Genomic DNA, 72,089 nt, shown 5'->3' with positions numbered 1-72,089 from the left:
ATATATTATTTATGTACACTGTATACACATATATGTGAAAAAAGAAAGTGTTAGTTGCTCAGTTGTGTCCTACTCTTCGTGACCCCATGGACTGCAGCATGCCAGGCCTCCCTGTCCACCACCAACTCCCAAAGTTTACTCAAACTCATGTCCATTGAGTCAGTGATGCCATCCAACCATCTTAGCCTCTGTCATCCCCTTCTCCTCCCACATCAGGGTCTTTTCAAATGAGTCAGTTCTTCACATCAGGTGACCAAAGTATTAGAGCTTCAGCTTCAGCATCAGTCCTTCCAATGAATATTCAGGACTGATTTCCTTTAGGATTGATGGTTGGATCTCCTTACAGTCCAAGGGACTGTCAAGAGTCTTCTTCAACACTATAGTTCAAAAGCATCAATTCTTCAGCACTCAGCTTTCTTTGTAGTCCCACTCTCACATCCATACATGACTACTGGAAAAACCGTAGCTTTGACTAGACAGACCTTTGTTGACAAAGTAATGTCTCTGCTTTTTAATATGGTGTCTAGGTTGATCATAACTTTTATTCCAAGGAGCAAGTATCTTTAATTTCATGGCTGCAGTCACCATCTGCAGTGATTTTGGAGTCCAAGAAAATAAAGTCTGTCACTGTTTCCCCATCTATTTGCCATGAAGTGATGAGACCAGATGCCATGATCTTAGTTTTCTGAATGTTGAGTTTTAAGCCAACTTTTTCACTCTCCTCTTTCACTTTCATCAAGAGGCTCTTTAGGTTGTCTTTACTTTCTGCCATAAAGGTGGTGTCATCTCCATATCTGAGGTTATTGATATTTCTCCTGGCAATCTTGATTGCAGCTTGTGCTTCATCCAGCCCGGCATTTCTTATGATGAACTCTGCATATAAGTTAAATAAGCAGGGTGACAATATAGTTCCACTATATATTACATTTTTTAAGTAGATAGTTAAGATTTTTAATTGGAATTTCAATATCAAACTCTCAAAAACTAGTAGAATGGATATTCAGAGAAGTAGAAGAATATAGAAGACCTGCAAAGCACTGTGAACCAATTCCTCATAATTAAGATCTATAAATTTTCACACGGGAATAGGATACAAATTCTATTCAAGTTCCCATAGATTGTAAACTTGGAGACACTGGAACATATCTAGGGACATAAGAAAAGGTACAAAAATTTCGAGGTCTAAAGGTATTGAAATCATACAGAGAGTCTGTTCCTTTATCACTGTGGAATTATATTAGAAACCAATATCACAATATATTTGAAAATAACCCACATATTTTCAAGTGCAGTGTGATATTTACCAAGAGATCTTTGATTTAGCCACCTAAAGCCTCAATAAAGTTAGACTGAAAAAATCACAGACAGTGATTGCAGAGAAGAAAACATTTAAATGAGAAAGTAGTATAAAAATGAGATATTAATATTAAATATACTATAAATAAAGTCCCATGTATTTGGAAATTAAATGTCCACTTTTAAATGATAGGTGTTTCTAAGAAGCCATCAAAAGAAAAATTAGAAAATATTTGTAACAGAATAAAAATGAAAAGAGAGTTACCAGAATTTGTTTCATGTACCTGAAGCTGATGAATGCAACTAAATACAACATGCAATCTTGAATAAGGTATGAAAGCAAATAGTGGACCCTAGAATAAAATTTTGTGAAATTTGAACTAAATCTGTACTTTAGTTAATATTATATCACTTGTTAGTTTCCAGTTTTTTGATTTTTGTTGTTGTTGTTTTTTTTTTTTTTTTGCAATATAGTGTTGCTTTATATTCTCAGAATTGGATTAGAAGTTTTAAGCCTTATTCAAACTTTTAAAAAATCATGAAGATAATACATTTTCTAGACTTTTTAGCAGTAATTCTTGATGCCAAAATACATGGAACTATATGAAAGTTTTGAGTGAATATAAATTAGAAATCTAGCATTCTATTCATACTAAGTCAAACAAGTGGAATCAAAAATGTCATAATTTTTTTAGCTAGTCAAAATGCATAAGTTTTCTAAAAAATATATATTGTATTATACATATTCCTTGTGTGTACACGCGCACAGAGAAGTTTTTTTTTACTATGTTTGATAAAGGCTTGAGAAAAAACAACAGTGACAACAACAAAAAAGAGACTGAGGAATTGGAAAACATAAACTAAATGAAATGAGAAAACTGAATACAAAATAGAAAAAGTGAAACATACTAGGTAAAGGCAAAAGGTCATCATATAGTCTGGTTGTTTTTAAACATGACCACTCATTCAAAACACATCTGGAGCTTTAGAGAATAGCAATACCTGTGCATTTGTATTTTTACAAAGTTACAAGATAATTCTGTTATACATCTGGATTTTGAAAAGTGATTATTATAAGTTTTTCTATTAAATGGTAGTTTTAGTGACATAGAATTCTGTTAGAGATTTCTGTTGACCAGAAATCTTGAATAGATTTTTCTGTTGACCAATCATGATACAATGGTATTAAGCAAATAATAGATATATAATCACTATAGTAAAGATGTTTATCAGCTTTCACAATCAATAGCCACAAAAGATAATAACAATTGCAAGCCCTAATGGAAACATGATTAATCTAATAATATAAAATAATTACACACAATTTAGGGGAGTTAAGTAGAGTGATGTGCTAAGTGGAAGTGTATACAACACATGTTCTTATCTGCTCAGACAGTGTTTAGTTTCTTGATCCAACAAAATACATTTCATAATTCACTGGAAACTCATTTGAGTGGAGACCTTGTGGAATCTCTTTTTGTCTATTTCCAGCCAGGCTTGCTGTTGTTCTGTTAGGCCAGGGCACCCCTTCTGTTTCTTCTTTTTTCAGAATATGTGAAGTCTTTCTAGACCATAAAGTAGAGATCCTGGATTGCTTTAGTTATTTCAGAAGGTTACAGTGTAATTGAAGGATTGTTAAAATGTAACTTTAAATTAATTTCTACCTTAAATTAGATATGGATATGAGTATATTCTGGGGAGAAAACTGAAAGAGAAAAATAGCAATATCTTCTAAGGTTCTAGGGTTTCCATCTATTTACTTACCGACATGCCTTATTCATTCTGTTTTTCAGCTTTGCTGCTCACATGCCTCTCTCTAACGTGTAGAAGGGAGCTTTAAATTCCTGTATGTAGTCATACTTCAAGGGAAAAAATGCTCTTTTTATTTGGGATAAACTACAAGCTTATTTCCCTAGGCTTATCTTATTAATATTTGATGGCATTTACCTTCAAAGTGACTTTGCATAGTTGCCCAGGAGTGTTTGCACAAAGGAGGCTTTCTAATGCAAATCTGACTGTATTGAAAGTTTAAAAAAATTTGACCCAAATGAGACTGCCCTCAAAGTCAAATATTAGCCATCAAAGCACTTATTCATTTTTTCATGCATTGATTTGTTTTTTAATTAAGTATACAAGATAATTGATTAAACAAATATTTTTCAAACACCCTATGGTGGTTATTAGCACTGGTCTAAGAGCTTATAATTCAGTAGGGGATGGTGAGATGTTGTAAAAACACCCCAAAATTTAAAAAGATTTTGCTGTTGATAGAAATGCATTACAAAAAGGAAGGAAGAGTGTATCCACCAGCCAATCTCTGGGGTGGGGAGGAGGGAGGTTGCCACACACTGCTTCTTAAATGAATCAAAATTACAGTTAAGTATTAAAATAAAGGACTGTCTTCCAGACTTGTATTCTGCAGGAAAGGAGGCACCTGATGCACTTCGGCAGAGAGATAAATTAAGCTATGGTGAATGGTAGCAGCAGCAAAAGGAAGGTGGATTTTGTTATTCTTTAATGAGCTTTGGATTATTAAAAAAAAAAAAAAAAGAAATTCCAAATTTGAAATACAGCAATTGAAATGCTGCACTGGTTATTATTTTTGTCTAGTGAAAAGTAAGGATTTTTTTAAAGGGTTATAGGATTTGTATAGGAGAAAAAAATATTCAAGATCTATGAAGGGATTTCAATGTTTCCCCAAGGGAATAAAACATAAAGATTCTCTTTGTCAGTTGAGATGATCATTTTTAGAATATGGGACTTTAAAGTCCCAAACTTTTAGAGTACGAAGTTCTATTAGTGATTGAAGGACTGATTGCCTTGCCACTGTGGCCCAGCAATGACAATATAAGTGTAAGGAGTTGATGAATGAAATTGGTGAGAATGACATGCTCTAGGAGGACTGAGGAAATAGCAGAGAAGGCAAATACAGGAATTGTTGATTAATTGTACTGGAAGAATGAATAAGCTAGAAAAAGTGAAGATGAGGAAGATGGTTTTCTAAGAGAAAGTAATTCCTATACTGAAAAAACATTTATTGAACCATTATTGTGAGAAAAATGTACAAAATTATGAGCAGGATATAAAAGATCATAAGCTTACAATTTAATAAGGTATAAATCCTATACACAAAAAGGAGAGATAATAATTAAAGATCATTTTAATGATAACTAAAAAAGTTCACAAGAGGATTTCTGTATAAGGTTGTGTAAGATTGTCATTTTAAAGACCTGAATATTCAAACTGCCACTGTCAGCTTCTTTCTAACAGTCCTTTTAAAGGTGAGTATTTTTCTTGCAAAGGAAGTTTGGTTATATAATAAATCACATTCTTAATTTTTTTGACATTTAATGACATTAAGAGTCCTGAAAACTAGAGTAAATTTAATAATTTAGTTTAACTTGGAGATTTGGTGAGTATATCATATTATCTAGTCATCACATTCTTAAAGTTGATCATGAGATGTAGTTATGAGTTTCCTTGATTCCTCATTTTTTTTAAAAAAATTCACCCACATCTTACAAATCCCATAGTTTTTATTTCCCAAAGAATCCTGTACCACTCCACCTCACTTCATTTCAAACATAGCCTAAGCTACCATCATCATCTATCTCCCCTGGACTATTATTAATATAATAGCTTCCTACTAATAACTTTCATTCTAATCTTGAGCCCTAAATCCAGCCATCCATATGAGTCACTGACCTTTCTGAAAGGGATATTATGTAGTGTCATTCCTCATCTGAAACTCCTCAAGGGCTTCTCAAACTAACAATTGCTCACAGAGCTCTCTGACTTGATCACCTACCACTCCCCTTCCTTCTCCCCACACTCCAGCCACATTAGGTATCCATCTACTTTTCTAGAATTTCAAACACCCTGCCTTTCAGAAAATTTGCACATCAGTTCGCTCTGTTCAGAATGCTGATCTTCCAGGTTTTCATGTCTGGTAACTGTCATTCAGATCTCAGCTACAACTCATCTCCTCACAGGGCATTTCCCTTTGTGTGTTAGTTGCTCAATCATGTATGATTCTTTGCAACCACATGGACTGTAGTCCACTAGGCTCCTCTGTCCATGGGATTCTCCAGGTAAGAATACTGGAGTGGGTTGCCATTTCCTTCTCCAGGGGATCTTCCTGATCCAGTGATCGAACCTGGGTCTCCTGCATTGTAGGCAGATTGTTTACCATCTGAGCCCACCAGAGAAACTGGATTTCCCTGATCTGGTCATGTTCTAATACAGTATATTTTGCATTTTACTCATATTTCATTATTTTTTTCTGAAATTATCTCATTCATTGGCTTACTTTATTATCTCTGTATCCAATTAGAATATCAGAGTTCTTTCTCTTTCTTCATGGCTTCATCTCTAGAACTTAGAACAATATTTCTGTCTTGAACACCATCATCAGTGAATGCTGAATTACAGTTCAGGTATTTTCTCCCTACCCATCTTCTACACATGAAGGAAAATTTACAGTTGTGTCTTGATTTCCGAGGGTCAATAAGGAGAGTTAGTTTCATCAGAATTACAGTTTAACACACTCCTAAACTTACCATGGAGTAAAACTTCTGTTACAGTCTTGTGGAAATCTGAGCTTATATTTCTGAAATTCAGTATCCATAAGATGAAACTCATCCATTGGTGGTAAATTTAAAATAGCCTTCCAAAGCAATAAGAAAACAGGAAATGCAAGAGACAGTTCCTAACAAGTTGTAAATGTTTTTAATACAATGTGCTCAGACACTCAGTCCTGTCCAGACTCTTTGTGATCCTATAGACTGTAGACTGCCAGGGCCATCTATCCATGTAATTCTCCCTGCAAGATTACTGGCATGGGTTGCCATGACCTCCTCACTGGCACTAGCTGGTAAGTGAGTTAAAATGGCAGAGTAGAAGGACATGCACTCTGCACTCACCTTCTCCTGCAAGAACTCCAAAATTGCAACTCACTGCTGAACAACCATCGACAGGAGAATGTTAAATCCCACCAAATAAAGATACCCCATGGCCAAGAGCAAAGGCAAATCCCCAACAAGATGGTTCAGTTCAGTTCAGTTGCTCAGTTGTGTCCACCTCTTTGCGACCCCATGAATTGCAGCATGCCAGGCCTCCCTGTCCATCACCAACTCCCGGAGTTCACTCAGACTCACATCCATTGAGTTGGTGATGCCATCCAGTCATCTCATCCTCTGTCATCCCCTTCTCCTCTTGCCCTCAATCCCTCCCAGCATCAGAGTCTTTTCCAATGAGTCAACTCTTCACATGAGGTGGCCAAGGTACTGGAGTTTCAGCTTTAGCATCATTCCTTTCAAAAAAATTCCAGGGTTGATCTCCTTCAGAATGGACTGGTTGGATCTCCTTGTAGTCCAAGGGACTCTCAAGAATCTTCTCCAACACCACAGTTCAAAAGCGTCAATTCTTCGGCACTCAGCCTTCTTCACAGTCCAACTCTCATATCCATACATGACCACTGGAAAAACCATAGCCTTGACTAGACGGACCTTAGTCGGCAAAGTAATGTCTCTGCTTTTGAATATACTATCTAGGTTGGTCATAACTTTTCTTCCAAGGAGTAAGCATCTTTTACTTTCATGGCTGGAATCACCATCTGCAGTGATTTTGGAGCCCCCCAAAATAAAGTCTGCCACTGTTTCCACTGTTTCCCCATCTATTTCCCATGAAGTGATGGGACTGGATGCCATGATCTTCGTTTTCAGAATGTTGAGCTTTAGGCCAACTTTTTTACTCTCCTGGAGGGGAAATTTCATGTAGTAGCAAACCCATACCTTCCAGAAATGCTCAGAGGGCTCAGACAAAGCCTTGTGCATGCCAGGATTCAGAGACACTGCAGAGACTGAGCCAGACCTGTCTTTGAGTGTTTGAATGTCTCCAGCAGCAGAGGCAAGGGTCAGCAGTGGCCTGCCGTGGGTCAGGGGCTCTGACTGCAGCAGACGTGGGCAGCACAGCAAGTGGCACAAGTCCTCTGAGAGGGGGTCACCATTAGCCCCAACACAGAGCCACCGAGCTGACAACCCGCAAACGGGAGGAAAATATACCAAAGAGGTTCTTGCACTGTTATGAAAGTTCTAGGACCCACAACAAATTTCCCAACCTGGGGATCCAGCAAAGGGACTGAGAATCCCCAGGGAATTTCAGTTTGGAGGCGAGTGGGATTTGACTACAGAACTTCCACAAGACTGGAGAAATAGACTCCTGGTGGGCACAAACAAAACCTTCTATGCACCAGGACCCAGGAGAAAGGAGTAGTGACCCCACAAGAGACTGAGCCAGAATTGCTTGTGGGTGTCTAGAAGTCTCTGGTGGAGGCATGAATTGACAGTGGCCTGCTGCGGGCACTGAATACAACAGTGCTGGCATAAGTCCTTTCAAAGGAGGTCACCATTACTGCCATTACCTCTACCATAGTTTGGTCTCAGGCCAACCAACAGGGAAGGAACACAGCCTTGCCCATAGGAACAACAAAAAAAAATGGATTAAAGATTTACTGAGCATGGCCCCCCCCCCCCACCAGAACAAGACCCAGATTCCTCCACAGCTTGTCCCTCCCATGAGGAAGCTTCCATAAACATCATATCCTTATCCTTCAGAGGGCAGACAAAATGAAAACCATAGTCACAGAAAACTAATCAAACTGATCACACGGATCATAGCCTTGTCTACTCAGTGAAACTATGAGCCATGCAGTGTAGGGCCCCCCAAGAAGGATGGGTCATGGTGGAGAGTTCTGACGAAACATGGTCCACTAGAGAGGGGAATAGAAAACCACTTAATTATTCTTGCTTTGAGAACCCCATGAGCAGTATGAAAAGGCAAAAAAGTATGACACTGAAAGATGAACTCCCCAGGTCAGTAGGTGACCATCATGCTACTGGAGAACAGTGGAGAAATAACTCCAGAAAGAAAAAGAGAAGGAGCCAAAGCAAAAGCAGTGCCCAGTTGTGGATGTGACTTGTGATGGAAGTAAAGTCTGATGCTGTAAAGAACAATATTGCATAGGAACCTGGAATGTCAGGTCCGTGTGTCAAGGTAAATTGGAAGTGGTCAAACAGGAGATGGCAAGGGTAAACATCAGCATTTTAGGAAGCAGTGAACTAAGATCATGGCATCTGGTCCCATCACTTCATGGCAAATAGATGGGGAAACCATAGAAATGGTGACATACTTTATTTTGGGGGGCTCCAAAATCACTGCAGATGGTGACTGCAACTATGAAATTAAAAGACGCTTGCTCCCTGGAAGAAAATTATGACCAATCTAGATAGCATATTCAAAAGCAGAGACATTACTTTGCCGACTAAGGTCTGTCTAGTCAAGGCTACGGTTTTTCCTGTGGTCATGTATGGATGTGAGAGTTGGACTGTGAAGAAGGCTGAGCGCCGAAGAATTGATGCTTTTGAACTGTGGTGTTGGAGAAGACTCTTGAGAGTCCCTTGGACTGCAAAGAGATCCAGCCAGTCCATCCTAAAGGAAATCAGTCCTGGGTGTTCTTTGGAAGGACTGATATTGAAGCTGAAACTCCAATACTTTGGCCATCTGATGCAAAAACTGACTGATTTGAAAAGACCCTAATGCTGGGAAAGATTGAAGGCAGGAGGAGAAGGGGATAAGAGAAGATGAAATGGTTGGATGGCATCACTGCCTCAATGGACATGAGTTTGAGTAAGCTCTGGGAGTTGGTGATGGACAGGGAGGCCTGGTGTGCAGCAGTCCATGGTATCACAAACAGACAGATACGACTGAGCAACTGAACTGAACTGAACTACAATGGACTGGAATGGGCAAATTTAATTCAGATGACCATTATAGCTACTACTGTGGGGAAATATCCCTTAGAAGAAATGGAATAGCTCTCATAGTTAACAAAAGAGTCCAAAAACTAACACCAAAAAAAAAAAAAAGTATGCCCTTTTCATCATAGGGAATTGTGTTAGTCGCTCAATTGTGCTGGGCTCTTTGCGACCCCATGGACTGCAGCCCTCCTCTGTCCATCGGATTTTCCAGGCAAGGATACTGGAGTGGGTTGTCATTTCCTTCTCCAGGGAATCTCCCTGACCCAGAGATAGAACCTGGGTCTTTTGCACTGCAGGCAGATTCCTTTCCAACTGAGCTACAAGGGAAGCCCTCATCATAGGGAACTGAAATGCCAAAGTAATAAGTTGAGAGATACCTGGAGTAAGAGGCAAGTTTGGCCTTCAAGTACAGAATGAAGCAGTGCAAAGGCTAACAGAGTTTTGCCAAGAGAATGCACTGGTCATAGCAAACACCCTCTTCCAACAACACAAGTGAAGACTCTACACATGGACATCACCAGACGGTCAATATAAAACCTGATTGATTGTATTCTTTGTAGCTGATGATGAAGAAGCTACATACAGTCAGCAAAAAAAAAAAGACCAGGAGCTGACTATGGCTCAGATCATGAAGCTTGTTGCCAAATTCAGACTTAAACTGAAGAAAGTAGGGAAAACCACTGGACCATTCAGGTATGACCTAAATCAAATCCCTTATGATTATACAGTGGAAGTGACAGAATCAAGGGATTAGATTTATAGACAGAGTGCCTAGAGAACTATGGATGGAGGTTCATAACAGTGATCATGAGAAGAGGTGCATGACAAGAAGCAGTGATCAAGACCATCCCCAAGAAAAAGAAATGCAAAAAGCAAAATGGTTGTTTTAGGAGGTCTTACAAATATCTGAGAGAAGAAAGGAAGAGAAAGGCAAAGGAGAAAAGGAAAGATATACCCATCTGAATGCAGAGTTTCAAAGAATAGCAAGGAGAGATAAAAAAGCCTTCCTCAGTAATCAATGCAAAGATATAGAGGAAAATAATATAATGGAAAAGGCTAGAGATCTCTTCAAGAAAATTACCAAGGGGACATTTCATGCGAAGATGGGCATAATAAAGAACAGAAATGGTATGTACTTAACAGAGGCAGAAGATATTAAGAACAGATGGCAAGAATACACAGAACTATACAAAAAAAAGATTGTAATGACCCAGATAACCATGGTGGTGTGATCACTTACCTAGAGCCAGACAACTTGGAATGCAAAGTCAAGTGGGCCTTAGGAACCATCACTACAAACAAAGCTAGTGGAGGTGATGGAATTCCAGTTGAGCTATCCTAAAAGATGATGCTGTTAAAGTGTTGCACTCAAAATCCCAGCAAAATTGGAAAACTCAGCAGTGGTCACAGAATTGGAACAGGTCAGTTTTCATTTAAATCCCAAAGAACAGCAATGTCAAAGAATGTTCAAACAACCTCACAATTGTACTCATCGCACATGCTAGCAAAAATAATGCTCAAAATTCTCTAAGCCAGACTTCAGCAGTAGATGAACTGAGAACTTCCAGATGCACAAGCTGGATTTAGAAAAGGCAGAGGAACCAGAGATCAAATTGCCAACATCTGTTGGATCATTGAAAATGCAAGAGAGTTCCAGAAAAACATCTACTTCTGCTCTATTGACTACACCAAAGACTTTGACTGTGTGGATCACAATAAACTATGGAAAATTCTTCAAGAGATGGGAATACCATACCTCCTTACTGCCTCCTGAGAAATCTGTATGCAGGTTAAGAAGCAACAGTTACAACTGGACTTGGAACAATGGGTTGGTTCCAAATTGGGAAAGGAGTACGTCAAGGCTGTATATTGCTTATTTAACTTATACACAGAGTACTCATGTGAAGTGCTGGGCTGGATGAAGCATAATCTGGAATCAAGGTTGCTGGGAGAAATATCAATAACCTCAGATGTGCAGATGATGCCACCCTAATAGAAGAAAGCGAAGAGGAACTAAAGAGCTTCTTGATAAAAGTGAAAGAGGAGAGTGAAAATTTTTGCTTAAAGATCAACATTCAGAAAACTAAGATCATGGCATCTGGTCCCATCACTTCATGGCCAATAACTGGGGAAATAATGGAAACAGTTACAGAATTTATTTTCATTGGCTCCGAAATGATTGCAGATGGTGACTGCAGCCATGAAATTGAAAGACATTTGCTCCTTGAAAGAAAAGTTATGACAACCCTAGACAGCTTATTAAAAAGCAGAGACATTACTTTGCTGACAAGTCGCTCTAGTCAATTCTATGTTTTTTTTTTCAGTGGTCATGTATGGATATGAAAGTTTGACCATAAAGAAAGCTGAGCACCCAAGAATTGATCTTTTGAACTGTGGTGTTGGAGAAAACTCTTTAGAGTCCCTTGGACTGCAAGATCAAGCCCACCAATCCTAAAGGGAATCAGTTCTGAATATTCATTGAAAGAACTCATGTTGAAGCTGAAGCTCCAATAGTTGGGCCACATGATTCGAAGAAAGGACTCCTTAGAAAAGCCCCTGATGCTGGGAAAGATTGAAAGCAGAGGGAGAAGGGGATGAGATGGTTGGCTGATATCACCGAACAAGTTCTGGGAGTTGGTGATGTACAGGGAGCCCTGGGGTGGTACAGTCCATGGGGTTACAAAGAGTTGGCCATGCTTGAGTGACTGAACTGACTGACTGATCAGCTGGTAAGCTAATAAGCTGGTAAGCTCTCTAATACAATATGAAACTCTAAAATAATGAAAATGAATTAGTAAACATCTAACCTTTAAGAGTCTTCTATGTTATGCAGGATATGCAACACATATGAACTTAATTATATATATTTTTTCTAAAGTAACTTTATTAGATTTAATATGAAAGCCAACTGTGAATTGAAAGAGCAGTATAAGCAAAATTTTTGCTTATTCTGACAGCAATTTTGAATTTTATTTACATCTATAATGAAATACATTGTATTTAAATCTAAAATGATTGCTTGTTTTATTATCCTCATTTCTGCTGGGTACTCTGGGGGTCTGTTAAAGCTCTGTTGACCATTGTGGTATTTATCATGAGCTTCTTTGGGCAGGTAGTAGAAACTTGGATCAACTTCAGTGAAAAGGAAATTTGTTAGTCACAAAACTAGAACTTTCAGGAGAGTTTCATGAATATTTCTATCTCTTTGTTCACCTCTTACTTATACTTGTCTCTGCTTTCCTTTAATCTCAGCATCCTTATCATCTACTGATGTTGAGCTCCTTCTAGTCAGTTAATAAAGGCTGAAACTCCCCAGGGAGATATTCTCCTAGCATCATGAACTTAACAGAAAGAAAAAGTTCTAGCTTATTCCCATAACTTATTCATTCAGTTGCCTGACATTCATTTAACTAATGTTTATTGAGTCTCTTTTCTGTCAGGCTAAATTCTCAAAAACTCCTAATTTTTAGAGCCCTTGTTTGGACAATGTACCTCTTCCTAGCCAGAGGAATAGGGTATGTTGATAGGCCATATTATGCTAAATGCCTCTATATTGACTGAGAAAATAGAGTATTTCTATTTATATGATTCATAAAAAATCAAGGCATATTGTTCTCAGTTTTAGAAAGATAGGAAATATGTTGGGCAGACACAAACTCATAGCTACTATTGTTGTTTAGTTGCTCAGTCATGTCCAGCTCTTTGAGATTCCATGGACTGCATGCCAGGCTTCCCTGTCCTTCACTATCTCCCAGAGTTTGCTCAAACTCATGTCCATTGAATCAATGATGCCATTCAACCATCTCGCCCTCTGCTGTCTCCTTCTCCCATCTTCAATCTTTCCCAACGTCAAGGTCTTTTCCAATGAGTTGACTCTTCACCTCAAGTGGCCAGAGTATTGGAACTTCAGCCTCACCATCAATCCTTCCAATGAGTATTCAGGGTTGATTTCCTTTAGGATTGACTGGTTTGATATCCTTGCAGTCCAAGGGACTTTCAAGAGTCTTCTCCAGCACCACAGTTCAAAAGCACCAATTCTTCAGTGCTCAGTCTTCTTTATGGTCCAAATCTCATATCCATACATGACTACTGGAGAAACCATAGCTTTAACTAGATGTGCTTTTTGGCAAAGTGATGTCTCTGCTTTTTGATTATTCTGTCTGGCTTTGTCATAGCTTTTCTTCCAAGGAGCAAGCATGTTTTAATATGAGATGTGGCTAAATCTGAGAGATTTTTTGTATAATTAAAAAAAGGAAATTCCTAAGCTAAAGAAAATATTAATTTTGTCCATTTTAATGCTATTATAATTCTGAAGACCTGCCTCTTGAGAAATCTGTGTTTAGGTCAGGAAGCAACAGTTAGAACTGGACATGGAACAGCAGACTGGTTCCAAACAGGGAAAGGAGTACATCAAGGTTGTACATTATCACCCTGCTTATTTAACTTATATGCAGAGTACATCATTAGAAATGCTAGGCTGGATGAAGCACAAGCTAGAATCAAGATTGCTGGGAGAAATATCAATAACCTCAGATATGCAGATAACACCACCCTTATGGCAGAAAGCAAAGAACTAAGAGCCTCTTGATGAAAGTAAAGAGGAGAGTGAAAAAGCTGGCTTAAAACTCAACATTCAGAAAACTAAGATCATGGCATCTGGTCCCATGACTTCATGGCAAATAGATGGGGAAATAGTGGAAACAGTGACATACTTTATTTTATTTTATTTTTTGGCTTCAAAATCACTGCAGATGGTGACTGCAGCCATGAAATTAAAAGACCCTTGCTCCTTGGAAGGAAAGTTATAACCAACCTAGATAGCATATTAAAAAGCAGAGATATTACTTTGTCAGCAAAGGTCCATCTAGTCAAAGCTGTGGTTTTTCCAGTAGTCACATATGCAGGTAAGAGTTGGACTATAAAGAAATCTGAGCTCCGAAGAACGGATGCTTTTGAACTGTGGTGTTGGAGAAGACTCTTGTGAATCCTTTGTACTGCAAGGAGATCCAACCAGTCTATCCTAAAGGAAATCAGTCCTGAATAATCATTGGAAGGACTGATGCTGAAGCTGAAACTCCAATAGTTGGCCACCTGATGCAAAGAACTGACTCATTTGAAAAGGCCCTGATGCTGGGAAAGATGGAAGGTGGGAGGAGAAAGGGATGACAGAGGATGAGATGGTTGGATGGCGTCACCAACTCAATGGACATGGGTTTGAGTGAACTCCGGGAGTTGGCGATGGACAGGGAGGCCCAGCATGCTGCAATTCATGGAGTCGCAAAAACTGGGACATGACTGAGCGACTGAACTGAACTGAACTGATAATTCTAAATTGAGATGAATATTCCTGTTTCCAACACTTCTTCAAGCAAATTTCTCTTTTAACCATTCATGACCCTAATGCAGAATTTTATATATTAATGGATAAGTTCTTCCTTATTCCTAAATTCATTACAGTCTTCTCTTGATTACCTCATTAGTTTAGATTCTATCTAAAAAGTAGATTTCTCCTTTCTTTCTTGTTTTCTATAACCAATATGTATTGACTACCAGCTATAAACCAAGCACCTGGATAAAGTGTAGGAATGCACATTTTGTTCAGTAAGGTACATGCTTGCTTGTTACTAACTAGACTTTCTTCTCTCCCAGCACCCGCACCTCCCTCCTTCTCCAATGAATTTGTGTATGACAAGATTTTAGTGGCGCACATTTCAAACTCATTTGCTAATACCCAGTGATTCACTTCACTGAACTTGTTATCATCTTTTAAAATGTCTACCACATTTTTTTGAAAAGATCTACCATTTAGGAAAGCATTCTGGATAGCTTTTATCACCTCATGTTTTTACACTTCACACTTCTCTGATATTTTATGATTTCATTCTCTATTCACTTCTCTGACATCTGCTGGCCACCACGATTCATGTTGATAATGTATTAGTTTTAAACATTTCTTAATGAATGAACATCTCTTTGGTTTCTGTTGGTCCTTTGGAAGAGTTCAATTGGCATTCTTATAGGCCAATAGTTTTTTTGTTGTTCTTTTTCTTCTTAAAGATGTGCAAAAGGGTAACCTTGGTGACACTGCAGTGGTATATATACATGGGAATTTTGACTGTGACAAAATCAACAATATTGTGGTGGTGACTGCAATTCTCATTTACTTACTTCAGTAATTACTTAGTTTTTAACTTTTCCCCCTAGTTTTCCTTTTGGGCACTGAAGAAAATGAGTTTCTTTATATTTTAATGGCATCTTCATAACATAACAGGGCTTCCCTTGTGGCTCAGCTGGTAAAAATCCACCTGCAATGCAGGAGACCTAGGTTGATCCCTGGGTTGGGAAGGGAAAGGATACCCACTCTGGCCTGGAGAATTCCAAGGACTGTATAGTCCATGGGGTTGCAAAGAGTTGGACATGATTGAGCGACTTTCACTTCACTTCGTAACAGAACCTCCCTGTTCTCTTTATCTTTCTAAGAACTGGCTATTTATAAGCAAGATTGTTCATTTCAAAGCTGGATAGTCATTTAATCTCTTTAATCTTGTCTTCACGAATACCAACTAACATGTGAAGATTTCCCTACTTTATTTAATAAATGAAGAATAAATAGCAGAAGCAGATTATTTCAGAATCTCATTACATGATGACTGGTTATTCTGACCAGTAAAATGGATCACAGCATGTTCAGAACAGGCTGATGTTTTCCTGCTGCTTGTCATTATGAAATTTGACAGCAGCAAAACAAGGGCTCATTTTTACTCTACCAAAGATTATTTTCACCAGATGAATACAGACCCACCCACTGTCCTTGATCTTGGATATTATAACATAGAATGGTCCATGTATTGAAAGATAAATAATGATCTCTTTTCCTGTCTTGGCTTTATATTGACCTAGTTACATTTTTAAATTACTTTCAACACATATTGTCAATATCAGGAGTTTTGGTGTCAGTTTTAAGTCATGCAACATTGGACAACCCACTTAACCTCTATGACTCAATAGTGGAGCCAAACTGAAGAATATCTAAGGTTCATTGATGCTGAAAGGTCTATGCATTAATAGTACTTAGGCTATATAATTGAAGAAGGAAATGACAGCCACTCAGAATTCTTGCCTGGAAAATCCCATGGACAGGGGAGCCTGGTGGGCTGCAGTTCATGGAGTCAGACGTGACTGAGCAAAGAGTCAGCAAAGAGTCAGACTTGACTGAGCAACTGAACACACAGGGTATATATTATAATATATAAGAAAACATAACACAAGATAATAAAACATATTATCTTGTGCTGCTAGTAACTCACTATTCTGTTGTAATTATCTTTATCACCTTATCTTACTAGTATGTTTCCAAAAGGCCTATACTATTTCTCTGTTCTTTTATGTTCTTCCACCAGAGATTTGCACATAGGATGCAATAAGTGTTTTTGAATGAAGATGACTTGTTAATAATATTGAAGATGGATTCGGTTTACTGATTCATTCCTATTTGTGAAGACAGGTATGGGGGAAGACAAAGGTGAGATTTTTATCATTCTTACTATTCTTCCTTTATGTAGCAGATTCTGCTTGTTTTCTGCTATTCACAGACTCAAACTCTACTCAATATGGCTGAGCATTGTTAACATCCAAGACTCTATCCTGGGTCTTATTTCTGTCTGTAAGAAAACAGTTGGCCTCCAACGAGAGAATACGGTTCCAGAAACCACATTCAACCAATGACAGAAGTGGTGGAACATATCTGCATCATAAGATAGTATTGTGCTAGAGGACAGTGTCTATTCAAATTTCTAAGCTCTGCCTATTTTCACTGTCATTTTGCCAGCAAGTCCACCAAATTCCAGAGTGTTTGATTTAACTCTCATGGGCTTTGAAGCAGAATGGGGTCCAATAGTTTGTTTATTCTTGCTTTAGTGAATATTAGCATAAGTAGATTTTTTTGCCTGCATTTCTGCAGCTAGAATCATTAAGGCAAATGTGGGGCTTCAATAGTGAGATGGGACAAAGAGAAGAAAATAGCAGTTTGAAAACTAAGAAGGCTCCAGGGAAAAAGCAAATAGTTTGGGGGCTTGAATAAGAATCTTCAGGTGGTTTCTGTGTAGCTTGATGGACATCAGAACATGACAGGTATGATAAATAAATCCTAAGATGAAGGACACATAAGTTTCTTTGTTTATTTTGAAAAAAGACATGCCTTTTATTTTTTAGGCGAGAATATTGCATTAATTTTATGAAAAGGAGAGTTTTCTTATTTTGGGCAATTATTGGCCTGAAATTGAAATTGATTCATTAATTAAAAATCAAATTGAGTTGTATATGCTTGTTATTTTCCTTTAGAAGTCTTAGAAGTTTAATAATTTGGAATAGGAAAATAAATAAGGCAAATATTATCTTTTAATACAGTTTATGTAAAAGCTCCTTCACACTTAACTTTTTCCTAATCATGGCTATTTGCTCTATTTTTATATAATTAATTCATGATGTATGATTTTATGTGAATTTAACATTTAGCAAGAAAAATAATCTTTTACTTTAGGTTATCCCCCTTGATTTATGAATTCATGGGTATACTAAATAAACATACATTTAGGCATTCTTGAAATATATGTAAGTTTCCAGATTGTAAATGAATGCACAATTTTCTGTGCCACATCTTAGCACACATTACAGTTTCCTAAAAAGAAATTTAAAGGTCAGATTAAAAGTGCCATCTCCTTCTGGTTATATCCAGATGTTTATACTTAGCTAATGTGTTGCTATGTTCTGTCCACATGATATCTGTTTATACCATCTCTTAGGTTCTCTTTGATGATGAAATGCACGAGCAACTACCATTAAAAATGCAATTAGAAGACAGATGTATCATAAAGTGCTAATAACCAAATTGAATGGAATCTTGTTATTATAGGATATATGCAGTTAAATATTAACTTATATTATATTGGGTTCACCATTTGTTTAGGAGTTGAAAACTCCAGATGGAACACATTTCATCTTGATATTGTAAATGGTGATTAATCCATAGAGACAATGAGGAAGATAAACTTGGGAGTGCAAATAATGGAAATACAAAGGGAGACTATTAATGTGGGCATATGAGCTGCTTATGCGATCCCTGAGTCAGGAAGATCCCCTAGAGAAGGGAATGGCAACCCAATCCAGTATTCTTGACTGGAAATTTCTATGGACAGAGAAATCTGCCAGGCTACAGTCCATGGAACTGCAAAGAGTCAGACACAACTGTCGACTAACACTTTCACTTTCACTTTATATGCATTAGATAAACCTGTGAGTCAAATAACCTGAGACAAATAGGAATTTAGAATAAAAAGAATTATGAACTAAGTAACATTGGTAACATTTGTCCCATTGTTTCTGTTTGTAACCAATACAGTGGCAACCAATTAAAAGCCGCCACTTTCCATAGGTAAATTCACCGAACCAAGCAATAGTTCTTAACAAAAGTTCTGAACAAACAGCAGTCTTACCCTAATAGCTACAAAAATCAGTTAAACAATGTGTTTGAGGTTCTACAAACTTCTTGAAAGTCTGATTGTATAGATGATGTCATTACTTTCTGTTTATGTGAATTACTTCATAAAAGATATCTATGAACACTTCCATCAGGCATTTATCAAAGTGAATGAACTCTGTTGACATAAAAAGCACTCAGGAAGCTTTGGTAGTATCTTCTGTAGTCTAAGGCTACCTCGATAGAAGCAAGACTCAGATTTACTTCTTACAGGGAGAGCCACTGCCACCCCAAAGTGTTGATATTGGTTCTTGTTCTCATCTTTCTCAGAATGGACTCATGCGATATGAGTCCTACATTAAGTGACTATTACCTTCTCCAGGCCTCTTAATCTTAAAGTATACATGGAACACTGATTCTTGTCTTTTTACTAAACCTAATGGGTAGCCTCTCCATGGCATGTGATTTTCCCTGGTGCCTGTCTATAACTCACCTTGGCTCAGTTTCTATGATCCCTCATCTCCCTGTGGGGCTTCCTGGCCTCTTTATTCATTTAACAAGTAATTAAAGAGTGGCTACTACATGTAAGTCACTGTACTAGATTCTATGGGGGGTGTGTGTGTGTGCGTGTGTGTGTTTTCGGTTGCTCCGTCATGTCTGACTCTCTGCGATCCCATGGACTGTAGCTTGCCAGGCTTCTCTGTTCATAGGATTCTTCAAGCAAGAATACTGGAAGGGGTGGCCATGCCCTCCTATAGAGATTCTATGGAAATGGCAATAAAAATCTCCCAAAATCCTTGTTCACAGAGTTTTCCCTCTAGTATAGATAGCATATTCAAAAGCAGAGACATTACTTTGCCAACAAAGGTCCATCTAGTCAAGGCTATGGTTTTTCCAGTGGTCATGTGAGAGTTGGACTGTGAAGAAAGCTGAACACCGAAGAATTGATGCTTTTGAACTGTGGTGTTGGAGAAGACTCTTGAGAGTCCCTTGGACTGAAAAGAGATCCAACCAGGAAATTGGTCCTGGGATTTCTTTGGAAGGAATGATGCTAAAGCTGAAACTCCAGTACTTTGGCCACCTCATGTGAAGAGTTGACTCATTGGAAAAGACTCTGATGCTGGGAGGGATTGAGGGCAGGAGAAGGGGACGACAGAGGATGAGATGGCTGGATGGCATCACCAACTCGATGGACATGAGTTTGAGTGAACTCCGGGAGTTGGTGATGGACAGGGAAGCCTGGTGTGCTGTAATTCATGGGGGTCACAAAGAGTCGGACACAACTGAGCGACTGAACTGAAGTGAACTGATAGTGGAGAAGGGCAGATATTAGATGAATAAATGTGTTACATACCAGTTATTGATAATTGCATGGAAAAAAATGAAACAAAGACAAACTTGTTGTTGTTCAGTCATCCAGTCATGTCCAATTCTTTGTGACCCCATAGACTGCAGCACACCAGGCCTCCCCGTCTCTTACTATCTCTAAAACTTTGCTCAAGTTCATATCCATTGCATCAGTGATGCCATCCAGCCATCTCATCCTCTGATGCCCTCCTCTTCTGCCCTCAATCTTTCCCAGCAACAGGGACTTTTTGAAAGAATTGGCTGTTCCCATCAGATGACCAACATACTGGAGTTTCAGCTTACCTACACTAAACTTATCTAGAGTAGTTAGGGAAGTCCTCTCTGATGTGGTTGCATTTGATCACAGCCTGAAAAAGGTGAGGATGAGAGGCATTTCAAAATCTGGGGAAGGAAGTTTGCATGTGAAACAACAATAAGAGACAATGCCTTGAAGTAGATGTATGGTTGGGGAGCTCAAGGAACCTGGAGCAGTGAGTGAGAAAAATAGTAAATGAAGACAAAGACAGTGGGGGTACAAATTATGTAGGGTTTTGTCGTTCAATGAGTTCTGAATGAGATGGGAAGTTACAGAAAGTTTTTGAGTAAAATCACAGAAGCCCCTTTATGTTTCCTTGCAATCATTGTTCTAAGAGTAATCTCCTCTACTTTTAATACCATAGATTAGCTTGACTTGAACTTTATACAAATGAAATTGTGTGGTAGAATATCTTGATTATCTAACTTACTTTATTCAAGTCCTAATTGATAGATTTATCCTTATTGTTAGATATAGTTGTAATTTACCCATCTTCATTGTACCAACTTTCACTGTACAAATATGACACTATTAAGAATTTTAGTAATAATTGACATTTAAATTGGTTTGGCTCTCATGGACAGTGCTGTTTTGAACTTTTTTTTACACTTCTTTGTTTTGTTTTTAATATTTACTTATTTGACTGCACTGAGTCTTAGCTGCAACACATGGGATCTTCATTATAGCATGAGGGATCTTTTTAGCTGTTACATGGGAACTCTTAGTTGTGGCATGTGAGTTCTGGTTGCCTGACCAGGGATCGAATCTGGGCCCCCTGCACTGGTAGTGTAGACTTTTAGCTGCTGGACCACCAGGGAAGTCTGATTTTTATGTTTTTTTGAATGAACACAAGCACACAAGCATACCTTTTTTTTTTTTGGTCATCTGCAAGCACATGGAAATGCTAGGTCAGACATTATGCATATATTCAACTTTAATAAATGCTACCAAAGTAGTTTCCAAGATAGTTACAAAAATGTATACTTCTATCAGCATTGTTCCAGAGTGCTAGCTGTCCTGATTCTCATGCTTTTATGTAATCTACCACCCACCTTGTGTGAGTATGCTGGACCCAGTGACTTGCTTTTAATGTATAGAATATGACAAAAATGACAGAATGTTACATCTGAGATTAGGTTGTAATGAATGTGAATTTGAATGCTTTGCTGGCATTCTTGCCACCTTTCTTGCTTCCTCCAATGAAGCCAGCTATGTTGTGCCCTGCACTATGGAGAGGCTTCCTGAGTAAGAATTAAGAGACTCAAGGCTTCAGTCCAACAGCCAAGTAGGAAATGAATGCTGCCAACAACTACTGGAGTGAGCTTGGAAGCAGATTTCACCTTCAGTTGACTTTTATTTACAATGACTGCAGTTGTGTGAGAGACTAAGAGTCAGAAGACCCAACACAGTACCCAGATTCTTGACCCACAAGAATAATAAATGCATGTAACATAAATATGGAGAAGGGAATGGCACCCCACTCCAGTACTCTTGCCTAGAAAATCCCATGGACGGAGGAGCCTGGTAGGCTGCAGTCCATGGGGTCACTAAGAGTCAGACACGACTGAGTGACTTCACTTTCACTTTTCACTTTCATGCATTGGAGAAGGAAATGGCAACCCACTCCAGTGTTCTTGCCTGGAGAATCCCAGGAACGGGGGAGCCTGGTGGGCTGCCGTCTATGGGGTCACACAGAGTCGGACACAACTGAAGTGACTTAGCAGCAGCAGTGACATATAATATAAAATGTATTTTGTTTTCTGTCATTAAGCTTTTGGGTAATTTGTTATATAGCAAGAGATAATTAATAAGGTTTCCCAAGTGGCACAGTGGTAAAGAATCCACCTGCCAATGCAGGAGACTCAGAAGATGTGGGTTTGATCCCTGGGTGGGAAGATCCTGTGGAGGAGGGAATGGCAAACCACTCCAGTACTCTTGCCTGGAGAATCCCACAGACTGAGGAACCTGCCAGGCTACAGTACATGGGGTCACAAAGAGCAGGACATGACTAAGCATGCAAAGCAAACAGATAAGTAATACACTGGCCATTTGCACATGCTCCTTTATAATGTCTCTGTACACAAAGCTGCCCCAATTTTCTGATGGGTTATATGCATGTTGCATATTATTTGTTTATTCATAGGGATTTTTGAAATATTCTGCATATGAGTTCCTAACATATATATTGCATATACCTTTTCCCTTTCTATGATTTACCTTTTTACTCTTTTAGTAGAGTATTTTGATGGACAATGATTATTAATTTTAATATAGTTAACTTGATCAAATTTTTACTTTTTGCAATTAATGTTATTTTTGCCTTAAGAAATTTCTACATACTTCAAAGTTATAAAGATACTGGTCTGTGTTTCCTGTTAAATTTTTGTTTATCTTTAACATTTAGAACTGTAGTCCACCTGAAACTGATTTTTGTTTATGGTGTAATCCAGTATCAAGATTTTTTTTTTTTCTCTTAAGGATGTCTAATTGATCCAGAAACATATATTGAGAAGATTATTCTTTCTGCATTGTACTTCAGTGTTATATTTGTCATCAAGCAGATGACTGTATGTGTTGAATTCTTCTGTATTAACTTGGTAAGATGAGAACCACTTTTCCCAGAATCTTCTTCCCTGAATGATTTCTACTAGAGCTGGCTAATAGAAGAACTTACACAAGATTTAGAAGGAGAAAATGAGGCGTTGTTCTTGGAAGTCTTCTTAGATATGGCCATGGAAAGACACAAGGGTGCTGGCGTGTTGTGTTAATGGCTGTCCTCTTTTCTATTTCCATGTTTAGCTTTTCTTCCTGACTGCTACCCTTGCTGGGCAACAGCAGCCCTAGGGCACCACCAAGTGTTAGGCAGTGCACCCACAGAAGTGGCAAGATATGGAGGCATCAGTTTTCTATAGACCTTCCACTATTTTATTCTCCATGGTCTCCATCCTTGGGTTTCTTGCTTAGATTTTTATTTCAGCAAACTGACTTTTCCTCCTATGCCATTTAAGATTGGTTAGTGACTTCTTCCCCGATTCTCCAGCTCCCCTTGGTATCAGAAGACATAGATGTTAGAAGCATGTAATGAGAGATCTTTTCCTGAGTACAAGCTGATACAATTTGTATATATGGGGCTGCTCATAGGATCTTCTGTTTGTACTGTTATTCAATTTTTCTACTCTTGCATCAGTAATACACTGTCTTAATTATTATAGTTTAAAAATAAGTGCTGATACTTGGCAATATAAGTCCCTAGCTTTCTTGTTGAAGATTGCCCTGGATATTCTTGGCCTTATAATTTTTATACAAATTTCACAATCAGCCTGTCAATTTGCGTGCGCGCGCGCACACACACACACACACACACACACACCACATCACAAACTGTTAGGATTTTTAACTGAGATCAATTGGGAAAGAATTGCCATTTTCAAATAATGTATCTTCTGACCCATGTATAACTTAGGAAGAAATGGAATCAATCTTCCATAAACTCTTCTAGAGAATAGAAAAAAAGGAGCACTTACTGAATTGTTCTGTAGACCTGTATAGCATTGATATCAAAATGAGTTAAAAGTTGGAGATTTCAATATTGGACAAAAATATCCACCAGTGTGCTATCTGGGTAAGGCATCCTTCCAGTTCTCTGACAGCTGAACCAGGGCTTCTTTCCATGCTCCAGTAAGGAGATGATATTTGGCTTAGAAATGGAAAGTCCTGACAGTGATCCAGCTTGTTATAGTTCCTTAGAATCACAAATTTATATACATCTCTTTGAGCAAAGGCTAGGCATTGCCATTCCCCCTGAGGTAAATCTCTGAACGGAAGAAATGGACAGCCCAGACTCCAGAGCAATAACTTCTAGCTCTGTGAGAGATGACCAGGTCGTATTTAGGCTGTTCTTTTGGAAAAAGGAAGAGTTAGGAGAAAGGGAAGCCAATGTTTCCATCTTAATTTTAAAAATTCACTGATCCTAAATGGTCCCATCAGAAACTCTTAGGACCTGCCCCAAAGATTCCAAGCTGAAATCTCCACCTTGTACTCCATGAACCAACTGCAGACTCTCTCAGATGGAGAGTTAACTCTTTAATTTTCTTCTACAGCAGGAAGATGGGACACAAATATTATTCTCCATCTCCTGGGATGGTTTAAATATCAAGCCCTCTGTCCTCTCAAAGAAATAATTGGTTATTTAAGTGTTAATATTTGGGCTTAGGCCTTAATATGCCATTAAAAACTAATGTAAAAAAAAACCAAACACAAAGATTTTAAGAGAGGGAGGACTTCCCTTTGAAGAACACTGGAAAAGGTTGTAGAGAGAAGGATTAATATAAGATTAAGAGGAAGTGAGAAAAGAGAAAGTGAAAGAGTTATCAGGGGTGCCAAAGAATCAACAGGCTGATCTTGAAGAAGTTTCCTGGACTGCGGGAGGACCAGCATGAGTGCCCTGGCTACGATACTCTGGGTACTTAGAAAGCTGTATCAAACAGACTGTTTTATGGCCTGAGCCTTCTGCTCTGTCCCTGTCAGGTAATTCTAGCAGATCCCTTGTGCTCTGTGCTTGCTGTTCATCATCTTCTCCCAATCCCACCTGTCCAGAACTTTGTAAACTTCAGAGAAGTATGTGTTCTTTTTACTTACTAACTGGGTTGTTATGGGGAAGCACCCTTGGATTTGTTCTTGGGGAGTGATCGCAAATTGGATACCCCCTGACCTTGGAAAGTAGATGGTGACAGTCCTATTATCCTGCCTTTTCTTGTCCACCTATTAAGGAGTTTTAGTCACTATATGTGTAATGACTTTTTCACTAGAGAATTCCTATTCATTCTGAGGGTTCAGTTCAATTGTGATCTCTTCTGAGAAGCCTTCCTCTGTGCTCTCAGGAGAATCTTTAACTTCTCCCTTAGAGTTCTGATAGTCCTTTTCATTTGCCTCCATTGTAGACTTTGTCATATTATTTTGTAATTATTTGTAAATATTTGTTTGATATCTATATCATCTGTAAAGACATCATCATATTCATATTTAGCATCCCCACAAATAGAGCTCAACAAATAATAGAACCTTAAAAGCTGTTGTGGAATGAATCCACCCATGGGGAACAGGACTGGCTGCATCATTGTGGATTCCAGTGCAAAATGTAGACATAGGACTCCTTGATCAATAATTGCTAAGAATTTCAAGATGGTAAATGTAGAGCATTAAATTAGGTGTGAGGTCTTCCTGAATGTAGAAACCTGCCCTGTGTCACTTCTTAGGGTGTGCATGTATGAAGCTGGCCTGATGGAAATCAGTCTTGGCTTCAGTAAGATCTGAATTATAGTTTTAGAATAAAGGATGCTTGTATTGTCTTCTGAGTTATAGAAATTACCAACGAGACTGCTATTTATTATAATTAATATATTTATTGGGTCCTTCATTCAACAACTATTTATTGAACACATACTGTGTACCAGATAGTTGGCCCAATGTTAGAGATATAGTTATAAACAAGACCCGAAGCATTTTTGAACAAGGATAGTGTTCAGTGGGAAAGATGGAACTTAAGGGAAAGCTATTCAGTAAATTAAAACTCTATAGAAATGGTGATATGATTGTAAACCAAGAGGTACTTACCTTGTCTGAGGAATAAGAAAGACTTACAGAGAAATACATCTGAGCCAAGTTCTGCGCTGCATAACAGAGTGTTAGCAGATCAGAGAGGGAGAAGAAGCACATAAGTGGATAGAAGAAGAATAGAGCATGAAGGAATCAGTGAAATAAATGTTGAAAGATGAGAACCTCACATTAAAGGAAGTAGGAAGCAGAAATAAAATGGGAATGAGAATCCTTGAGAAGAGAATAAGAGGTGAATTGAGAAAGTAATAAAGTGAAATAGTATGCTGGAGTTAAGGTAGAATTTGGAGAAGTTGAGTAGACATAGATATTGGAAACACATACAAGAGACCACAGGAGCAGAGGTTAGTGTTCATGACTATCAAAATCTCCTAGGAGGAAACTGGCAATGTGGAAAGAGAAAAAAAGTTTAAAATGAATGTTGATGGTTACCATGACTGTATTAATGTCCTGCTGTTGTTATAACAAGTTACTACAATCTGAGATGTTTGAAAACGACATGAGTGTATTATCTTACAGTTCTGGAGGTCAAAAATCTGAAATAGGTCTTAGGCTAAAGTCAAGGTGATGGCAAGGCTGGTCTCTCCTGGAAGCTCTAGGAAAGAATCTGGTGCTTTGCCTTTTCCAGCTACTAGAGGCTGCACAACTTCCTCGGCGCATGTCTTCAAGCCAGAAATTGCATGGCTCTGACCTCTGTTTCTGTCATCACATTCCTTCTCTGACTCTCCTTCCTCCCTCTTTCACTTGTAAGGACCCTTATGTGATGGCATTAGGCCCACTTCAGTAGTCTGGGATAATCTCCTCATCTATGGGCTTCCTCAATGGCCCAGCAGGTAAAGAATCTGCCTGCAGTGCAGGAGACACAGAAGACACAGTTTTGATCCCTGGGTCAGGAAGATCCCCTGGAGAAGGAAATGGCAACTCACTCCAGATTTCTTGCCTGGAAAATCCTATGGACAGAAGAACCTGGCAGCCTATGGTCTAAAGGGTCACAAAGAGTCAGGCACAACTGAGTGACTAAGGACTACAGATACTTAATCAGATCTTCAAAGCCCTTTTTGTCTTAAAGGGTGACATATTCATAGGTTCCAGAAATTAGGACATAGACATTTTCTTGGGGGCCATTATTCTGCCTACTGCAGTTCCTAAGCAGCGTCTGTGTTTGCTCACTCAGTTGTGTCCAGCTCTTTGCATTCCCGTAGACTGTAGCCCACCAGGCTCCTCTGTCCATGGGGGTTTTCCAGGCAAAAATACTGAAGTGGGTTGCTAAGCGCCACTTCTGCTCATCCCTATGGATTTAGTTTCTGGTCAGTCTGCGGGATTATTCAAAGAAGCCAGTGACACCCTCCCATCAGAACCAGGGGGCACCTCACCCTCTTGAATACTGCAAAGCCTGCCTCCCACTGCCTTGGTTCACTCTATTTCTGAGTGCAGCCCATGTGGTCTTTTATGGCATGGGGTATCCTCCTCCCCTAGGGTGTGAATATTTGTGATAATAATCAATCTCATCCATGAAGTGTTGGGTGTTATGTGCTCAGCCAGCTCCCTCCCCAATGGGGGCAAAATGAATATTTGATTAAAACAAATATCTATCTCCCTTGAATTTCTGTAGAGTTAAAAAGACTTTTTAAAATTATGTTAACCTCTTAGTCAAGAACATGGCAAAGTTCTATATAGGACATCATCAATAACCAGTAGCCATTCTTCTCCTTCTTATTATTGTGACTGAAGTATCAGTATTATTATATTTTAAAATTCCCATTCTCTGTGCTCAACATGAGTTGAAATTACATGCTTTTCTAGTGACCCATATAACTGTGTTCTGAGGAAAGGGGGAGATTAAGTTAAGACACATTTGGAGCACAGTGCAACATGGAGTTTTAGTGGCATGAAGAAGACTAGTTCATAATTTTCTACATATGCTGACCCATCATTTTTGCCAGAAGTTGTCCAGCAAAAGTATATTTTAAGGTAATGAGGGTAGAGGGTAGAGATAAGGTTAAGTTGTATTTGTCAGAGAAATAATGATCCTTACTTATTGTATACAAATAGACTTCAGATGAGGGCCAATGAGCTAAGCACCCTTGATTTGTACAAAGAAATGGTTCCCAAAATGGATGGTAGAAACGTCAGAAAGAATGCAGCAAAATCCAGAGATCAGATGCAAATGGGACGAAAGATGAAATGATTTTTGGATCTGGAGTGTTTTTGTTGCTCTTCATATTAGTGAGCATCTGAAACATAGCATCATCATTTACTTGGAAGGGAAAAATAGGCCTGTTTTAAATGTAAATGCTACTCATGGACTGAAGCAAGAAAATACATTTTGACACCAGAGCATTGATTAAACCCAAAAGGATAGGACAAACATCAGGGGAAAAAATATGTTCCTGAGATGTTTATGAAAAATATTTTCTTAAGCCCGTGATGCAATTGGCAAATAAATTGTCCATGGTTAGAAAGTGCCCAGCAGAGCTTTCAAGAGTAGAAAATGAATAAGGAAATCTCCAGTTCTGTTTGCAATCCTGCACTAATCAGCGTGCACTCTTTTATGTTGTTCAATTTGTGCAAGAGCTCTTTGCAGAATATTTCCTCAAGCTCGTTATGCTGCAAACTTGTTTCTCTCATAGAATACCAACCCAGCTTGCTCTCTCAGCACCTCAGCACAGAAAGCCTCTGCTTTTCATTTCTTCCCCTCAGACCACGTTTGATGAAAGCCTGCTACATCTTAGCTGAGGCAATCTGCTGTGGCAGCCTTTTTAGGTTTACTGACATGGAGAAATGTTTTGAGAAAATGGCAGATGTATAGTGTACATTGAGCAAAATCAATTTTTTATGCAACAAATATAATTTACTGTCTTTGTATACCAAGATCAGGAAATCCATCCCTCAGAAAAATTGTAGTTCTCTTGAGAACAGAGCTGGTAAACACTTAGAAACTTTCCTCGTTGCCCTTACACTGCAGTGTTTTGACTGCTTTTGACCCCAATGACCTGAGAAAATATGAGCTCTGTTAGATTAAAAAAATGATCTTAGGCAAACATCTAGAATGAGTTGATAAATAAAACATATTTAAAAATTAATGTTGACACATCTCAAAAACTCTCTCCTAAACACTGCACCCATAGATACAACTGCCAGCCAGGTACCAATGGGTCATGTCCTCATGGTGAACTCACCTGCTTCCTGAGTGGTAGTCTAAGAATTCCAGGAACTCTAAGAATATCTGAGCTAACTCCTCCTTCTTTCCTTCTCTGGTTTCCCAGTGAAAGGCCCTACCATTCAGGCAGTTGTTGAAACCGAACTCCTTGCCTTCTCAATTTTACCACTCCTTACTTCTTCCCTGCCTCTCCCCACCACCCTCTTCCACATACGTCCAAGTAAATTACCAGCTATCTTTTTATTATATCTGCAGTCATTTTCACATATCTATCTTAAGTTATCCCTCATTGTTCCTGCCCCAGGTCATGTGTACATTCACTCTCTTCTGGAATGACATCACTCTTCAAGCAGGAATCTTTACCTTCTGTCTTGTGCCACTGCAAACCAGTTTTCAAACTAAAGCAAAGTGATCATTCTTGAATTTGATTCTGATTATACCCCTCTTTGATTTAAAGGTATTTTATGTGTTTCTATTGCTCTTCCAACAAAGTTGAAACTCCTTCAGAGGTCTTTATTTCTCCATTTGGGCTCTTTCTTCTTGGGCTTCCCAGGTGTTGCTGGTAGTAAAGGGTCTGCCTGCCAATGCAGGAGATGTAAGATGCCCCGGTTCAATCCCTGCATTGGGAAGATCCCCTGGAGAAGGAAATGGCAACCCACTCCAGAATTCTTGCCTGGGAAACCCTATGGCCAGAGGAGCCTGGCGGGCTATAGTTCATGAGGTCGTAAAGAGTTGGATGCATCTGAGCACATACATATTCTTGCATACAAACTGTCAATCCCATAAAACACATCTTTCATCTTCTGAAATAAACACAGTCTTCACTCAACTGCTTTCTCTGCCTTTAACAATCTTCCCCACTAGGTGGCCTGACTAATTCTTAAGTATCTTTTAGCAATTTTTTCTGCCACCTGCTAAACTAGTACAGATACCTCACAAAGCTCCCTGTAATTCCATTTTTAGAGAACTAGTGTGATTTATTATGATTGTGTAGGTCTCTGTCCCATCATTAGACCTCAGCTCTGAAAGGGGGACTAAGTCTCCCTGGTTCACTGTTCCATCTTTAGCTCACCTGTATACCGATCCGGTCTAAGTGGCTCCGAGCAAGCTTTCAAGACATATTTGTTGGCATGCTAAGTTGCTTTAGTCTTCTCTGACTCTTTGCAACCCTACAGACTATAGCCCGCCAGGCTAAGATATATATATATATATATGCTATATATGCCAGGCATAAAATGAGGTGTCCATATACATTATTTTCTTTAATGTTTATGATAACTCTTGCCATGGATACTATATTCATTGTACAGATCAGAAGTGTGGGGGCCAGAGAAGGATTGAGCTTGCCTAACGTCACAGAATAAGGGCAGGAGTAAGCCTGGAATAAAGATGAAACATCCAGTTTTCTGCCTAAAGTTGCACACTTCTTTTGTGAATGCAGAATACTGGTTGGAGATGGCAGAGAGGCTGGTAAAGAAAAGGAGCAGTTTGATACAAGAGGCCAGTGAAAAAGTGAGGAGAGCATAGTGGAGAATAAGAGCGAGAAGAGACTTTCCTAATTTCCTGAATGCACAGAGAGAAGGTTCCTCTCCATATCTTGTGTTAGACATCTCTCCCCCCGACCCCACCCCCACCTCCCTTCTACCTGCTGCATCCCAGGAAGATCAGAATTTTAGAAAGGAAGGCAGATAAGGAGACCAAGATCCTAAGCTCTGTCTACCAGGTCTGATTCATGTGAAAGTTCTAAAAGATTTTCTACTTTTTATTTCTTTGATACCATAATTCCATCTCTTTGTTGAGCTAGCTGAGTAAAATGTGTTTAATTTTTCATTGTCTTTGCTCCCAAAAATTCATTTTGGAAAGTTGGGAGAGTTTATTTACTGCCATGCTATGTAGGCCTGAAAAAAGCTTTACCAACACAATTCTCCTTTTGTTTAGAAATGTTAATTATTACCAATGTAGTACTTTGTGTTTGGCAAATATGGCCTGGAATTTACTGCTTCAACTCTATACTACATCTAAAGCTCTAGGGAGGCTTTGAACAGCAAATTTTCTTACTTTTCATTTTGTAATATTGAGTTCTATTTTATGGTGTCTTTAAATTTCTGCAAATTTAATAAACAGAGAATGATTAAGAAGGAGAACATTCTCAAAATTAAGGCTGTCTTTTAGTGATTTGACTCATTGAAAATGGAGAATAAAGCAATCTGAATGAAGAATTTTAGAATAAATCATCATTAACCAGGCATGACATGTTGTACATCAACTAAGTTCTGATGCACAATTAGTCACCTAATTAGGTTTAAAATTCATTTAAATACATGGCTTCAGTCCCTGGCCCACCCACTTATTTTTATTACTCCCATTTAAGTACTGAATACAATTTAAGTCTCATATTGCAGAGCTCTGTGGCCTAAACAAATGCACACTAAGTGAAAAGACAAGCAACCTATTTGAACGATCAGTTTATTAGGGTCTGCTGAGACTCGTATTTTACAGTGAGTTGCACGTGATTTGAACAGTGTTCAGTGGGGAAACTGTCTTTCTGTAGAATTTCTCAGACTAATTCCTGAAATGAAGTATGAACCCTACTTGCTTCACATGGTAATATGATGAGTCAGGAATAAGTGGATGATATCATTAAGAAAGGGCTTCCCAGGGGCACTACTGGTAAAGAACCTGCCAACCAGTGCAGGAGACATGAGATGCAGGTTCAGTCCCTGGGTTGGGAAGATCCCCTGGAGGAGGACATGGCAACCCCACTCCAGTATTCTTGCCTGGAGGATCCCATGGACACAGGAGCCAGGCAGGCTATGGTCCATAGGGTCTCAAAGAATTGGATATGATGAAGTGACTTAGCACAGCACAGTGTTGATTCTCCTGGGCACCTGCTGAGATGGCTGTATTTATGTCTGGTCTCGAAGCGACTAAGCACATACACATTATTAAGAAAACCACTTTCTGTGGCAGTGTGTTTACTCTTTCTGGATGCCATGTATTAAGTCCCCTATTTTACCGATACTAAGACACACACTTTTTCATATTTTTTATTATCCTTAAAATTGGGTTGTATCTTACAATCAATGATGATATCCCATTTATTTTCTGGAGTTTCTTTCTTGGTAGTATATAAAATAATAGTGTGTCTTATAATCAGTGGCATCTTAGATGGAATGAAATACAATGTGTTACTGTTCAGGCAGCTTTAAGTGGAGCTTCTCTAAGTAACTCATATATCTGAATAAGCTTTTTTAATAGACACAATGTTTATTCTTTTATTCCTTCATTTCAGTAGTATAATTAACACTGTTCTTGAGACTAAGAAAATAAAGTAAGACACTGATACTACTTTTTAATACCCTGTAGTCAAGTAGGAAAAATTGATATAACAAATATATTTTGGCGTAAAACATTGTGGTGAGTGCTACACTTGAGAGTAAATACAAGGTAGAGTGTGAAATTGTAGGAACTCAGCATATTTTATTCAACTAACCTCTTTTGTACATTTTTGATTTTATGAAATGTTTTTATCATCTGTTCCCTCCTTTGAGGTGATAGTTCATGAAGAGTTTTCTTTTTTTTTTAAGAGAGAAAGTAAAGGTTTATTGATACGACAGTGAATCCTCAGCCTAAGGATGACTAGGGATGTTTATTAACAATGCAAATTCCTTGGTCCTCTCCAAGACATTCTGATTCAGTCAGTTTTGGCCCAGGAATCTGTGTTTCTAATAATCTGCTTCTTACCTCCCGGTGATTCTGATATTTAGGATGGTGTTTAATCTACACTTTGGAAGACATTTGGACTGGACAGAAAATACTAACATGGAGCCGGTTATATTAAGAAGGATTAATTAAGAAGCATTAATATAACATTGTGTTGTTTAGTCACTAAGTCAAGTCCAACTCTTTGTCCAACCTCATGGACTGTAGCTTGCCAGGCTCCTCTAACAGTGGGATTTCCCAAGCAAGAATACTGGAGTGGGTTGCCCTTTCCTCTTGCAGGGGATCCTCCTGACCCAGGAATTAAACCCATATCTCCTGCATTGGCAGGTAATTCTTTACCATTAAACCACCAGGGAAGCCCAATATAATATTTTACTTGCTTATTATTTATTTAAGTATCCAAACCCTGATACATTGAAATAGAATTATTTAAATGACAACAAGAATTATGCAATAATGAATGCCCACACTAAACAGAGAATTTATCCTCCTTAGTTAAAACAGTTTTGTTTGGCAGCCAGGAAAATAATTAATTCATAAAACATATCTGAGAATACTTTATACTTAAATCCATGTTTAGTCATCTTCTTTCTGCTTTTCTGAAATGAGAAATATTGAAGGGAGATACAAGTAGATGGATCTAATCTTTGAGAATAAGAAGGGGAAGAAAAAAGTATTATAGGTGGAACTGGACTTCTTTGCTTTTCTCCTTTGCCAAATGATGACCCAATGCTATGCTATGGCAGTTACAGAAATTGCTGATGTGAAATGAACTAGATTGCAATGGGAAGCATCTTGGGTAATGAAAGAGGAATCCACTGAACACTTCAGGCCCTTCAGATGAGCAAGTACCTATTAGTTTCACTGGCTGGCCTAGCTAATGATGCTCACTTACTTTAATTGGAAATATTTTGCTTTCATCTACTGTCAGGAGTCAACAATTATCCTCGTGAAGAAATAGCAGAGCCAAAATATGCTTTCGACTTTTGTAAGTTTATTATTTTTTGCTCTGGTAGTCATGAAAAGTTTTTATACTCACTTGAAGGTTATGGATGGATGTGGTAGGCTTGATTCAATTAATATGTTTGTTGAATATTTTACTTGAGTATGTAAAATGACCATTACCAATCATTAGCTTTTATGTCCTGGTTTAAGCACCATAAAAACAAACAACCAAAGGGGAAAAACAAAAACAACCAAAAGCATACCATTGACAGCAGCCAACTGTAGCTAACAAGTGCTGCTTCTATTCATGGACTGGTTAAATGAACAAGATTGAAGGATGCCTCTTTGATAAGCCTGCAACATTTAACACCTACTTGATTGAATACACATTTTTTTTCTATTAAGGACACTCATCTCTTTAGTAATACATAAAAACCAAGAAAGGTTCTTCTGTTATTTAGAAAGCCCATGTCCCAAGGACAAACTGGGCTCTGTGTTGCTCTGTTCATTCAGTGAGTATCTGGGTAAATGTTCTTCAGTCTTCCCAAATATATCAACATGAGAGAACTGTTGTGAAGTATTCAGGGAAATGAAAGTTTTCTCATCATTCATAGTGAAGGCTTGCATCCACTGACTACTTTCTTTCCATATCTAAGGTAAGGCTTCCAATAATCTGGAATATTTAGACTCTTCTAACTAGAAATAGATAGGGAAACAATGGAAACAGTGTCAGACTTTATTTTTGGGGGCTCCAAAATCACTGCAGTTGGTGATTGCAGCCATGAAATTAAAAGATGCTTACTCCTTGGAAGGAAAGTTATGACCAACTTAGACAGCATATTCAAAAGCAGAGACATTACTTTGCCAACAAAGATCTGTCTAGTCAAGGCTATGGTTTTTTCAGTAGTCATGTATGGATGTGAGAGTTGGACTGTGAGGAAAGCTGAGTGCTGAAGAATTGACGCTTTTGAACTGTGGTGTTAGAGAAGACTCTTGAGAGTCCCTTGGACTGCAAGGAGATCCAACCAGTCCATTCTAGAGGAGATCAGCCCTGGGTGTTCTTTGGAAGGAATGATGCTAAAGCTGAAACTCCAGTACTTTGGCCACCTCATGTGAAGAGTTGACTCATTGGAAAAGACCCTGATGTTGGGAGGGATTGAGGGCAGGAGGAGACGGGGACAACAGAGGATGAGATGGCTGGATGGCATCACCGACTTGATGGACGTGAGTTTGAGTGAACTTCGGGAGATGGTGATTGACAGGGAGGTCTGATGTGCTGCAATTCATGGGGTCGCAAAGAGTTGGCCATGACTGAGCAACTGAACTGAACTGAACTAGAGGTGTATTTTTTTTTTAATTTTTATTTTTACTTTATTTTGCTTTACAATACTGTATTGGTTTTGCCATACATTGACATAACTAGAGGTGTATTTTACAAATGATAACTTTGAGTTCTTTTGTCATTTTTCTTATTGCTCATTATCAAGCTATTTATATTTAAACAGTTGTTTGCTCTTTTTCCACTTAGGATCTTCCCAGCTTGGTTAATTTCACTCACTGTGGTGATTTGACGGGATTTTAATCTCCTGAGAAATCGTATAGTACTCTATCAGGATCATGTAAGAAGACTGTGACCGTCCATTATTACTGAGGCAATTTGTGAGAAAGTTTTCAGGGTACCTGTGACAGGCACCCTGGGAAAACGAGGGCTATTACCAAAAATGAATAAAGGGATTTGGGGATTTCCTTAAATTCAAAGGCACTTACATTTTCTCTACATTTCTGGGCTCTCTTTCTAAACCTCCAAACTTCACACTGCTTCTTATTTAGATGTAGCACAATGCTATACTAGATGTACTACTTAGATGTAACGCAACTACATAGAGATACTCTACACAATTAAGGGCTCCTAGCTAAGGCTTTCAATGAGAGAGGGCACTGTTTCATTGACTGATAACTTGTTTTTGTGAAGTGTTCATTAATTTGTTGACAACAAGCACATTAACTGAACTGATGAACAAATTTCACTGATAGAAAATAATCATTTTCTTTGAATTAAATTCTCAGAGTTTGCAACTGTTATTTTCTGCTAAGAAATTTATATTACTTAAATTCCACTACACTGATAAATATAATCAATCAACAGAGAGCATGCTCTGAGGAATTAATTGTTGTCAGTTGTTATATTTAATGGGATATCACACTTCATTAACTTAGCTAACTCATTAAACCTAATCAGACATGTAAGAGAAAAAGTTAATGACCAAAGTTAAAAAATAAAGTCTGGACTCTAGAGAGTCTCTATTTGCCATACAGAACTTTGAGTTACACAGAAATGAATTGTTTATTCCAGAAGATACCTTTTGTGTGCTGTGATTTTTGTGCCAAAGAAACTTAAAGGGTTTTCCTTCATTTGGGATTTGTAAAGCATGTACTATTAGCATAAAAAAGAACCCACCATCCTTTATATCAAGGGTTCATGTTATATATACCTCTTATAATTCTTATATTGTGGAGCTGTTTATGATTTAGCAAAGGCAATTTGAAATGGTGAAATCCATGGAAGGTTGTAAATTTCTGTAGATGCAGAGATGTTAAATTTATATGCACTTCCAAATCACAAGGGCTACCCAGTTCTTTTTGCTTTTACACATTCATTTCAGTTAACACATTTTGGTTTTATTGTCCATTTTCCTTGATCTTTTTGGCATCTTTTAAGAAAAACTGACCATAGTACATCTTATAAGGAGAGGGAATTGTTACCCTGTCGTAAAGAGTCAATTGTTCAAACCATAGGCCTGCATTGAGGCTGTGCTTACCATAGGATGGAAGTGGGGGTGGGACAAGCACTAACTAGCAGAGGTTACTGATTGTTCATTTCCATTGCCTTCCTTCTGCTGCCAGGCATGCAAGTCTGTTTGTGACAGAACAACCACAGTGCAGTGCTGGTATTCTATCAATTCTGCCTTGATGCTGCCCCACAGGTTTGAACTCCATTATTCCCTAATGGATCTTTTCATGCACGGTAATTTGGGAGGCAGCAATTTTGCCTTTACCAAGTTCTTATGGCTCTGCTGGTGTTTGTAGTATGCTGCTGCTGCTGCTGCTGCTAAGTCGCTTCAGTCATGTCCGACTCTGTGCGACACGATAGACGGCATCCGTATCACTACCTAAATTAGAAAGCCTTGCTAAGCCGTTCTAGGAAATTGTATTTCCTGCTTGTTTGTTTGTTTTAACCAGGCCTGGAAGAAAAGCTATTTTAAATAAAATGCAATCTAAGACTATCACAGGTTAGGTTTATTTTTTTCATGGATTCACATCAGAGTTACATGGCAGAGCTGGAAGAGGTCTTAGGAATTTCTGGTTTAACAGCCTCATCTTCTGGATGGGAAACCCTAGGGTCAGGGAGGTACAGTGCTTTGTGGAAGATCTCATGACTAAATAGCCTAAGCAGTAGTGTAAGAGATCTGATTCTCTTAATGAGGAGCTTCTCTTATTGTTTCATACCAACTCTCTGATGATAAGGCTTTCATTTACTGAGCACAACAAATATTTGCAATACCATATTAGAGAAAGTCATCTCTAGACAATTCTCTCAAGGTACAGTGGAATGGCGCATTTGCTGTTTCATATTATTTCACTGTCAAAAATACTTAAGTTACTTTAGATCACATTTGATTATTGAGGTAATAAAAAAGACCTATTTTCTCTAGCAGGATTGGTATTGTTTTTATCATAAATTTATTGGCTACCTATTATGAACAAAGTACTATAATAAGTGCTGGGGAAATAAAAATGATGAACCAGACACTGACCCAGCCATTCAAGGGTTTATAGCTTGTGTTAATCTTTGAGACCCAGTGTGCTTCAGGGCTGGTAGAATGGTCTCTCAGTGTCAATTAGTTAGACTCTAAACTCTCAAGTGTAGGAAAAATGGCAATATATTTAAATGGCATTCTATAAACTGCATGTGCATTTACAAATCCTCAATTTTCTGTTGATATGTAGCAGTCTTTTCTCTCCAGGGAAACAGCATGTACTTTTCTACAGCTCTCTTGAAGTATTTGACAGTTTCAATGAATCTTTCTGCAGTTTTCACATTGGATTTTCTTATCTTCTCATGCATTTCCTCTTCTATTGGTTTTGATAGTTTCCATATTTCACTCTCCAAGTTCTTTGCAATATCAATTTCATTTCTCTTCCTCACTTATACAGGCTCTTGTTTAGTTGAAGATTTTATCTTTCCATTGAGCAACGTTCTTTCCTTAGCTTTGAAAGCACACTTTCTGATTGCTATGCCTTCGAGAATTCAAGTGGTAGTTTTAAGAGTTTTGTAGATTTCAATTGTACTTTAAGTTATTTTTTGTGTTTATAGTGTAGGTGTAGCCCTTAGATGTTTTATAGTCAATGAATGCTTATAATGTCACTGATGTCTAGTAAACATCTCAATAGTATTTCTTACCCTAAAATAAAATGTATTTCACTACTCACCTTCTGTTAATTTTGTGGTCAGAAAGAGATTCTACGGTGATTCAGCAGTAATAAAATGATACAGTATATAAAGGTGTGGTATGAATCGAAAGTGTTTCCTTGCCTACCTTTTCACCCAGCCAGGAGTAAAGTGCTTTGCAATGCATCATGTTGCTGCTCTCAGTGTATCTCAGAGGATGAAACCAAATATCTATATTGCTACTCTTAACCTTCTTATTCTATTATCTCTCTGTCTGCCTAGAAATCTGTCTCTCTTGCTATCTGTCTGTCTCTTTATCTATGACATTATAATCCTAATGTGGAGGAGATGGGCATCTAAGAGTTAACCTTAAAAATAATTCAGAAAAGGAAAATTGCAAAGAATGATATGGCAAAATGCTGTATTCCCTTCACCTACCTCACAATTGTACTCATGAATATTTTCCTTATTCATTACATTTTCTTCCCCTCATGTTAAATAAATAAATCATGTCTCTTTAAACCATTACCTCCAATTCTCTTTCCCTCCTGCTCTACTGAGAAATAACCACAGTCATGAGTTTGGTACTCATATTCCTTATCTTTTATTTTCTTCTAAAAAATTATGAAATATTTCTTACAATTAAAATAAGGTATTTAATTACAGAGAATAATAATAAACATTTGTGTATTCCCCATCTCACATAAGTAAGACAACGATACCCATACTCTTGATGCTATTTATGTATATGCCTCTTTAATCCTATCTCTATGCCCACTTCTCAATCAAGGTAATTAACACTCAGCATGCTGTGTTCATTATTCCCTTGTTTTACCACATATGCATCTATATTGAAGCAATGTATTGTTAGTTTTGCTTTAATTGGCTTTTCAAAAGTTATATCATCCAGTATGTTGTCTTCTATGTTTCAAAATATATTGTTTCATGGAGCTCTCTGTCATCCTTTATCAGTAATGTATAGTATTGCACTCTGCAAATACACACAATTTATTACATTAGCAATGCTCCAGCAGATAATATTGCTTCCAATATTTTACTTTGAGGAGCAATTATTCTATGAAGTTTCTTGTATATGTCTCTGAGAACATAGGTGTAAGTGATATTTTAGAGTATATACCTAGAAGTGAAGTTGTGGTGCTGCAAGAAACAAATATATTCAACCAATTTGGAAATTTTATGCAACATATCTTCACAACTTGTTTTTATGTTTTGGAAGGGCCCTATCTATTCACAGCTTTTTTGCTCTTTGCATATAAAGAGTAAAATAAATCGTTGACATCACTGTTATTCAATACAATACTGGATTCATCAAAATGTTAAAAGTTTGCTCTGCAAAAGACACTGTTGTGAAGATGAAAAGACAAGTCACTGACTAAGAAAAAATGTTTGTACATCATGTATTTTAAATATGACTAGTATGTAGAAAATGTAAAAAAAAAAAAAGTATTAAAACTTAGTGGTAAAGTACAAAATAAATCCAGTTGGTAAAATGGGCAGAAGGCAGGAACAGACATTTCAGTGAAGAGAAGTTACAGATGATGAGTAGGCATGTGAAAAGATTTCAACATTGTTAGTCATTGGATATATACAAATTAACATTATGAAATATCACTCCACATCAGAATGGCTAAAAAAATAGTGACAACATCAAGTGCTAGAAAAATACAGAAAACTGGATCACTCATACATTGTTTGTGGGAACATAGAATGGTACAGCCACTCTGAATAACAGTTTTATAATTTCTAAAGAAATTAAAGAGGTAAATACCATACAAACAAACAATTGTACCATTGGGCATTTATCCTAGAATTATGCACACTTTTATTCATACAAAAATCTGACAGGATTCCTCACAAAAACTTTATTCAGAAGAGCCCCCAGGTAAAAAATGTTAGATATCCTCTAGCAGGTAAATGGTTGAATGAACCATAGGACTTTCTGAATACATGGACTATTCAGAAATACAAAGGAAAAGACTATTGATGTATGCAATAACTTGGAAGAAACTTGAAGGAGTTATGCTGAATGAATAAAGCCAACTTTCAAATATTATATACTTTATAATTCCCTTTATATAACATCTCCTAAAGAAAAAAATAATAGATATGGAGAAGGAATCATTGGTTGCCCAATGGTAAAAACAGGAGAGAGGGTTATGTGTGACAATAAAATGACAACATGAAGATACTTGTGGTGATGGAGTTGCTCTGTATCTTTACTTTGTCAGTGTTCATATTCTGGTTCTATTTAATACTAAAATTTTATACAATGCTGCCATTTGGAGAAACTGGGTAAAGAAAGGGCACATGTAATCTATTTATTTTCTTACAATTGTACAGGAATCTATTACTGTTTGAAAAAAAATTTTAAGTTTAAGCACTGAATTTGTTGCATTTCCTGAATAAAAGAATTCAGAACTTATTAGATTATCTGTACATCAATTTAAGGAGAATTGACATCTTTATGACAGTGTCTTTTTCATATGGTATGTCTATCCTTTTATTAAGACTTTATTAGTATTTTTATCAATATATTTGCATTTTTTTTCTATTGAAAAACTAGAGAACTTTTCATTAGATTTATTTTTTGGTACCTTGTTCTCATTTACTATTGTAAATGCTAGTATAAATACAATAAAAATTATGTTCTATTTAACTGAATATTATACCACTGCATTTCTATATTTAGTCAATTTACTAAGCTCAATTCTAAAATCTCATATGTAGATTATTTTCTTTTTCTATGTACACATTTAAACTATGAACAAACAACAACAGTTTTGCTTATTGTATCTTTTCCTTATGATTTTTTCTTTTTTCTTACCTGATTGCACTGGCTAGACCCTCCATGAAAATGTTGAGTGGAAGTGGTAAGAATGAGCATTCTTATCTTACAGTGTAATTATTTTCATTCTCTTCCAATTTTTATTTCTGATTCATCTTTATTATTTTAGACCTTCAATTTTTCCTTCACTTTCTTATTCCTTGTCCAACTTTGACCATTCTAGTTTGTATAATTACCATTGTAATGTTGACTTTAGTATTCCTTTTTAACCTGTGAGTTACCTAGCAGTATGTTCAAAATCTGTACACAAATTTAAAGATTCCTTTTGCTTTTTATTTCTAACTTAATTATTATTTTTAAAGCATGATCTAAATAGTCCAGTTCTTTTTTTTTATGACTGTACATGGTCACTTTTTGTAAATGACCCATACTGTGCTGTGCTAAGCCACTCAGTCCTGTCTGACTCTTTGCAACCTGACTGAGTGACCGAGCACAAAACAGCATGGGTCATTTACAAAAATTGACCATATACAGTCATGAAACAAAATGAACTAGACTATGTAGATCATATTTGTAAAATAATAGCTAAGTTAGAAATAAAATTCAAAAAGGAATTTTAAAAGTTGTATAAATGACCCATAGATAATTGAATAGAATTTGTAATACCTAGTTGTTGGGGATCAGAGAAGGCAATGGCAACCCACTCCAGTACTCTTGCCTGGAAAATCCCATGGACGGAGGAGCCTGGAAGGCTGCAGTCCATGAGGTCACTGAGGGTTGGACACGACTGAATAACTTCACTTTCACTTTTCACTTTCATGCATCGGGGAAGGAAATGGCAACCCACTCCAGTGTTCTTGCCTGGAGAATCCCGGGGACGGGGGAGCCTGGAAGGCTGCAGTCCATGAGGTTGCTGAGGGTTGGACACGACTGAATGACTTCACTTTCACTTTTCATTTTCATGCATCGGGGAAGGAAATGGCAACCTACTCCAGTGTTCTTGCCTGGAGAATCCCGGGGACGGGGGAGCCTGGTGGGCTGCCACATATAGGGTCACACAGAGTCGGACACGACTTAAGTGACTTAGCAGCACTTGTTGAGGATGAAGAAGTTACTTAAGATTTACTACTCATTTGTCAATTTAAGACTTATACTGTGACTTACCTTTATCCTTCTCCTGTTTGGGATCGCTCTCTCTTTTTTAAGCTATTTATTTATTTTAGTTAATGTATTTATTTTAATTGGAGGCTAATTATTTTACAATATTTTGGTGGTTTTGGCCATACATTCACATGAATCAGCCATGGGTGTACATGTGTCCCCCATCCTGAACCCCTCTCCCACCTCCCTCCCCATCCCATCTCTCAAGGTCATCCCAGTACACTGGCCCTGAGTGCCCTGTCTCATGCACCAAACCTGGACAGGTGATCTATTTCACATATGGTAATATAAATGTTCCAATGCTATTCTCTCAAATCATCCTACCCTCACCTTCTTCCAGAGAGTCCAAAAGTCTGTTCTTTACATCTGTGTCTTTTTTTGCTATCTCACATATAGTATCATCATTACCATCTTTCTAAATTCCATATATATGCATATATACTGTATTGGTGTTTTTTCCTGACTTACTTCACTCTGTATAATAGGCCCCAGTTTCATCCACCTCATTAGAACTGATTCAAATGCATTCTTTTTAATGGCTGAGTAATATTCCATTGTGTATACGTACCACAGTTTTCTTATCCATTTATCTGCTGATGGGCATCTAGCTTGCTTCAATGTCCTAGCTATTGTAAACAGTGCTGTGATGAACACTGGGGTACACGTGTCTCTTTCAATTCCAATTTTCTCAGTGTGTACGCCCAGCAGTGGCATTGCTGGATCGTATGGCAGTTCTATTTCCAGTTTTTTAAGGAATCTCCACACTGTTCTCCATAGTGGCTGTACTAGTTTGCATTCCCAACAACAGTGTAAGAGGGTTCCCTTATCTCCACAACCTCTCCAGCATTTATTGTTTGTAGACTTTTTGATAGTAGTTATTCTGACCAGCATGAGATGGTACCTCATTGTGGTTTTGATTTGCAATTCTCTGATAATGAGTGACTTTGAGCATCTTTTCATGTATTTGTTAGCCATCTGTATGTCTTTGGAGAAATGTCTGTTTAGTTTTTTGGCTCATTTTTTGATTTGATCATTTATTTTTCTGGAATTGAGCTGCATGTATATTTTTGAGATTAATTCTTTGTGAGTTGCTTCATTTGCTATTATTTTCTCCCATTCTGAAGGATGTCTTTTTATCTTGCTTTTAGTTTCTTTCATTGTGCAAAACTTTTAAGTTTAATTAGGTCCCATTTGTTTATTTTTGCTTTTATTTCCATTACTATGGGAGGTGGGTCATAGAGGATCCTGCTGTGATTTATGTCATAGAGTGTTTTGCCTATGTTTTCCTCTAGGAGTTTTATAGTTTCTGGTCTTACATTTATACCTTTAATCCATTTTGAGTTTATTTTTGTGTATAGTGTTAGAAAATGTTCTAGTTTCATTCTTTTACAAGTGATTGACCAGTTTTGCCAGCATCACTTGTTAAAGAGATTGTCTTTTCTCCATTGTATATTCTTGCCTCCTTTGTCAAAGATAAGTTGCCCATAGGTGCGTGGGTTTATCCTTAGGCTTTCTACTTTGTTCCATTGATCTATATTTCTCTCTTTGTGGTAGTACCGTACTGTCTTAATGACTGTGGCTTTGTAGTATAGCCTGAAGTCAGTCATGTTGATTCCTCCAGTTCCATTCTTCTTTCTCAAGATTGCTTTGGCTATTGAAGGTTTTCTGTATTTCTATACATATTGTGAAATTATTTGTTCTAGTTCTCTGAAAAATACCCTGAGTAGCTTGATAGGGATAGCATTGAATCTATTGATTGCTTTGGGTAGTATACTCATTTTCACTATATTGATTCTTCTGATTCATGAACATGGTATATTTCTCCATCTATTTGTGTCACCTTTGATTTCTTTCATCAGTGTTTTATAGTTTTCTATATATATATGTCTTTTGTTTCTTTAGGTAGATTTATTCCTGAGCATTTTGTTTTTTTCTTGACAATGGTGAATGGAATTGTTTTCTTAATTTCTCTTTCTATTTTCTCATTGTTAGTGTCTTGGAATGCAAGGGATTTCTGTGTGTTAATTTTGTATCCTGCAACTTTACTATATTCATTGATTAGCTCTAGTAATTTTCTGGTGGTGTCTTTAGGGTTTTCTATGTAGAGGATCATGTCATCTGCAAACAGTGAGATTTTACTTCTTTTCTTTTATATCCTAAATCCTGTTTCTTCTCCTTTTTAGTTGATTCCTTTATCTTGATGATATACATTCTTCAAGGGTTTTCAGAGAGAGTGTGACTCTGAATATACTTTTATTCTGTGGGCAAATCAGACCTGCCCATAGAATTACAGATTATAAATGATTGTTTTTATAATTCCAAAAAAGTGAAAGTAAAAGTGTTAGTCACTCAGTTATGTCTGAACTTTTTGAAACCCCATGGACTGTAGCCTGCCAGGCTCCTCAGTGAATGGAATTCTCCAGGTAAGAATACTGGATTGGGTTGCCATTTCCTTCTCCAGGGGTCTTCTTGACCCAAGGATCAGATCTAGGTTTCCTGCTTTGTAGGCAGATACTTTACGATTTAAGCCACCAAGGATATCTCCAAAAGATAATTCCAAAAGTCCTGTTCTAATGTTATCTAGCATCAAGTGTTACAGTTAAGAAGCTTGAATAAATATTAGTTCCTGTTTCTTGGTGCATTATACAATATTTTTCATTTCTGAGAACTTAAATTTTATTTCTATTTCTATGATTCTGAAATTTCAAAATCATGTACCATTCTTTTTTTCCAATTTTAGTTGCTGTGTGGACTCCTTCATGGCTCTTTTATTTTGGAAACACATTTTCCTTAGCTCTGCTGAATTGTTTTACATTATTTATTTGATATTTCCTACCCATCTATTCTGATTTTCTGCAGCACTAATTATTTGGATTGGGGACCTCTTGGCCTGATCCCTGATCCTTTTCCTTTCTTTTTTTTTTTTTTAATCTATTTTTTCACCTCATAGTCTCTTTTCCTCTGCATTCAGTGAAATTTTCTAAATCTTCCACGTTTGTGATTTTATTTTTAAATAACAGCCCAAATAGGACTAAATATTTTCATATTTATTACATATGTGTATATTTGTATGTTACATATTTATTTTAATTGAAGTATATTTGGACAATACTATGTCAGTTTCAGGTGTACAACATAGTGATTTAATGTTTACATACATTACAAAATACTTACCATGGTAAGTCTAGTAACCATTTGTCTGCATAGTTATTGCAGTATTATGGAACATATTCATTATCCTGTGTATTACATCACCATGACTTATTTATTTTATAACTGGAAATTTGTACCACTTAATCCTCTTCACCTATTTAACCCAACCCCTCACTTTATCTTCTCTCTGGCAACCTTTCTGGTTTCTTTTCCTAAGTAGTTTTTTCCAGAATACTACTGTATCAAATAGTATTCTGTAATTTTTTCCTTATTCAGTAGTTAAAATTTTCCTTGCCATTATCAATTATAGACTAACTTAAAAAAATATTTTCTGCTGCTGCATATATTGTTTCTATTTACTTTAACTTCCTTTAGAATATGTGTTTATTTTGGTCCCTTTTCTTTGGTCTCTTTTCTTGAAACAGGTTTTCCTTAATTTTTTGGTGATCCTTTGTCATCCATTCATACTTTTATGAGTCAAAGCAATATAAATTTGTAAAAATGCAATTACTGTGAGGCTCAGTATAGCAAAGCTCAATTAAAAAAAAAAAGAATGAGACACAATAAACAGCTCTCTGTACACAGTGCCAGGCTAGATTTCACGGTGAATTATAGGGTGAAGAAATTGCTATTTTATTTCAGGATCCTTAACAATAGGTCTATAGGTCTCCCTCTGGAGAAGGAAAGGCAACCCACTCCAGTATTCTCGCCTGGAGAATCCCATGGACAGAGGAGCCTGGTGGGCTGCAGTGCGTGAGATCACCAGAGGTGGACAAAACTGAAGTGACTAAACAACAATAGATCTCCCTCCACATCCACCCCATTGGTCTCTCCAGACACCCCAGGGGATTTTTTAATCAGTCACTAGGAATATGGAAACAAATGGGTGTAAGCCTGGGTGATGTCATTCTGAGTGCTGAGCATCTCATTATTTATTTTGCAGAGTTTTGTATTTATCCCTTGGTCTTTAGTACAATTCATTTCATCCTTCAACTTTGTTTGGTTTCTTTTGTATCCAGATTCTCACTGGGTACTTTCTCCATATACCATCTGTCTTCTGCATGAGACAGGTGGGGTGACTCTAGAATTGTTAATTGACATTTCATAATATCAATAACGAAGAGAAATATCAATAACCTCAGATATGCAGATGACACCACCCTTATGGCAGAAAGTGAAGAACTAAAATGAGCCTCTTGATGAAAGTGAAAGAGGAGAGTGAAAATGTTGGCTTAAAACTAAACATTCAGAAAACTAAATGACATCCAATCCCATCACTTCATGGCAAATAGATGGGGAAACCATGGAAACAATGACTGAATTTATTATGGGGGGCTCCAAAATCACTGCAGATGGTGAATACAGCCATAAAATTAAAAGACACATTTTCCTTGGAAGAAAAGCTATGACCAACCTAGACAGCATATTAAAAAGCAGAGACTTTGCTGACAAAGGTCCCTCTAGTCAAAGCTATGGTTTTCCAGTAGTCATGTATGGATGTGAGAGTTGAACTATAAAGAAAGCTGAGTGCTGAAGAATTGATGCTTTTGAACTATGGTGTTGGGGAAGACTCTTGAGAGTCCTTTGGACTGCAAGGAGATCCAACCAGTCAATCCTAAAGGAAATGAGTCCTGAATATTCATTAGAAGGACTGATGCTGAAGTTGAAACTCCAATACTTTGGCCACCTGATATGAAAAGACCCTGATGCTGGGGAAGATTGGCAGGAGAAGGGGATGACAGAGGATGAGATGGTTGGATGGCATCACCAACTCAGTGGACATGAGTCTGAACAAGTTCCAGGAGTTGGTGGATAGATAGGGAAGTCTGTCGTGCTGTAGTCCATGGGGTCACAAAGAGTCGGACACGACCAAGTGACTGAACTGAACTGAACTGATTTCATAATGAGGGGAGAGCATGGGGACTGTTCTTATTTATAAAGACTTCTAATCAACTCTCTTATTCTCAGTCTTAAGTCAAAATTTACATTTAGGGACACTAAACCCAAGATGGGTGGGTCATGGTGGAGAGGCCTGACAAAATGTGGTCCACTGGAGAAGGGAATGGCAAGCCACTTCAATATTCTTGCCTTGAGAACTCCATGAACAGTATGAAAAGGCAAAATGATAGGATACCAAAAGAGGAACTCCCCAGGTCATTAGGTGCCCAATATGCTACTGGAGATGAGTGGAGAAATAACTTGAGAAAGAATGTAGGGATGGAGCCAAAGCAAAAACAATACCCAGCTGTGGATGTGACTGGTGATAGAAGCAAGATCTGATGCTGTAAAGAGCAATATTACATAGGAACCTGGAATGTCAGGTCCATGAATCAAGGCAAATTGGAAGTGGTCAAACAAGAGATGGCAAGGGTGAACATCAACATTTTAGGAATCAGCGAACTAAAATGGACTGGAATGGGTGAATTTCACTCAGATGACCATTACATCTACTACTGCAGGCAGGAATCCCTCAGAAGAAATGGAGTAGCCATCATGGTCAACAAAAGAGTTCGAAATGCAGTACTTGGGTGCAGTCTCAAAAACAACAGATTGATCTCTGTTTGTCTCCAAGGCAAACCATTCAATATCACAGTTATCCAAGTCTATGCCCCAACCAGTAATGCTGAAGAAACTGAAGTTGAACGGTTTTATGAAGACCTACAAGATCTTTTAGAACTAACACCCAAAAAAGATGTCCTTTTCATTATAGGGGACTGGAATGCAAAAGTAGGAAGTCAAGAAACACCTGGAGTAACAGGCAAATTTGGCCTTGGAATGTGGAATGAAGCAGGGCAAAGACTAATAGAGTTTTGCCAAGAAAATGCACTGGTCATAGCAAACACTCTCTTCCAACAACCCAAGGGAAGACTTTACACGTGGACATCCTCAGATGGTCAACACTGAAATCAAATTTATTATATTCTTTGCAGCCAAAGATGGAGAAGCTCTATACAGTCAACAAAAGCAAGACCGGGAGCTGACTGTGGCTCAGATCATGAACTCCTTATTGCCAAATTCAGACTTAAATTGAAGAAAGTGGGGAAAACCTCTAGACCATTCAGGTATGACCTAAATCACATCCCTTATGATTATACAGTGGAAGTGAGAAATAGATTTAAGGGCCTAGATCTAATAGATAGAGTGCCTGATGAACTATGGAATGAGGTTCGTGACATTGTACAGGAGACAGGGATCAAGACCATTCCCATGGAAAAGAAATGCAAAAAAGCAAAATGGCTGTCGGGAGACCTTACAAATAGCTGTGAAAAGAAGAGAGGCGAAAGCAAAGGAGAAAAGGAAAGATATAAGCATCTGAATGAAGAGTTCAAAAGAATAGCAAGAAGAGATAAGAAAGCCTTCTTCAGCAATCAATGCAAAGAAATAGAGGAAAACAACAAAATGGGAAAGACTAGAGATCTCTTCAAGGAAATTAGAGATACCAAGGGAACATTTCATGCAAAGATGGGCTCGATAAAGGACAGAAATGGTATGGACCGAACAGAAGCAGAAGATATTAAGAAGAGGTGGCAAGAATACATGGAAGAACTGTACAAAAAAGATCTTTACGACCCAGATAATCATGATGATGTGATCACTAATCTAGAGCCAGACATCTTGGAATGTGAAGTCAAGTGGCCTTAGAAAGCATCACTACGAACAAAGCTAGTGGAGGTGATGGAATTCCGGTTGAGCTCTTTCAAATCCTGAAAGATGATGCTGTGAAAGTGCTGCACTCAATATGCCAGCAAATTTGGAAAACTCACCAGTGGCCACAGGACTGGAAAAGGTCAGTTTTCATTCCAATTCCAAAGAAAGGCAATGCCAAAGAATGCTGAAACTACCGCACAATTGCACTCATCTCACATGCTAGTAAAGTAATGCTCAAAATTCTCGAAGCCAGGCTTCAGCAATATGTGAACCGTGAACTCCCTGATGTTCAATCTGGTTTTAGAAAAGGCAGAGGAACCAGAGATCAAATTGCCAACATCTGCTGGATCATGGAAAAAGCAAGAGAATTCCACAAAAACATCTATTTCTGCTTTATTGACTATGCCAAAGCCTTTGACTGTGTGGATCACAATAAACTGTGGAAAATTCTGAAAAAGATGGGAATACCAGACCACCTGACCTGCCTCTTGAGAAATCTGTATGCAGGTCAGGAAGCAACAGTTAGAACTGAACATGGAACAACAGACTGGTTCCAAATAGGAAAAGGAGGACGTCAAGGCTGTATATTGTCACCCTGCTTATTTAACATCTATGCAGAGTCCATCATGAGAAATGCTGGACTGGAAGAAACACAAGCTGGAATCAAGATTTTCAGGAGAAATATCAATAACCTCAGATATACAAATGACACCACCCTTATGGCAGAAAGTGAAGAGGAACTAAAAAGCCTCTTGACGAAAGTGAAAGAGGAAAGTGAAAAATTTGGCTTAAAGCTCAACACTCAGAAAACAAAGATCATGGCATCTGGTCCCATCACTTCATGGGAAATAGATGGGGAAACAGTAGAAACAGTGTCAGACTTTATTTTTTGGGGGCTCCAAAATCACTGCAGATGGTGACTGCAGCCATGAAATTAAAGGACGCTTACTCCTTGGAAGAAAAGTTATGACCAACCTAGATAGCATATTCAAAAGCAGAGACATTACTTTGCCAACAAAGGTCCATCTAGTCAAGGCTATGGTTTTTCCTGTGGTCATGTATGGATGTGAGAGTTGGACTGTGAAGAAGGCTGAGCACCAAAGAATTGATGCTTTTGAATTGTGGTGTTGGAGAAGACTCTTGAGAATCCCTTGGACTGCAAGGAGATCCAACCAGTCCATTCTGAAGGAGATCAACCCTGGGATTTCTTTGGAAGGAATGATGCTAAAGGTGAAACTCCAGTACTTTGGCCACCTCATGCAAAGAGTTGACTCATTGGAAAAGACTTGATGCTGGGAGGAATTGGGGGCAGGAGGAGAAGGGGACAACCCAGGATGAGATGGCTGGATGGTATCACGGACTCGATGGACGTGAGTCTGAGTGAACTCCGGGAGATGGTGATGGACAGGGAGGCCTGGCGTGCTGCTATTCATGGGGTCGCAAAGAGTCAGACACGACTGAGCGACTGAACTGAACTGAACTGAAGTGAGGCACTTCCTTTTTCTGGGATTCTAAGATTCTGTAAAGTGAATTGACTTGCTGCTTGCTGATATTTGTTTAATTTTAATTTAAAGCAACAAAGATAATGGTGACTTTGCCCCCGTTTGGTTCCTGTATTTCTTTAAATTCCAAAGTTTTTTGTTATGTTTTCAATCAACTTTTTATTAATATTTTATTAGTATAGCTTTTTTTCTGTCTTGAGTTTCAGTTCTTTATAATATTTTGTTTAATTATCTTTTGAGAAGAGCAAGATTTATAGTCAGTTGTCTGGAAGTGTGTGTGTGTTGCAGATACAGATGATAAATGACAATAATAAATAAGGAAATTATATAACATGTGAGAAAGTGCTCTTACATCCTATGGAAATAATAATATACAAAGCAGGATTAGGAGTATTAGTAACATAAGAGGAATGTGATGCAATTTATACAGAGTGGTCAAGGTTAGGTCTCATTGAGAAGGTGACATTAGAAGGAGTTGAGAGGCTTCATCAAGGAGATATCTTAGGAGATATCTGAGAAGATATCTGATATTTCACACCAAGGTAGTTGTCAGATCAAAGGCCCTCCAGGATTAGGATTGGGTATTTGATAAAGAGAAAATTTGTGTGCCTGGAGTAAAGATAGTGAGGGAGAGAGTAGTAAGTGATAATGTCAGAGACATAGGAGGGAGAACAAATGATATAGGGCTTTGTGGTCATCATAGGGACTTTTCCTTTCATTCTGATTGTCCTGGGGAGCCAGAACAGTTGACTTATGATGTGTGTGTGGGAGGGTTGCGGAGAATGGGGCGGACAACAGTAGAAGCGTTGGATCTCATGGAACTATTGTTATTCAGACAAGAAATGATGGTGGCTTGGACCTAAGTGGAAATTACTAAAAGGGTAAAAAGTGACTGGGTATAGTTCAGATTCTGATATACTTTGAAGATAGAGCTAATATGGTACACTGTGGACTATCAGAGAAAGGAATCCAGGGTAACTCCAAAGTTTTGGCATAAGCAACAGGGAAAATGCAGTTATCAATAGATGACTTGGGAAAGACTGTCAGGAGAAGTAGTTTTGATATTAGAAAGGAGTTTGGTTTTAGACATGTTGACTATAGGATGCAATAGACATCCATTAGGATCTGGAGCTTAAAAGAGGGGTTTGGGCAGAGATAAAAGTCTGTGAGTCTTAAGTGTTGACATGAGATTTAAAGCCAAGATACTGAGTGATATCCCCAAAGGAATGAATGTAGATATGAAAAAGAAGTAGCAAGGATGGATCCATGTGGCTGACTCTTTGAAGAAACACAATACAAAATTATGAGTATAAAATTAGATAAAATAATAAAGAATTATTTAGGCTAAAAATAAATTGCACACTAAAAAAGCTGAGAAATATAAAAATATTGCAAAGTCCAGGAAAGTAACAGTGTTTTTTTTTTTTTTTTAAATTAATTTACCAACTGACAAACCATTCAAACCTTTTCCCAACTTGTTTTGGCTGCTTATCCTTAATGCCATTTCCTACTGGGATGACCCAGAGAGATGGTATAGGGAGGGAGGTGGGAGGGGGGTTCAGGATTGGGAACCCATGTACACCTGTGGTGGATTCATGTTGATGTATGGCAAAACCAATACAGTATTGTAAAGTAAAATAAAATAAAAAAAATAAAGTACTTATAATAGTAAAAAAAAAAGGGTTTATCAAACTTTTTTTTTTGATTGCTGGAATCAAAGTTTGCTTTTGATTGCCCAAGACATATGGCTTTATTGTAATACTGATATAGGCTATACCCTATAAACACAAGAATTCTAATATATTTGTTGCATATTATTCCCATAAAAAGGTACATTTATAATTGATATGCTGAAGTGCTGTGTATATTCCTGTTGAGTGAGAACTTCCATTTTTATTAGGCATTAATTTTACATGTTTGAAGATTAGAAGAATTTCCCATTGGCTAGTTTTTATATCCACATGTTCTAAACTTTGTTTCCCTTTCACCAACTGCATAGCATCAGGTGCCTTGAAACACATTCATATTGCAGGGCATTCTGGCACATGAGTGACTGTGAAGTACTCTTAGAAGCCCACTTCTCTATGAGGTAGCTAGCATTAGCTTAACTATAAATGAAAATGACTACAAACCACTTAAAAGTATCTTACTGCTGCTGCTGCTGCTAAGTGCGACCCCATAGACAGCAGCCCACCAGGCTCCCCCGTCCCTCGGATTCTCCAGGCAAGAACACTGGAGTGGGCTGCCATTTCCTTCTCCAATGCATGAAAGTGAAAAGTGAAAGTGAAGTTGCTCAGTCACGACCCCATGGACTACAGCCCACCAGGCTCCTCTGTCCGTGGGATTTTCCCAGTAAGAGTATTGGAGTGGGGTGCCATTGCCTTCTCCAAAAAGTATCTTAATAGACCCTACTTATTTTGGCCACATCCTCAAAATGATTGCTACTACTTGAGCAGCACCTGACAAACATGTGACAGAAAAGAAGTATGAATGGAAAAAAAAAAATAGTCTTAATCAACTGCAGTTAAAATATGTAAAAATTTTCTTAGGGCCCTCATAGCATTGTGAAATGCGCTCACACAAAAGAGAGTCAGGGAAGCTAAGATTAAACTTCAGTAGGTTTATTGTAAATCCTCCTTTGGGAGAATATTAAGGACTGAGTCCTAAAGTACTTCAATGTGAAAAGTTTGAGGGACAAAGAGGGACCACAAAGAAAGCTGAGGAGAGGAGTAATCAGTGCAATTGGAAGAAACTCAAGAGAAATACAGTCTTTGGAAACTTTGAAGAACATGTATCAAAGAGGAAAAATTGATTACCTGTATGTAATAAGATGAGGAATGAGGATTGCCTATTGGATTCAGTAATGTAGACGTCATTTGTGATATTAACCAGAGAAGCTTTAGTGAATTGATGGAAGAAAAATATGATGTGACGGGTTTAAAAGAGAATTAGGGTGAGAGGAACCATAGGCAAATAATGTAGGCAACAATTTCAACAAGTTTTTCTGTAAAAGGGATTGAGATATGGACATATAGGTGGCAGGGGTAGTAGAGTCAAGAAAACTGTTTTTTGGGTACACTGAGAGGAATGATTCAGCAGAAGATAAAACTTATAGCATAGGAGAGAGACAAGGAAATCTAGTGCAGAAATGAAAGGTTTGACTTTAGATAGTTGCATCAATCATTCATTAATGGTAACATAAAAGGGCTGAGTATGTGAGTGCACGTGTGAGCAGATGGTGGAGTCTGTGGAAATTTTCTTCTGAGGGCTCTCATTTTCTCAGTGCGGAAGAAAGCTTGGTCACTAGCTTCCTACTGGGAGTGAGGATGCGATAGGAAGTGTTTGAGATAAGAGAAGGGGTGTGGATTATTATCTAGTGGAGTGGGAAAGTGAATGGCTTAGGGAGGCTTAGTAGGATTTCTGGACAACATTAAAAAAACTGTGTTTTTTTAATTCAAAGTGTCTGTGTAGTCAGGGGCTCTTTTATAGACATATTTATCTGTACAGGTACAAAGGAGTGAAGCAGGCTAAATTTGTCTGTGGGATCAGGTGCAAAAATGAGCTGAGAGGAAAATAAGTACTTGTGGGAATTTGAGATGACTTGTAGGATGGCCTTTACCTTGTGGGTGATTTTTGAATGAATATTTGAAAGAGCAGAGTGATTGAATCCAGGGAAGGCATATTATGTATCTTTGAAATGAATTACATAAATAATTTAAGTAATGTGTTAGGCAATGACACGCTTAGAGTTTCGATGAAACTAAAACATTTATAAATGCCATAACTGAAATTGTCTGACCCAAGAACCCCAGTGAGTTTGCCTATTGTTACTCATTTGATGGGCAATATTATTTCCTCCTGTCCTTTCAACTATGTATTAACACTTCATTTTGAAGCAAAAGCAGTAAATTCAGCAACCTCTATACCTCCACTTTTGGTGTGCATTCTGCTTCTTGGATTTATCTTCTCCTTACTATTTTTCACCTTCAGTGTTGAGAAGATAACAGAATCAAGCCCAAAGTAATAATGTAATGAACTGTTTCCTTTTCCCCCCAGTAATATCTAGCCCTGGTAAATATGGAGTTCTTAGCTTCCTTCATAATAGTAGCCAGGTAATCATGATGAATCCTTAGGCTCTGTGGTCCTCATTACCAGTTGAGTTTCTTCTCTGGGATGGGAACTCTCTTTATGCAATGGAAATAAATCCTTTGAGCTTTATCTGCAGACTGAATATATTGTCTTAAAGAGTCTTCATTTTAGTTCAAGATACCATTAAAAATACTATAGTGTGATGGCTTAAACAAAAAACATTTATTTCTCTCATGTCTGGAGGATAAGCAGTCCAAGATAAAGGCATGGCAGACGTGGTATCTGGTGAGGGCCGGCTTCCTGGTTCATAGTCCATTTTCTCACTGTTTCCTCATATGGCAAAAGGGGCAAGAGAGCTGTCTGAGGTCTCTTTTTAAGGCCACTAATTGTACTCATAAGAACTTTATTTTCATGACCTAATTATCTCCTAAAGGCCCTACCTCCCAATTCTATCACATTGAGGATTAGGATTTCAACATATGAATTTTAGGGGGACACAAATATTTAGCCCATAACAGTCTTGGTTTCCAATCTTGCCAAGAGTAAAGTATCATGGATTTAGGGAAAGGAGATAATTTGAACTTTAATGAGTTATCCCAAGCCCTTCCCTAAAGTCTTGAGATAATTTCATGAAGTAACATTTATTCTTATAATACAGAGACAGAAAAGAATGCAGAGTAAGGTGAAATTTTATTAAGAAATCCTATAATCGTCATCCAATATGATTTTTAAATTCAGAAAGTAACATTTCTAGAGAAAGGATTGTTTTCTTGACAGCATATAAATGCTTCCCCTTCTAAACCTCAAGTATCATCACTCCTTTGACAAGTAATATATGTCCCACAGTCAATACTACCTCATTCAGACAGAGGAAACAAGCTCTATCAGTGTTGTTTGCTTCAGGATAGACTCTTGCACAAAGCCTTCCAGTATTTGATCAATTGATTCCTTGGACCCGAGGGACAGGAAATCCATGGCCTCACATGCTATTCTCGTAGTTGTAAGGACTGAGAAAAAGCCAGATTCTGAGAGACAGTGTCTGTCCCTAGTGTATATTTTTGAGATGTATATTCTCTGTGCAGTGCATGTGAGTGAGAGTGTGTGTATGTGTGTTTATGTGTGTGTGTGTGTTAAGCAGCAAGAAGATCGTTTTGACCATAAAAATAGCAAACTAGTGATAGAGTATTATGTTGTTTCTCAAACTGCAATATAGCTTAATAGATTTATTAAAAATGAAATAGCATAATATATCCTAAATCAGAGTGTATTAAAGTAGGAAAAGTAAGTATTGTTACAGGAAAGTTTTGTTTCAGCAAGTATACATTGGTTTGTACCATTATTTATTTTTCTTATTGTAGGTTGCATATAAAATATTTGAGGCATTGGTCCAAAATAACAAGTCCCTTAAGCAGTTTACCTCAAAGAGTTATTATAAGGTTCATGCATAAATGTACACAACATTGAAAATAACGTCTAGCATACAAATTACTTGGTAATACACAGTGCTTTATTTTCTAATTTTTTATAATAGGATCATGCTATTTTGAATGAAAATTTGAAAAATCAAGATTTTAAAAGTATTAAGTACCTTAAAAATACAAACAGGAACTATATTTTATTGTGAACAATATACTTTAAAGGGTTTTGAGATCTTTGCATTCAAGGGATATAGAATGTCATATTTTCTTAGAGTTCTGCATGCCACTGATCCCTCCCTGGGATCTAGCCCAAGCTTGGTGGTGACGCAGGTTTGGAGACCTCATATCAAAGTTAGATTCAAGGAATTTGAACTTGGCCAAGAATATTGCTCTAAGAGCTCAAAGAGGAAAAGTCAGAGGGTTTGGAGGACAAAAGCCAGTAAAACTAAACTGTTCCTCAAATTTGAAGGTCAAGGAGGACAACGAAAATGTAAGCACAGAGCAGGAAACAGAGAGCAAATGTTGGATCAAGGTGACAGGATATGAGCCAGTGTAAGGTCTGGACTTCAGCATGTAAACCTGCGCCCAGTAAAGCATGGTTCAGGTGGAGGGAGTCATGGTGACTCAGGGAAGAAGGGTAGCAGCAGCAGAAAGCAGCAGCGGAATAAGACAGAGTGATACTCTGCAGCCCCATCTTCGCCTTCTGGAGGAGCACACAGCAGCAGGCAACAGCTGAGCTTAAGGAGCCTGACAGGCTGACCTAACACAGACTTTGCCACTTATTTGCTGTGTGAGTGAAGACATGTTAATTAATCTGTGTGGCTTAATTTCTACAATGTAAAGTGAGGATAATATAGGACTGCTATGAGGATTGAATAAGTTAATATTGGCAAAGTGCTTAGAACAGTGGCTGTCTCATTCTTTAGCAATAAGAGACTGAAGCACAAGCTGGAATCAAGATTGCGGGAGAAATATCAATAACCACAGGTATTCAGATGACACCACTCTTATGGCAGAAAGTGAAGAAGAACTAAAGAGCCTCTTGATGAAAGTGAAAGAGAAGAGTGAAAAAGTTGGCTTAAAGCTCAACATGAATACAACTAAGATCATGGCATCTGGTCCCATCACTTCATGGCAAATACATGGGAAACAGTGGAAACAGTGGCTGACTTTATTTTTGGGGGCTCCAAAATCACTGCAGATGGTGACTGAAGCCATGAAATTAAAAGACACTTGCCCCTGGGAAGAAAAGCTATGACCAACCCAGACAGGTTATTAAAGAGCAGAGACATTACTTTGCCAACAAAGGTCCATCTAGTCAAGGCTATGGTTTTTCCAGTAGTCATGTATGGATGGGAGAGTTTGACTATAAAGAAAGCTGAGTGCTGAAACATTGATGCTTTTGAACTGTGGTGTTGGAGAAGACTCTTGAGAGTCCCTTGGACTGTAAGGAACTCCAACCAGTCCATCCTAAAGGAGATCAGTCCTGAGTGTTCATTGGAAGGACTGATATTGAAGCTGAAACTCCAATATTTTGGCCACCTGATGCAAAGAGCTGACTCATTTGAAAAGACTCTGATGCTGGGAAAGATTGAAAGCAGGAGAAGGTAACGACAGAGGATGAGATAGTTGGATGGCATCACCAACTCAATGGAGATGAGTTTGAGTAAACTCCAGGAGTTGGTGATGGACAGGGAGGCCTGGCGTGCTGCAGTCCATGAGGTCACAAAGAGTTGGACATGACTGAGTGACTGAACTGAACTGAAGGGCTTGATAAATAAATAACTAAATTGTCACCATAGCTTTTCACTTACAGCAGGATAATTTTTGACACATTAATTTATGACTTCGTGTATTTCTCACCTTTCTCCCTGCCTTTATTCAAGCCAGAAGTTAAGCTTAGTGTTTGGGCTCATCATATTTACTCTGTGTATACTTCTCTAGGTATTTATGTACACTTTATTTTAAAAACTTTTAAGGCAGTAAGAGGAGGGAGAAATGTTCCCTCTGATGGGAAGAGTGCAGGAATCCCTTGTCCTGCTCTGTGACTCCACTCTGCAGAGGGGTCACTTGCCCCTCTGGGAAAGGCTGGGTGGGGCTCCTGGGGAGGCTGGGGTGCCCAGTTTGGATGCTCCAACTCTCTTCGAAGATGCCCTAACCCAAGGATGGCACTGCAGCAGTCAAGCTGCTGGTCCCAAAGAGACCATGCCAATCACAGAGGTAGACAGTAGGGAGTGATGTGTTTTGACCAAAAGTCCTCCCTAGTGCCTTGATTCTTTTGTGAGATGCTCAACTTTGCTCAATCCAGGGGAGGAGACTAGGTGAGGAGGAGGATGGAAAACTTCAAGAAGGACCGAGTCTGAATTTTCTTCTAGTTTTAGAAAAAGGGATGGCTGAGTCTTATTTTGGTTTAAGAAAAATTTAAAAATATCTCTTGCACACCCAAGTTTATAAACTGAAAATCCTTCAGGACATAGCCATATTTTCTGATAGCTTCCCTTCTTCACCTACTAAGTTGCTTTTCATTTGAATCAAAAGTGTTAGAAATGGGGGAAAAAAATCCACTGATGATGTCACTCCCCACCCCCAGCACTCTTCTGTCTCAAATAGGGATGCAGAGCCTTGTTTTCAGCCCAGCTGTCACATATGAACCCACAAGAGCACTATGGCCTGGCTTTGGGGATTTGGATGAAGAAGAACCTCTCCTACATCAGAGTCCTGTGCCTAGTTATTACCAGAAAAATCTGTGTACTAACCTGTCAGGTTATACTCCTTATTTAGACAGCTGTCACAACAATGAAAACAGGCTTTCCTGAAAAAGGTGACCAATGTGACACCAACGAAAGCCAACTATCCCAGGATTGAGCAGCCAGAGAACACAAATGAGGGCCCATTAGCACTCACACTTCAATTATGATCGCCCCTGGCAGGGCACACTCTGCTGAGGGTTTGGAGGCTCGTTTAGGAGGTATTTCCCAAGTACTTGCAGTCAACCTGGCTACTCCCCAGGGCTGATTTCTGCTGCTCTGCACTGTGCCACCTACTTGATTGTTCTGCTTGGACTCCTTTCACCACTTTAGGCTGGTTACCCCAAAGATCTGCTGACCTGGCTGTTAGTTGATTTGGATTTTGCAGCTGCTGCCTCTGACATCTGAACAGCTTGGCTCTGCCCTCAGCACTCTTGAGCTGCTGGAGGTCAGATCTCTGCTGATTCACCTCATATGTTGGTGCCATCTCTGCCTTCTGTTTAGACCAGGGACAAGGAGCATCCTCTGTGTTGTTGCCTGGACTCCAATATAGAGGTTAATCAGTTCAGTTCAGTTGCTCAGTCATGTCCGACTCTTTGCAACCCCATAAATCACAGCACGCCAGGCCTCCCTGTCCATCACCAACTCCCGGAGTTTACTCAAACTCATGTCCAGAGTTGGTGATGCCATCCAAACATCCCATACTCTGTCGTCCCCTTCTCCTCATGCCCCAATCCCTCCCAGCATCAGGGTCTTTTCCAATGAGTCATCTCTTCACATGAGGTGGTCAAAGTACAGGAGCTTCAGCTTTAGCATCATTCCTTTCAAAGAACACCCAGGACTGATTTCCTCTAGAATGGACTGTTTGGATCTCCTTGCAGTCCAAGGGACTCTCAAGAGTCTTCTCCAACACCACCGTTCGAAAGCATCAATTCTTCAGCGCTCAGCTTTCTTCACAGTCCAACTCTCACATCCATACATGACCACTGGAAAAACCATAGCCTTGACTAGATGGACCTTTGTTGGCAAAGTAATGTCTCTGCTTTTGAATATGTTATCTAGGTTGGTCATAACTTTCCTTTCAAGGAGTAAGCGTCTTTTAATTTCATGGTTGCAATCACCATCTGCAGTGATTTTGGAGCCCCCCCAAATAAAGTCTGACACTACTTCCATTGTTTCCCCATCTATTTCCCATGAAGTGATAGGATCAGATGCCATGATCTTAGTTTTCTGAATATTGAGCTTTCAGCCAACCTTTTCACTCTCCTCTTCCACTTTCATCAAGAGGCTCTTGAGCTCCTCTTCACTTTCTGCCATAAGGGTGGTGTCATAGAGATTAATGATGTAGCTTTTTTCTTTTTTTTCATTCCCCTAAAACAGCTGAGTTGGAATAGTCTCAAATAATGACCACTTTCTGTACCTAGAATTACCCTTTCCTCAAATGCTTTTTAGGCTGGCTCCTTAGGCTAGACCCTTCAAGTGATTTCCATTTTAAGGCTCCTTGGTCAGCTAAGCATATTTAAAAGAACTCCTTTCCAATCACCACCACCTCATCCTTCTCCCAGGTCCTCACACAGGCCTACATAGGTCTGAACCCTAGTTGTGGATATAGTTGAAATTTTTCTCCCAGGGGCTCTTTGATCTCCAGAAAAATCAGTAGATGCACACAAAAGCTTAGTTGGGGGGCTACCACCCAACCTCACACTGGCTATGTCTCAATCTTGGTTTTAGCTGGACCCTCTACATGAGATGATATCCTACATGTAGACTATACATTTAAATGTAGGAATGATGATGATGCTAATAATAATAATCAACATTTCTTGAGCTCTTTTCATGTGTCAGGCATTGTACTGGATATACTCTAAATAAAATATGCCCTATCTTATTTAATCTTTGCAACGATCCTGTGAAGTAGTTACTATTACTCAATGTGGACTACAGATAAGGACTCAAAGACACAGAGGATGCGTAACTTACCTGAGGTTCTACATGACTGGATAGGGATTTAGTTTCAGGAAGTCTAATTTCTGAACCTACCACTGTATCCCTGGAGAATGTGTTGCTTTATGAATGTCTTCTGTGCCAGGGTGTGGTGAGGAGGCTTTCCTCCTGTGTTTAGACACCCCCTGACTCTTATTTACATGGATGAGAAAAGGCTAATTAACCTGCATAAATAATATCTCATTAATCCATTTGCACTGTTCTAAAGAATAGGGACAGAGAGCTCCTAGGTCACTGTGTTAGTACTTTCCTAAAACATATTCTTTGAGGAATGACTACTACCCTTTTTTTTCCATATTATTCAATAAGTACACAGATATTCAATAAGCACGTTGCCAAAGGTGGCAGTCTTGTTTGCTTATCTTTTAATTCTTCTAAGGTGCAAGGCAAATATAACACTGACAATCTATTAATCAGATGACTGCATTATTGATGTATAGTAAAATGCTAAGCAATATGATGTGCATTATTATTTATTAGGTGAGTTAATGAGGAGTTGGGAAAATTGCTTTCCTTTTATATCTATTCCTTTCTCTTTTCATGACTCTACCTTTATTATTGAGGACAATGGTGGCCATGACGTTTTAGAATTAGAACTAAGGAAAACATTCTATCTATCTAAAAATGTACACTGTGACACGTTTGGTCAATCAGCAAAACCACGGGGCATTTTGGCCAGAATACTAGGCATTTTTTGGCTAGTAACAAAGGAGGCTGGCCTGCAAAGACCTTGAACTTGAATTGGGCATACTGGAAATCATCAAGAGTTAATAGATGTGTGGGATTGTGCTGCTAATTATTGGTGAGATGGAAGGACTCATCTGGAAGTACTTTGTTTTTCCCATGTGCCTATCATTTCTGTTCTTCTTTTTTCTTTTTTAACTAAAGATTTAAGTTTGTGACCTTGATAAACACCTGCTGTGCTTACTTTGGCAAAAGTCTGGAATTCACTATTCTCCCCAGGTGATACTTAGGATGATAGTTTGAATTCAAGTACAGAAAGGCAGTTCTTAGCTATCTTTAATTATTAATTAGGTTACCAAGGAGAGAAGAAAATGGGCCACTGCTACTTGTATTTAAAATGCTGTCAAATATAGAATGTGTCCCTCATTCACTATCTTAATTCATTATATATCATGCTCTTAATTGTTTTTATTTGAAAATCACCTGTTTTTTGTTAAGCTCACTGAAATTTTTACTTATTTATTAAAATATTGTTCTTAATAGTCTTCTGTTTAATTACTTGTGAGAAACAATAATAATTACAATTAACAAAATAAATGCACCTCAGACACATTTTTTTAAACAGCACTTGCATAATATTTAGCATTTGATTAATAGCTCTGAAAACAATGAGGCAAAAATATTGCCAGAAGTGTATTATAAGGGCCAACTCCTGAGGCTGACAGGCATTTCAAAATGAGGGTATTGAGGCATTTGAAGACTTTTTCCATTTGTATATAGTCAGAACAAGACAATTGCTTCCTCAACATGATTTATTTGTTGCTCCTGTTTTGTGAACAGGTGTTTGTGTGGGCCTGACTTTCACTGTCATCTTCTCTTTCCAGATATATACCACATTTTGGAAAAAAAAAAAAAGCCCTTTTTTAAATTTATTCAGTTATTCAGTCGTGTCCAGCTGTTTGTGACCCCATGAACTGTGGCATGTCAGGCCTCCCTGTCCATCACCAACTCCCAGAGTCCACCCAAAGCCATGTCCATTGAGTCAGTGATAGCATCCAACCATCTCATCCTCTGTCATACCCTTATCCTGCCCTCAATCTTTCCCAGCATCAGGGTCTTTTCAAATGAGTCAGCTGTTTGCATCAGGTGGCCAAAGTATTGGAGTTTCAGCTTCAGCATCAGTCCTTCCAATGAATATTCAGGACTGATTTCCTTTAGGATTGATGGTTGGATCTCCTTGCAGTCCAAGGGACTCTCAAGAGTCTTCAACACCACAGTTCAAAAGCATCAATTCTTCAGCACTCAGGTTTCTTTAGAGTCCAACTCTCACATCCATACATGACCACTGGAAAAACCATAGCCTTGACTAGACAGATCTTTGTTGGCAAAGTAATGTCTCTCTGCTTTTTAATATGATGTCTAGGTGGGTCATAACTTTCCTTCCAAGGAGTAAGCGTCTTTTAATTTCATGGCTGCAATCACCATCTGCAGTGATTTTGGAGCCCCCCAAAATAAACTCTGACACTGTTCCCACTGTTTCCCCATCTATTTGCTGTGAAGTGATGGGAACCAGATGCCATGATGTTAGTTTTCTGAATGTTGAGCTTTAAGCCAAATTTTTCACTTTTCTCTTTCACTTTCATCAAGAGGCTCTTTAAGTCTTCTTCACTTTCTGCCATAAGGGTGGTGTCATCTGTATATCTGAGGTTATTGATATTTCTCCCAGAAATCTTGATTCCAGTTTGTGCTTCATCCAGCCCAGCATTTCACATGATGTATTCTGCATACAAGTTAAATAAGCAGGGTGACAATATACAGCCTTGACATACTCCTTTTCCTATTTGGAACCAGTCTGTTGTTCCATGTCCAGTTCTAACTGCTGCTTCCTGGCCTGCATACAGATTTCTCAAGAGGCAGGTTAGGTGGTCTGGTATTCCCATCTCTCTCAGAATTTTCCACAGTTTATTGTGATCCACACAGTCAAAGGCTTTGGCATAGTCAATAAAGCAGAAATACATGTTTTTGTGGAACTCTCTTGCTTTTTTGATGATCCAGTGGATGTTGGCAATTTGATCTCTGGTTCCTCTGCCTTTTCTAATACCAGCTTGAACATCTGGAAGTTCACGGTTCATGTATTGCTGAATCCTGGCTTGGAGAATTTTGATCATTACTTTATTATGTAAATGTAATTTACTTTGTAAATTTATTTTACTGTGTAAAAGTAATGTAAATGTAAATGTAAAAGGAAATGTAAAAGTAAAATGTAATTTACTATGTAAAATGTAAACTCATCTATATTGACTTTATTTGCCATTGTTTTCTTATATTTTCTCACACATACACTCATATACATATGCAAATATAAGGGTAAATCTAAATGAGTAGTTGACTGTATAAAATGCAATAGTATGTAAGATGTATATTTACACAATGTGTGCTTTAAAACAACACTATTACTGTTTCATTCATTCACTACTCATTTAGAACCTCCCATGTATTTACCATTTTTGTTGCTCTTCACCCCTTTCTACATCTCTTCCTCTTAACATTTCATTCTATTTTCAGCTGTAAACCTCAGGTTCTTAAATTCTGCTATTATTTCCTAGAATTTTCCTAGCATTTTCACTCAGTTATTTTAAAGTTCCCTATATCACTATTGATAGGTTCCAGCTCCCTGGCAACATTTTCAAGTTTGACGTGGAATTTGGGTTGTGGTGTCATTGGAATCACCCAGTAAACATGCCCTAGGACATCGTCTGAGTCCCAATAACTCATCTGCTATCTTGCCAGTGGTGGAAATTTCACTTAATAAACATTAAACATTTTAACTTTAACAAATTAAAATATCTCTTATTTTTACCATTGTTTCTTGTCCCAACACATTCCTAGTTATCCTAGCTTGTATGCTGGACATTGTATTTTGAAACTGTTAAAATAAAATATGCCTGAGCGTCACATGACCTTCCTCTAAAGAGGATTTTCATTTGCTTTGTCAGGTATGTAGGAGAAGTAGCAATCAGTGTGTGTATGCAAGATCAGTCATGTCCAACTCTTTGTGATCCCATGGACTGAAGCCTGCCAGGCTCTTATGTCCATGGATTTTTCAGACAATAATTCTGGAGTGGGTTACATTTCCTACTCTGAGGGATGTTCCTGACTCAGGGATCTAACCTGCGTCTCTTGTGTCTCCTGCATTGGCAGGCAGATTCTTTACCACTGCGCAACCTAGGAAGTCCAGTAGCAATCAGAGTTGATCTAAAGTTCAGGACCAGGTGACTCAAAGCAAGGCTGCAGTCTGTGCCCTGGACAATATCTGACAAAGAGAACTTTCTCCATCCTGACAATTTGATAGATATCAGATTTTTACACTGGTCCAGACAAGTTCGGTGAGGGTAACGAAGGAGTTGAAAAATATTTCTCATTAAGTAATAATGAAAAACACTGGAGTTATTATTTTTACTAAAGAAAAATATTGGTGTTGATTTTATTATAATTAATTTCTGAAGAACTACTAGTTCTTCCTTGCTACTTTAAGAAAAAAAATCTCTAGAGAAAACTAAGTCTCCTTTTGAGTATTCAGAGGTTATGAGATTCCTAATATTGAAAATGAATATTTTCCTAAATATTCAATTATTAAATGCAAGGAAAATGTGCATAGGGCATTTAATGAGGTATCTGCCCCATGGTACATGCTCAATAAATGGCAATTGATACTACTATTACCACTATTCCTACTGCTACTCCTTCTCCTACTACTAAAATTTTAAGATCCCAAACAACAAGATTCTTTCCAGCTCTATTGCATTGGTGTGGCCTCACGAAAAAATGAAGCAACATGGTGGCAGCTTTAGAGGTGCTCCTCTGGCTGTGGTTTGGCTGTATATGCAAGATCCGAGGAGCCCTCCTTTAGAATCAGGGTTTGCAACTCAGTGTGTATCAGGACAAACATATCATCAGTGCCTAAAAGATAATTTGGCCATAGCTGTGACACTATGACATTACTTTCTGGTGGGATTAATTTCTGAAATGACATTCTGAGCTAGGGATTTCAACTATCGTTCCCTCCATTATTTTGGGAATGCTTGGAGAGTGCAGAATGGAGGGTTTTCTGAATGTGACTTTTTAAAAAGTGATATTGAGTTTCAAGATCATTTTAAAATAGAACATGGAGGAGGTTCTGAAAGAGTGAAGTTGAAACTATAAAGAGAACTTCTGGTAGAAATGTCTTAAAGGCATAATCATGATTTAATTTTTGTCTGGGTTAAGCTATTGGAGAAGGAAGTGGCAACCCACTCTAGTATTCTTGCCTGGAGAATTCCAGGGATGGAGGAGGCTGGTGGGCTGCTGTCTATGGGGTTGCACAGAGTGGGACACGACTGAAGTGACTTAGTATTAGCATTAAACTAGTTTTATATGGTTGGGTTGGCTGACAGTTAAATAACAACATATTAGGGGAGGGGTTTAAACATAAAAATCCTTATGTTTTGTCTCAAATATTTGATGAATTATTTAATCGGTGCCAATTGTAGCAAAAGTATAAAAGGTACTGACCTGTATTTCAGGGACTACTGCTACTATTTTTGGGCTTCCCTGGTGGCTCAGATGGTAAAGAATCCACTTTCAATGCATGAGACCTGGGTTCAATTCCTGGGTTGGGAAGATCCCTTGGAGAAGGGAAAGGCTACCCATTCCAGTATTCTTGCCTGGAGAATTCCATGGACAGAGGAGCCTGACAGGCTCCATGGAGTTGCAAAGAGTCGGACACAACTGAGCGAGTTTCACTTTCACTCACTACTATTCTACTGTTTAACATTGCTCTGTCAGCATCAGGCCATCTACAAGTTAGACAAACAGAAGAAACACTATAATGTGAACTTTGATATTGTTGACTGTTGAAGAAATGAAGTGGTTAGCTGATACGGGATGGAAATTTGAACAAAGTCATTCTATTTTTCATAAGAGAACCAATAAATGAAAATGATGCCAGCCAACAGGAGATGTTTGCTTTATATTACTGATTTGTTCTGTAAATATTTTTAACTATTGAGTGTGTGACACACTGAAAGTAAAAAATAAAGCATTTCTATTGACTGAGATACAAGAACTTCACCATTATGTTAAAGAAGCTTTGATTGTGATAGTGACACAAATGGTTAGAGATTTCTGAAGAGCTGTTTCTTCTGGCTGTTTTTGGAGTAGGTCAGAGCAAGTGAGCTCTTTCTTCTTGATGAAATCTCAGCGGTATTGGCCAAAGGTGGGAGACACCTTAGATTTATGTTTCTAACATGGAGAAGGAAATGGAAACTCACCTCAGTATTCTTGCCTAGGAAATTCCATGGACAGAAGACTAGTGGGCAACAGTCCAGTTCAGTCAGTTCAGTTCAGTCACTCAGTTGTGTCCGACTTTTTGCGACCCCATGAATTGTAGCACGCCAGGCCTCCCTGTCCATCACCATCTCCCGGAGTTCACTCAGACTCACATCCATCGAGTCAGTGATGCCATCCAGCCATCTCATCCTCGGTCGTCCCTTTCTGCTCCTGTCTCCGGTCCCTCCCAGCATCAAAGTCTTTTCCAATGAGTCAGCTCTTCGCATGAGGTGGCCAAAGTACTGGAGTTTCAGCTTTAGCATCATTCCTTCCAAAGAAATCCCTGGGCTGATCTCCTTCATAATGGACTGGTTGGATCTCCTTGCAGTCTAAGGGATTCTCAAGAGTCTTCTCCACACCACAGTTCAAAAGCATCAATTCTTTGGCACTCAGCTTTCTTCACAGTCCAACTCTCACATCCATACATGACCACTGGAAAAACCATAGCCTTGACTAGACGGACCTTAGTCGGCAAAGTAATGTCTCTGCTTTTGAATATGCTATCTAGGTTGGTCATAACTTTTCTTCCAAAGAGTAAGCGTCTTTTAATTTCATGGCTGCAATCACCATCTGCAGTGATTTTGGAGCCCCCCAAAATAAAATCTGACACTGTTTCCACTGTTTCTCCGTCTATTTCCCATGGAGTAATGGGACCAGATGCCATGATCTTCGTTTTCTGAATGTTGAGCTTTCAGCCAACTTTTTCACTCTCCTCTTTCACTTTCATCAAGAGGCTTTTTAGTTCCTCTTCACTTTCTGCCATAAGGGTGGTGTCATCTGCATATCTGAGGTTATTGATATTTCTCCTGGCAATCTTGCTTCCAGCTTGTGCTTCTTCTAGCCCAGTGTTTCTCATGATGTACTCTGCATAGAAGTTAAATAAGCAGGGTGACAATATACAGCCTTGACATGCTCCTTTTCCTATTTGGAACCAGTCTGTTGTTTCATGTCCAGTTCTAACTGCTGCTTCCTGACCTGCATACAGATTTCTCAAGAGGCAGGTTAGGTGGTCTGGTATTCCTATCTCTTTCAGAATTTTCCACAGTTTATTGTGATCCACAGAGTCAAAGGCTTTGTCATAGTCAATAAAGCAGAAATAGATGTTTTTCTGGAACTCTCTTGCTTTTTCCATGATCCAGTGGATGTTGGCAATTTGATCTCTGGTTCCTCTGCCTTTTCTAATACCAGCTTGAACATCTGGAAGTTCATGGTTCATGTATTGCTGAAGCCTAGCTTGGAGAATTTTGATCATTACTTTACTAGCATGTGAGATGAGTGCAATTGTGCGGTAGTTTCAGCATTCTTTGGCATTGCCTTTCTTTGGAATTGGAATTAAAACTGACCTTTTCCAGTCCTGTGGCCACTGGTGAGTTTTCCAAATTTGCTGGCATATTGAGTGCAGCACTTTCACAGCATCATCTTTCAGGATTTGAAATAGCTCTACTGGAATTCCATCACCTCCACTAGCTTTGTTCGTAGTGATGCTTTCTAAGGCCACTTGACTTCACATTCCAGGATGTCTGGTTCTAGATGAGTGATCACACCATCATGATTATCTGGGTCGTGAAGATCCTTTTTGTACAGTTCTTCTGTGTATTCTTGCCATCTCTTCTTAATATCTTCTGCTTCTGTTAGGTCCATACCATTTCTGTCCTTTATCAAGCCCATCTTTGCATGAAATGTTCCCTTGGTATCTCTAATTTTCTTGAAGAAGTCTCTAGTCTTTCCCATTCTGTTGTTTTCCTCTATTTCTTTGCATTGATTGCTGAAGAAGGCTTTCTTATCTCTTCTTGCTATTCTTTTGAACTCTTCATTCAGATGCTTATATCTTTCCTTTTTGCTTTGGCTTTTCGCCTCTCTTCTTTTCACAGCTATTTGTAAGGCCTCCCCAGACGGCCATTTTGCTTTTTTGCCTTTCTTTTCCATGGGGATGGTCTTGATCCCTGTCTCCTGTACAATGTCAGGAACCTCATTCCATAGTTCATCAGGCACTCTATCTATCAGATCAAGGCCCTTAAATCTATTTCTCACTTCCACTGTATAATCATAAGGGATTTGATTTAGGTCATACCTGAGTGGTCTAGGGGTCACAAAGGAATCAAACATGACTTAGTGACTAAACAACCACAAAATAGAGTTTAGCTTCCTCAGAACAAGAGAGACATGTTATACTTTCTACGGTTGGCTGAGATTTCCTCAGATGGCAGATTAGGCCAAAGCTGACTTGGGAGATCTGACAAAATCATATGAAGGCAATTTAGCTGCAGGGGATAGTTTAGAACAACCTTAGCTTTTTGAGTCTTACAAGATCTGAATCATCTTTTGTTTAGATGAATAGGAGCTTTACTTTCTGAGCTTCAACAACAAAACTCAGTATATTTGAAGTGCAATTACCCATATTGAGGATTATAGTCACCTAACTTGGCAGTCTATTACTCTTTTCTTTGGCTCACTCCTTTAATCAAGGGCATTTTAGGGGACAAATTTGACAGCTTCAGTGCTGGAGACAGATAGGGAACAAAGTTCTGGGATAAGTTACATTTTCTCTAGCTTTTGTGTCAAAGCAATTGGCAATCTATTAGAAAGTTTCATTGTCTGCATCAAAGCCAGGAAGCTGTAATCCACTATTTCTCTGGCAGAAATAACAATAGGATAAAGTGGTTTTGATAAAATCTCATTATTTCCACTCTTATAGGATCAAAGAAGGAGAAAAAGAGCCTATTTTTATAGGGAAGAAATGTTGGTGTTTCATGGTGTTACTCCTGTGGGTGTTGGAAGTCCTAGGGTAACTCAGCTACATGGTGGTTTTGCACTCTTATGCCTACTGTTTTTCTAATGTTGTTCTTCAGATATATCAGAACCTCTTGGAGAACAGCAGCATCAGCATCAGTACCACAGTAACAACCAGATCAAAATTACTGGTTTTCATTAGCTAGCTGAGGAAATGATCCCCATGATAACTGCTCTATCTTATAATTCCTTGACAACAGTACCATTAGCATGGGCTCATGAAGCTTTCTATTTGTTAAAGTACTCAAAGCATATTATCTTGAAAAACTTTTAAAAACTAACCTTTTTGAGTTTGAAGACATAGTGAATAAAATTCAAAACTGAAATAATTTCTCTATACTATCCCCTCCTTTGGAGTGCTTTTTTTCTTGAGTTAGAAGGTTAATTGCTAATTCTTTATCATCCAAAGTGTTAGCCTCCTTATTATAATGCTTTATCATATACTGGAATGTCCCTTATCAAACATGACTGGCTAATTATTAAAATACTCTGTATTTTTCTCCAGCTGTTTTCTTTCTGCATCAACAAATTGCTAAGTTCAATTGGCTTCCATTTGCACTCTGTTGCTTCTTGACAACAAACGCGTTGCAAAAACGAGTAGCCTCCGGGTGTTTCTAATCTCCAAGGGCAGAAGGAACAAATGTGCACATGATTTCTCTAATTTAAAAACAAAAAACCACACGCCTTAAAAATCTAACGCAGTTTAAAAATATTGTACAACATTATTTCTTAGACTTCAGAAAGGTGCAGTATCTGTTTCCACAATTCCTGAATTTTTTCATTTGATATTTGAGGATGTTATTTTATCAAGTGGAAGAAAGGGCATCATCTTCGGGCAATAAGAAGATATATCACCAAATATCCAGAACACAGAAAATGCCATCATATTTAGACAATGAAGAATTAATTTCCATTCTGACTAACCAGGATTACATGGTTTAAAGTTCAGAAGAGTAATGATTTATTTTCCAATAGGTTCAGCTTGGCCTGGTTTGATTGCATTTCATTCTGTGAAAACAAAATCACAACAGTGTAACAATTGTTCTGACTGTAGTGTCTGAGGAGCACATATTTGGCATGTGTCAGAACTGTGATTTAGTCACAGTTCTGCCGATTTCTTCAGCTCCCATGACCAGACTTGTTTGAAGAGTTTGGATTTTTGTTGTTTCTCTCATGCCTCAGGAAAAGAATAGCACATTGTAGAGCCTAATTTGCTTTATATGTAAGAATGGGATTTTTAATTAAAAAAAAATTGTAAGTATGTCTTGGCCTGAATTCTTACGTCTTTCGTTAGTTGATAAAATAGTTAAAAGATTGCTCTTTAAATCCATACAATTTGGGATTAGAGACCCAGATCCACCAATTACTAGCTCCATAATGCTGGGCAAGTTACTAACCTCTGATAAGAGTATTTACCTCACTAGGTCCTCGTTAGATATTGTGAGGTAATGCACATAAAGTGATTGATCTAGAACTGGACACAAAATAAGGCCACAAGAATTCTTTGTTATCATTATTGTTGTTGTTAATAGAAACCATGATTACATATGCAAGGCATAGTATATTGAATACAATCCAAAATTTTTCTTATTCGTTGTTAAGTTTTCCAATGTCCATGGAATGAGAGTCAGGAGTATAAATCACAGGTGTCTCCATTTATTGATGGATGAGATGGCAGTACCAATCTGAAAGCAGGACAGTCTTTTAACTTTGGAAAGACAGAGGTTCACCTTGACAATACTAATGAAAATTCTTTTAAATTTTATGCATTTGTTTTATTTCATCTTCATTACCACCCTATGAGTTAGGAATGATCTTGCTTGTTTTTAAGTAAACTGAGATTCAGAGAAGTTGAAAAAGCTGATGATCACATAATAGGCAAAGCAAAAACCTGAGTTTGGTTGATCCAGTGAAAGTTACTCTTTCGTTTTGCTATGCATGGTTGCCTCTTTTTGACATACAGTTTCTGAAACCATATTCTGACATAATAATTTTTCTAATTAATAATATAATAATTCCTTATGTTTGATAAGTTAAAGTATACAAAAGCATGCTAAGTCACTTCAATCATGTCCAACTCTGTGCGACCCCATAGATGGCAGCCCACCAGGCTCCCCCGTCCCTGGGATTCTCCAGGCAAGAACACTGGAGTGGGTTGCTATTTCCTTCTCCAATGCATGAAAGTGAAAAGTGAAAGTGAAGTCGCTCAGTTGTGTCTGACCCTCAGCGATCCCATGGACTGCAGCCTTCCAGGCTCCTCTGACCATGGGATTTTCCAGGCAAAAGTACTGGAGTGGGTTGCATAAAGATGATTAAAAAACATAATCTGTAATCCTATCATCATGAGTTAGTCACCTTAATATTTTGGTGTTTTTATCTGACAAATAGTTACCTGACAGCTTCCTTTGAGGCATGACATTGTTAATATATAGAGGAATCCTTTGTTTTTATTCTCAGGTGATATTTTATAGACCTCTTTCAGAAAACTGCTGGATCCTGGCCCTTGGTTTTCCACCATCAGTATGAGAATGTCCATCTTTCCTTTGTTTTCAGCTTGTAAAATATCATGTTGGCATGG

Source organism: Capricornis sumatraensis, chromosome 2 (assembly GCF_032405125.1).
Source record: "Capricornis sumatraensis isolate serow.1 chromosome 2, serow.2, whole genome shotgun sequence".
NCBI classification, from domain to species: Eukaryota; Metazoa; Chordata; class Mammalia; order Artiodactyla; family Bovidae; genus Capricornis; species Capricornis sumatraensis.
The sequence above is the reverse complement of the archived record's forward strand: the minus strand, read 5'-3'. Positions refer to the sequence as shown.